General features: G+C 34.2%; 5 protein-coding genes and 1 pseudogene across 11 annotated transcripts; 3 read left to right on the forward strand and 3 right to left on the reverse strand.

Annotated features, from left to right (window-relative positions):
• Positions 1-3,071: 3,071 nt before the first annotated feature.
• Positions 3,072-5,252, forward strand: LOC132599485 (biogenesis of lysosome-related organelles complex 1 subunit 1-like; annotated as a pseudogene).
• Positions 5,253-21,936: 16,684 nt separating this feature from the next.
• On the forward strand, positions 21,937-27,054 carry LOC132600593 (biogenesis of lysosome-related organelles complex 1 subunit 1-like). The gene is made up of 3 exons (XM_060313862.1): positions 21,937-22,103; positions 23,760-23,965; positions 26,710-27,054. Exons 1-3 carry the CDS (start codon positions 21,998-22,000, stop codon positions 26,797-26,799), a joined length of 402 nt encoding a protein of 133 aa, XP_060169845.1. The 5' UTR covers positions 21,937-21,997; the 3' UTR covers positions 26,800-27,054.
• A 681-nt stretch (positions 27,055-27,735) lies between these two features.
• LOC132600592 (probable calcium-binding protein CML48) lies at positions 27,736-32,835 on the reverse strand. Of its 2 annotated transcripts, XM_060313860.1 has the most exons (5): positions 32,176-32,821; positions 31,625-31,671; positions 30,800-30,975; positions 30,698-30,716; positions 27,736-28,041 (listed from the first exon to the last, which is right to left on the reverse strand). In XM_060313860.1, the coding sequence occupies exons 1-5, from the start codon at positions 32,591-32,593 to the stop codon at positions 27,934-27,936; spliced, it is 768 nt and encodes a 255-aa protein (XP_060169843.1). In that variant the 5' UTR covers positions 32,594-32,821; the 3' UTR covers positions 27,736-27,933. The 2 variants fall into 2 exon arrangements, with proteins under 2 accessions (XP_060169843.1, XP_060169844.1); XM_060313861.1 differs by lacking the exon at positions 30,698-30,716 and having other exon boundaries at positions 32,176-32,835.
• A 2,812-nt stretch (positions 32,836-35,647) lies between these two features.
• LOC132600594 (pentatricopeptide repeat-containing protein At4g01400, mitochondrial) lies at positions 35,648-41,396 on the reverse strand. 6 transcript variants are annotated; one of them, XM_060313869.1, is made up of 3 exons: positions 41,270-41,396; positions 36,063-37,846; positions 35,648-35,975 (listed from the first exon to the last, which is right to left on the reverse strand). In XM_060313869.1, the coding sequence occupies exon 2, from the start codon at positions 37,702-37,704 to the stop codon at positions 36,256-36,258; it is 1,449 nt and encodes a 482-aa protein (XP_060169852.1). In that variant the 5' UTR covers positions 37,705-37,846; positions 41,270-41,396; the 3' UTR covers positions 35,648-35,975; positions 36,063-36,255. The 6 variants fall into 6 exon arrangements, with proteins under 6 accessions (XP_060169852.1, XP_060169851.1, XP_060169848.1 ...); XM_060313868.1 differs by having other exon boundaries at positions 41,243-41,373; XM_060313865.1 differs by lacking the exon at positions 41,270-41,396 and adding an exon at positions 40,673-40,872.
• Positions 41,397-48,955: 7,559 nt separating this feature from the next.
• LOC132600595 (DNA polymerase II subunit B4) lies at positions 48,956-54,460 on the forward strand. Its single transcript, XM_060313870.1, has 3 exons — positions 48,956-49,301; positions 51,837-51,955; positions 54,065-54,460. The coding sequence occupies exons 1-3, from the start codon at positions 49,090-49,092 to the stop codon at positions 54,313-54,315; spliced, it is 582 nt and encodes a 193-aa protein (XP_060169853.1). The 5' UTR covers positions 48,956-49,089; the 3' UTR covers positions 54,316-54,460.
• A 1,935-nt stretch (positions 54,461-56,395) lies between these two features.
• LOC132600596 (uncharacterized) lies at positions 56,396-59,291 on the reverse strand. Its single transcript, XM_060313871.1, has 2 exons — positions 59,168-59,291; positions 56,396-56,878 (listed from the first exon to the last, which is right to left on the reverse strand). Exon 2 carries the CDS (start codon positions 56,866-56,868, stop codon positions 56,656-56,658), a length of 213 nt encoding a protein of 70 aa, XP_060169854.1. The 5' UTR covers positions 56,869-56,878; positions 59,168-59,291; the 3' UTR covers positions 56,396-56,655.
• Positions 59,292-60,120: the final 829 nt, after the last annotated feature.

The following is a 60,120-nucleotide window of genomic DNA, read 5'->3' on the forward strand; positions in this document are numbered from 1 at the left end:
TTTTAAACTTACAAATACCAAATATGAACTTTATCCAAAGTTTATACAATTATATACATATTTCATACTTTTTTATACAATTTTCATATACAAAAAATGTGAGACTTCTAAGCCTTGAGCGAGATATACATATTTCATACAGTTTTCATACACAAAATATTGAGCCAAATTTGTAAGCCTTGAGCGAGATATACATATTTCATACACAAAATATTGAGCGAAATTTTTAAGTTTTGAGCGAAAATTTTCATATATATTTTGTAAAAAATCTATCGATATGTTTTGTAAATTGAAAAGTAGTGTCATATTCTGTAAATATACCCTATTCTTATGTATATATACGTCATTCCCCCAATTTAAAAACCCGACGCAATTGATTTGGTTTGATTTGGTGCTTAAAAAATCCGAACCAACCCGATCCATGTACACCCCTAATCATAACTATGGAACAAGTTGTCACAAATTCTTGCGAATCACAAGAAGTTTATGAGAAATTTCACCAACACGTTTTTGCTTCAAAAACTGATTCAAATAACTCCACATTTGACATCCAACAATATAAAACCAATCCCAACAATTATCAATGTTAGATTCAATTCAAACCTTCACAATCAATAGACCCACATTGTAATACTCAAGTTCAACAAAATTCTAATGTTTTTCAAGTTACTTCATCCACACCAACCGCAAATAGTTTTCTAAAAGAACATTTTTCAATGAAGTCAAGGCATTTTGTCAAAGAAAAGCTCAACTACCGCAAACTGGTCGCAAATCTTTAAAAACTCAGTTTATGCTAACTCTTTTCTTTAGTACAAAAAGAATTTCAGAAACTTTGAAAAAAATGGTTCCTACTTCCTACTTAGACAATTGAACAATATTTGACTGACATTTAAAAAAAGAGAAGAGTATTTGAAGCTAAAAAGGATATTTGGAAGTTATTGTGTTTGGACATAAAATAATATACCTAATAGTAAAACAAACACTTCATGGAACTTAACTGAAAGAGCTTATTCTCTCTGTTTTAATTTGTTTGTTTGGTTTTGATTTGACATGAAGTTTGAAAAAGTAAAGAAGACTTTTGAATCTTAGTAGGCGTTTGGACATGCGGTTTCAAACTATGGTTTGAAACCATGAGATGAAATCAGCGTTTGGACATGCATTTCATCTCATGATTTCAAACCCCAAATCATCCAAAAAGGCATGATTTGGGGTTTGAAACCATGGTTTCAAATCTTTTAAATATAAAATTTGACTCATAAGTTTATATTTTGTAAAAAAAAAAAAAAAAGGACCCATAAGTTGGTAGATATTTTTAACAATTACTCCCACCAACCTCATTAACTTCTACTAACCGTTATTTATGTTCGTACCATGTGGGAGGATTATATTAAAGAGTAATTACATTACTATTCATGTTAAATTTTCCTTTTTATTGAACTAAAATTGATATTGTATTTTTTAGAAAGGTCTTCTAGTAGCGTATTAATTTTGTTATCAACTATAACTTGGTCATTTGTAAGATTGTATAAGAATTGAAAAAAATTTGATAGTTTTCACAACTTGTGGGATTTTTATGTTTATAAGAGAAAATACAACATAAAATATTCAAATTGCATGTCCAAACATGATTTCAAACTATGTCCAAACAACTCCTTATGGTTTTAAACTAAAGATATGTAGAATGTATCAAAATGCCATTTAATTTTGTGGTTTTAAAAGTGTCATGTGAAAAGTTAGAATTAAGGAGTTGTAAAAAAAGAAAAGAAGCTTTTTTAATATGACTAATAAAGAAAATAAGATAAACAAATTGAAATGGTCTATGGGCCACATGTGTACATTCTAAAACCTGTAAGACTCAATTCAGAGTTGAGCAAACTTCTGATAATTTAAGCTTATATACGATTTAAAACCTTAACTATCAGGGTAGGTTTAAAATAATCCCTTAACTGTGCACTTAACAGTTTTGGTCTGTTAAGTTTGACAAGTTAACAAAAATGTTCCCTTAACTATGAGGGTAGGTTAAAAATAGTCCCTAAGAAAGCACTTCGCAGTTTTGGTCTTTTAAGTTCAACAGAAGTTAACACTTTTAGTCTCCGGCAAAATATTCATCGAACTCTGTTTGTTAGATTTCACGAGAACTACAAAAAAAAAAGAGGAAAATTAGCGAAAACTCACATTTAGAGGTACACATTACTATAGAAAAGGCCAAATACCTCGACACAAAACTGACGAACGTCCGTCGGTTATTGGGAAAAACTGAGGAATAACTAACAGACTTGATAATGTCAAAAGATAAAGTCTCGGAACACAAAAATCGATGGACTCTGTCGGTTAAAACCGAGGGAGTCCCTCAGCTAAGTAAAATATACCAGACTTTAGAAATAAATTAGAAATAGCAAAAACTACAAAAATTGTCATTAGTAAAAAAAAAGCAAAAAACCAATGGAAAAAATCAAGGGACACTTTCAGAAAGTCAATGATTTTTTTTTTATTTTAAATTTTCGAAAACCGATAGACGTTTGTCAGTTATTTTTGGGTAAAACTGCGCGGATTTTTTGAAAAAAATTCACTACAATGAAAGTATTTATTTTTATACCGGATTTTCAATTAAACCGAGTCCAGTATATTTTACCTAGCCTGTGAACTTTCTCGGTTTTAACTTTTTGTATTCCGAGGCATTATTTTCTGACACTATCAAGTCTATTGGTGTTTTCCTCGATTTTGCACTATAATCAACGGACGTCCGTTGGTTTAGTCCCAAAGTATTTGACCTTTTGTTTAGTAGTGTATACTGTAAATGTGAGTTCTCGTTGATTTCCTCTCTTTTTTCATAATTTTTGTCAAATCTAACGAACAAAGTTCGATGGATATTTTTCGGAGACTAAAGGCTTAAACTCTTGGCTAACTTGAAGGACCAAAACTGTTAAGTGCATACTTAAGGGACTATTTTTAACCTAGAACCATTTGAGCTAACTTGTGGCAAATTTAAAAGACCAAAGCTATTAATTTTATAGTTAAGGGGCTATTTTGAACCTACCCTATAGTTAAGGGACCATATATGTTGTTTTCTCTTTAAAACCTCTTCATTTGAGCTGCCATTGTAGTGTAGTTAGGAAATGGATGGATCAAAACAAGGAGATGTTGCTAATGGCTTAGAAGCTTCACTCATTCAAATCATCAACTCTCACCATTCTTCCTCTCTTAAGTTACGTGAATCCACTGGTCAGAAGCAAATACATAAATCCATTTGAAATTTTAATTTTTTCTGCATTTGGTTTTGGGTTTCTCTAATTTTGCGAATTGGGTTTTGGGGTTTCTCGGATTTTCCTTAGGTGTAAGGAGGTGTGAGAGGTTGGATATGGGGGTATTAGGAATAGCTAATTAGACAAGACATGACACAACTTCAACTTACTGAGCACATGACCTTAAGTAAGAGGTATAGGATAGAAGGTTAGTAGGTAGTTGAGCGTTGTATAGCTTTTTGACAGGATTAGGCTTGGTGGTAGGTAGTATGAAGTACTGTGTATATCATAATAGTATTAGTCTTTTTCATGTAGTTTCTTGCGTTTGACATCTGGTAACATATGTTGTTTTCTGTGTTTGGTTATCGGCTATCGCACTATTTAACTGTTGTTACTATTCCTTTTTTGTATGTTGTAAGCTATGTACTGCTTTATTTATTAGTTGCCTATGTTTTCGTTACTGTCGTATTTTCTCTTTCATTACTACTTTGCTTTGCTGCACTCGAGCCGAGGGTCTTCCAGAAATAGCTTTTCTACCCCCACGAGGTAGGGATAAGGTTTGCGCATACAAGCGGGGCGTAAGCATTGTGAGGCATAAACCTCAACATTATGGGCGTTCATTTGGGGCGTAAGGCCCGAGAACTTTTCCAAATTTGAGCTAAAATTGCTTGAAAATTCTATCTTTAAAAGTTAAATATCCAAAAGTTCACTTATAGTTAATTCTCAAACTAAAAATCTCAAAAAGTAAAAAAAAAACTCTAATTGTTTATCCTAATTTTATAGTCTTTTCTCTGTGTTGTTTACGGAGTGACAGATACGCTTTAGACCTTTGTATGCACAGTGTTCTATGCTTCCATGCTTGCATTTTCTTTCTTTATTTTTTATTTTCTACAAGATTTTTTTAGCATCATTCAATTTATCTTTTTCAAGATAGTTTTTAGTTTTAGAATTTCTTTTGGTATCGCTCTAGTTTAGATATTAATTTGAAGACTCTATTCTGGCTATTTGTATTATAGTATGCATCAATTTGTTATCTAGTTTTAGGTTTTAAAACAATGACTTTATATTATGACATTTTTATCTTTGAATTATTAGGATAGAATATCATTTTTACAACTCTAATTATGTTTTATCATAGTCATGTTATTGGTGGAATGCATCTTTATGTCATTCGCGTTTTTTAATGGTTTGTGCACATGTTAATGTTAATATTAGATATATACATTTTTCTACCAATTTTTATTATAATTTTAATATATCTTTTATTTTTTTTATTTCATTAATTATTAAAATACTAAAAATTAAATATCCATGGGCTTGCTCCTACCGTATGCGTACACTCTATCCTCTCAGACTCACCCGTGGGATTACACTCGGTAGTTTACAAAATTGTATTGTCGGTTTCTCCAATTTTGCGAATTGGATTTCAAGGTTTCTCGAATTTTATAAAATTGGGTTGTGGGTTTCTTGAATTTTGGCTCAGAGAAGGCGAAGAAGGACGCGATTCGAAGCTGTTGGTGGACTCGGTGAATAAAGAAGTGCAAGAATCTTTTGTAATGCAAAAGAGAATTGAAATGGAAATTCGTGCTTTGGCAGCAACCATTTTGCAATTTGGAAAGCAAACTGATCAATGGCTTGCTGCTTCACACTCCATATTTGGAAAGCAAATATGTTATCAAAATTTTGTAACCCTCCCTATCTGATTTTGCCAAGTAGCCACAAGTGGTCCACTTATTAAGAGATTTTTTTGGACTGGTGGGGTAGGGGTGGAGCAAAAATAGTATGAGGTTTCTATGCTTTTTGATGTGGTATTTGTGCCTAGCCCCTTATAATGTCTAGCTATAGTGTGATTGTGTTTTCTCTTTCTTTCTTTATTTCTGTTTCCATGTAGGTCTCGTGGGGGTCGGGTATAAAAGGGAAAAAAATCTTACTTTAGATATTTATTTTGGTTACCTTGTAGATTAAAGTATGTGCTTGTAGGGAGCTGATCTGGCATGACGGAAATTTTTAGTTGGCAATTCTTAAAAGGCCAAAGTCATAGATGAACCCCTGAATTTATCCTGATTTTTTATTTAAATCCCTCAACTGAAACGTTAATCATCTGAACCCCCCGAACATAAGATAAACTGTGCCATTTGAACCTCTCGTGCCAGCTGGGCACATCCGTGAAGCTCACTGCTTTAGACAGAGCGTGAGAGACCAAATTTCTTCTTTTTTAAAATTTTTAATTATTAAAAATTAATTTTAACAAAAACTCTATTTAAAAATCTATTTAAATAATTAAAAAAAATTGAAAAACCCAACCCATCCTCTCCAATAGCCCACTCACCGCTGCAGCTGCCTCCTCCTCCGCCGCCGCCGCTTTCTTTTTTTAAAATTTGTAATCATTAAAAATTAATTTTAACAAAAACTTTATTTAAAATCTATTTAAATAATTAAAAAAAATTGAAAAACCCAGCCCATCCTCTCCGATAGCCCACCTTGCCGCCGCAGCTGCCTCCGCCTCTACTGCCGCCGCTGCCTCCTCCGCCGCCGCTTTATTTTTTTAAATTTTAATCATTAAAAATTAATTTTAACAAAAACTCTATTTTAAAATCTATTTAAATAATTTTAAAAAAATGAAAAATCCAACCCATCCTCTCCGATAGCCCACTTCATCACCGCCACTGCTGCCTCCGCTGCCTCCTCCACCGCCGCCGCTGCTCCACTTCAAAATCTATTTAAACAAATCTCTGACGAAAAACGACACCATTTTTTTTAATTATTTAAATAGATTTTGAAGCGGTGGCGGGGGCAACGACGGAAGTGGCGGCGGTGAAGTGGACTATCGGAGAGGATGGGTTGGGTTTTTCAATTTCTTTTAATTATTTAAATAGATTTTAAAATAGAGTTTTTGTTAAAATTAATTTTTAATGATTAAAATTTAAAAAAAGAAAGCGGCGACGGAGGAGGCAGCGGCGGCAGTAGAGGCGGAGGCAGCTGCGGCGGCAAGGTGGGCTATCGGAGAGATGGGTTGGGTTTTTCAATTTTTTTTAATTATTTAAATAGATTTTAAAATAGAGTTTTTGTTAAAATTAATTTTTAATGATTAAAAATTTTAAAAAAGAAGGCGGCGGCGGAGGAGGCAGCGGCGGCAGTAGCGGTGGAGGCAGCTGCGGCGGTGAGTGGGATATCGGAGAGAATGGGTTGGGTTTTTCAATTTTTTTTAATTATTTAAATAGAGTTTTTGTTAAAAAAAAAAAATTTGTTGACATGGTTTTTTTTTTTTTTTTAAAACAGGTAACATGACATGACTTATTTTTATTGGTCTATTTTTCCATGTCACTGCAAGTGAGCTTCACGCGTGTACCCAGCAGCACGAGGGGTTCAAATGACACAGTTTATCTTATGTTCGGGGATTTAGATGGTTAACGTTTCAGTTGGAGGGTCTAAATGAATAATCAGGACAAGTTCAGAGGTCCAAATATGACTTTGGCCTTCTTGAAAAACTGCAACTTTAACATCATGGAGCCCATAAGAAACCTTTTCTTATACATCAGCATTGGCTTAAGATGAGTAGATAAACTTGACAAATAGAAGAATGCAATTTGACATTTCCAACAAGAGTGCCTTGGCTTTATTCCATTGAATTTGATTCCCTTGTGAGGTGGATAAACCTTCACCACATCTAGTTAGTTATAGAAACTAGTACCAATACTTTATACCCTCTTTGATGTAAAGTTGACATGTGTCTTTCGTGCATGAGAAACAATGTCACTCGATCATTATCAAACTGACTGCAATCTTTTTCCGTCCGTGAGATCACATGTGAACGCTTTCTATACTTCTAATAGGCCATGAACTAAATCAGAATCCCACCAGGATGCCTTCTATTTTTAAAATTCAGAGCTCAACCTCTTGATCTGGAGACTCAACTTATTTTCCAAACTTTACTTATATATTTAACTTATAGACTATGAACTAGATCAAAATCATTCTCAATTAGTCCATAAGAAGTAATCCTTGCTTCGTTCTCCTGTAAGGGACGGTCTAGTATACAATTTTCTTCTTCTTGATCGAAGCTCTATGTCGTGATCTTGTGATAGAACTCGACATAGAGACCGACTCTGACAACAACTTGATTATGAAGGTCCTATAACTTTGTGTTGTAGCATTGGTACAATAATAGTTCGTCTTTGGGTGTCTTTAGACCTGCCTAGGTTCGATCAGGGGCGGGACTAGTGATTGTGATATGAAATAGGTTAGAAATAAAGAATAATTATGGCTGTCTTTAACAAGTCGACAACTTATTTTCAAATTTGGCTGTGAAAAATGGCTGCTAAAATGTATGTTAATAATAATGACTTGATTTTTCTTGCGGGTAGCCGTAGACTGTGCAGTTTTTATTTACTGTTTTACGTTGCTAACTTGGCTGGGAAATTGCTTATTTGAGTTGAAGTCATGATCAAATATACATTGTATTCATACAAAAAGGGGGAAAAAACATAGATTATAGACTCAAAAAAAAAAAATGTTTGTAACTACTTTATTAGTTGATTCATTTACAAATTCAATAAGAACACAAGTTTCTCTGGCAACTAGACGGCTTATGCCCGTGCGCATTTTAGATTATAATGCATCTATGTGTATGTAGTTGTCTTTGAATAGTGATTATATATATATATATACAGAGAGAGAGAGAGTATATGTTATGTTTAAAATATGATTAATATAACATTATAGTTTGTGCTCCGTATCTAAAATTTTATTATATTAATGTTTGCTACGAATACAAAATCGGCAAATTTATTAATATTTTTTAAAAGAGAAGACTTGTTGTAGAAATTGATTTTTTATCTAATAGAAGAAATACTATTTTTTAATTTTTTAGTAAATATTCTCGGTTTAGATCATTTTACTTGTCATGTTGTCTTTTGTATTAAATTCTATTTAATTTTAAAATATAAATATTTTAAGTATATTTAGTGAACATAACAACTTGATTTTGTCAATATGAGATACTATGTTCAAAACACGATTAATATAACATTGTAGTTTGTGCTCCATATTTAAAACTTTATTATATTAGTGTTTGCTACGAATACGCACGGTGTTTAATATGGGGCCCACGATTTCTTTTTTTTAATATTGCTTGATTTTGTTAATATGAGGTTCACTTTTTTTTCCCGTGAGTTTGGATGTGGTGGGTTCAACTTTTTTTTTTTTAATACTGGATCTTGTTTAATATGGGCCCACATTTTTTTTTTAATATTAGTTGTTGTTTAATATATATAAGGCCGACAATTTTTTTTTACAATTTTTTTTAATGGGCCTGTTTAATATGGGGCCCATTTTTTTTTTTTTTTATATATACTATGTTCAAAACACGATTGATATAACATTGTAATTTGTGCTCCGTATCTAAAACTTTATTATATTAGTGTTTGCTAAGAATACAAAGTCTGCACCTTTTTTTTTTATATGTTGCTTGATTTTATCAATATGGGATACTATGTTCGTATTTATATGTACTATGTTCAAAACACGATTGATATAACATTGTAATTTATGCTCCATATCTAAAACTTTATTATATTAGTGTTTGCTAAGAATACAAAATCTGCACCCTTTTTTTTATATATATGTTACTTGATTTTGTCAATATGGGATACTATGTTCAAAATACTACTAATATAATATTGTAGTTTATGCTCCGTATTTAAAACTTTATTATATTAGTGTTTGCTACGAATATGCATGGTGTTTAATATGGGACCCACTTATTTTTTAAAATATTAGTTGTTGTTTAATATATATGGGATCCATAATTTTTTAGTTTATGTTTTGTATTTAAAACTTTATTATATTAGTGTTTGCTACGAATACGCATGATGTTTAATATGGGGCTAACTTTTTTTTTTAAATATTAATTTTTATTTAATATATATGTAATCCATAATTATTATTTTTTATAATTTTTTTTATGGCCTGTTTAATATAGGGCCCAATTTTTTTTTTATGAGGCCCATCAACAGAGGGACGACCGAACTCCCTCTTCTAAGTAGTAGTAAAAGTAAAAGTAAAGTAAAGTAAAGTAATAGTTGTCATCCCATTTTATTAGAATTATAATAAGGGAAATATGATTGTACTGACCTTTGATAGATTATGACTTACTGCAAATTGTTGTACTTGCTTTATTTTTATTGGGTAAACATCTCTATTATATTATCAATTGGGTTACTTTCACAAGTTGTCTTATTATGACTTAATTCATAGTTAAATAAGTAGGATACATCCTATATTATTTCTTGATAATAAGATTATAATCATGTGTTATTTCTTTCTTCTTTTTCCCCTTCTGATGGTTATTAGATAATCATGTGTTTTGATAGATTCTATGATAGTATGTTCTGCAAAAGGGTCATACCATAAAAGAAAGGGACTCAAGTTATATCAGCATTGTTAAATTTGTAATAGCACATTAGTTATTATTTGTATCAAATTATCATTGATAACTATTGTAGAAACTTTTACCAAAAAAACAATTATAGAAATGTATTTGTACTTGTTTCATAAATGACTTGATTGTGTCAATATAATTTTACGCTTTTAGTGCATAGCACTTAATTTTACAAAGGAAAAAAATTATTTCTAGCCCTTATATGGGGATCAGAGTAAAAAAAGTAAAATAATCATATGGGATAAAAGTACAAAGTTAATTTATAGACCATGGTTGTCATTTGACATATTAAATTATTGCAGATTGAGTATTTTTTTTGGTTATAATGATAACATCAAGATATATTATAGTTTAATATGCCCCAGAAGGGGTAACTACAGTCCCCCAAAAAGGATAAAGGAACTTTAATCATGTTTAAATAAATTGTATGAAGGAAACCTCTGTGAGAAGTAGGAGTTTAATTCTCGAAGGATCACCAAAAGGATCTCTCTTGCCACAACTCATAGCCAAATCACCAGGATTAGTGAAAATCTTGATAGATCATCCGGATTTTAATATAAATTCTTTGGTAATTTCAAAATAATTTCTTCATAAGTTCCGGCGGATCACCATGAGTTTTTGATGAATAGACTTGTCATAACTCCTAGCGATATAGTAACTATAGAACAAGTTGCACTGCCGGCTCAACCATAAGGCAGTCAAAGCAATGGAATCAGTGGCGGATCTAGCATGCTAGGTGGAGGTTCTATTGAACCCCCAATTTTCGACGCGGAATATAAATTTATATGTAAAAATTTATTAAAACTGCAATAAATAGTAGACATGAACACATAACTTTTAAAATACAACGGGTTTACACTAAGAATCTTAAGGTTGAACTCATAGAGTTTAAATTTTGAATCCGCCTCTGAATGGAATAAAATAACTTCTTACCTTTTGATACGGGGACCAATGGAATAATTTCTAGATTATTGCAGTATCCTTCATTTTGTTGCCTCATTTATATCCCAACAATTAACATGGACCCATATTATTATTCCTATATTAACCTTTTTCATTCTCCTATCACTATTCTTATTCTCAACTAGTGAATTGGTCCGTGCTTCGCGCTGTTACAAAATAAAAGAACAGAAAAAATTTAAAAAGAGAATGATTTTTATTTTTTATTTTTTATGGAATGATATCATCCAGTCAGTATATTGCGTTTCTATTGACAAAAAACGGAGGGAATGATCCACTATTTATGAATTGTTGACATGGAAAAGAAAATTAAAAGTTTGATAGATGTAAGTCCCAAGGTAAAAACAGTAATAAATTCCGTTGGAATTTTACATCCACGAAGATGCTTTAGCAAATCACAAAAATTCAAACAGGAGGCAATCCAAATTTATTTGTAGATGCTTCTCACATATTATTGACTCGGATAATGAATATTCTCCCATTTCCTTTTCAATATTTTTGCTAATCTAGCTAGGACTTTAAGTCGTTTTTAGGAAGAAAATAAAAACATATGTTTTATTATTTTAATGCAACTTTAGAAGAATTTTGCTAAGTATAACTCCTATATTTTTAGATATATTTAATTTTAGTATAAGAAGTTATTTAACTTGTCTTATTTTGTAGCTAGTTGCTTCTTCTTTTTTCATTTAGAGAAAAAAAATTAAAAAGGGAGAAAGACGGACAAAAAAAAAAAGTTGCCATATCACACACTTTGAATCGTGATGGTTTGGATACCAAGCTCCTACAACAATGTGTCATTTATTTTCTTTACTTTCTCATTTCATCTTTGTTGTAGCCTTTTTTTCTCTATCTTCTTATCTTTTCTCCTTCCTCTTTCTTTTCCTCTCTCTGTGACGTATATTATTATTTTCTAATTGTTGTTGCTTACCTCAGCGTCTTCCTTTCATCTCTCATCCAAATTCACTAAAGAAATTCTCACAATTTTAACTACACTGCCAACTGTACGAAAAGTGAATTCAACTTCTAAGACAAATACTGCTACAATAACAACAAATTCAATGTAATATCACAAGCGTAGTCTAGGAAGGGTAGCATGTACATAGACCTTACCCCAAACTTTGAGAAGGTAAGAGAGGTTGTTCCGATAAACCCTCAGCTCAAAGCAAATACTCCGATAGTCAAATAGAAAGAAAAAAGAAGAAGATCTTTTTACCGGAATCTCCATGCTTAAACTCATATCTGCCAAAATTTGAATTAAAAAGAAAATAAAATAAAAGTAACAGAGAAAGATGAAATCAAACGCCAAGCAAGCATGAAATAAGCTACAATTATTTCATAGTAGTTAAATAAGCAAAAATTGATTACATTTCAATTAAATGAATAAGAAATTGAATAAAGTAAAACTAATAGATAAATAAATACTAAAAAAGGAACTCCTTTCATTTTGAATCTGGCTACCAAGGTCTAGAAAAGTTAGATGTAATAATTAATATCAAGCCAAGAAACTAAAATACCTAATTTCTGACCTTTTTAAAATACACTATGAAACCAATCTTCTTAAAGTGTGATGATCATCCATAAAACTTCAACCCTTCACAATCATAGAGTTACCTTCCTCTCTGTTTCACATATATATTTAACAGACCAATGATATTTAATTCACAATGAAAGAGAATGGGAAAAAGGAAAACCGTTGAGGCTTTTGATCTTCCAAATGGAAAGAGCACGATTATCCCTTAATTAAAATGAAAACTGTTGTTGTCCACTAAGAAGTGCTGGTAATTAATATTTGGAGGTTTTGGAAAAATTAAAGAGAAAAGTAGGGTATTAATTATTGTTTCATTTAATGTTATTACAAAGATATATAAATTTAGCAGGAAAAGAAAATAGAGAAAAGTCAAAAAAATATAAATATGAATGGAGGTCATAGAGAGGTGTCACATCACCTTGTCTATGCCTAGCTTTATATTATATATAGATATTTTGAAGTCTCCCAATTCTCAAACGACGACAAAACTTACTGTATTTCCTTACAAAATATCAAGATTTGCCTTTTAGTGTCTGCTTCAAAATTTCAAGCATTGACAAATAATCATTATATTGAAGCAACGCAACACTATTTCGATATCATTATATTAACTTATTAATTTTTTGAGCCATGTTTATTATTCTAACGTTATTATATATTTTTTATTGAAAATTTGTGATTGTTGATATTCTTATTTCACAAGAATATATTTTTGTTTTAGTTATTATTAGAATTTATTCAATTTAAATATGTTCACTCGAAAATATGAATCAAGTTATGCCAAAAGAGAACTATGAGGAACTAATTAATTTAGATTACCTATATTATCAATTGAAAAGGATTTGTTAGAAAAAATTGATTATAAAGCAGTAATTAATGACTTCACATTTGAAAAGGCTAGAGGAGTAAACTTTAAATAAAAATATATATGACGATCTTTCTTTTGTTAAAAATAAAAATAAAAATTAGGACCTCTCTCTGAAATTTGGCTTTAGGCCCTCAATATTATTAAGCCGACCCTGACACGTTGTCACAAATTCTTGCGGATCACAAGAAGTTTATGAGAAATGTCACCAACATATTTTTGCTTCAAAACTGATTCAAATATCTCCACATTTGACATCCAACAATATAAAACCAATCGCAACAATTATCAATGTTAGATTCAATTCAAACCTTCACAATCAATAGACCCACAATCAATACTCAAGTTCAACAAAAATCGAATGTTTTTCAAGTTTCTTCATCCACACCAACCGTAAATAGTTTTCTGAAAAATCATTTTTCAATGAAGTCAAGGCATTTTTTCAAAGAAAAGCTCAATTACCGCAAACCGCTCGCAAATATTTAAAAACTCAATTTATGCTAACTGTTTTCTTTAGTACAAAAAGAATTTCAGAAATTTTGAAAAAAATGGCTCCTACTTAGAGAATTGAACAATATTTGATTGAAGTTTAAAAAAAGAAAAGAGTATTTAAAGCTAAAAAGGATATTTGAAAATTATTGTGTTTGGACATAAAATAATAAACCTGATAGTAAAACAAACTCTTCATCGAGCTTAACTGAAAAAACTTATTCTCTCTGTTTCAATTTGTTTGTCTGGTTTTGATTTGACATGAAGTTTGAGAAATAAAGACGACTTTTAAATTTTATGATCTTAAACTAAAGATATGTAAAATGTACCAAAATATCCTTTAATCTCGTGGTTTTAAATATTCCATGTGAAAAATTAAAAAAAAGAATAGGAAAGAAGCATTTTTTTAAGACGGCTAATAAAGAAAGTGAGACAAACAAATTGAAACGGTCTATCAGCCACATGTGTACATTCTGAAACCTGTAAGACTCAATTCGGAGTTCAATAAACTTCTGACAATTTAAGCTTATATACGATTTAAAACCTTAACTATGAGGGTAGGTTCAAAATAATCCCTTAACTGTGCGCTTAACAGTTTTGGTCTTTTAAGTTTGACAAGTTAACAAAAATGTTTCCTTAACTATGATGGTAGGTTAAAAATAGTCCCTAAGAAAGGACTTAGCAGTTTTGGTACTTTAAGTTCAACAGAAGTTAATAGTTTTAGTTCCTGCAAAATATTCATTGAACTTTGTTTGTTAGATTTGACGAGAACTACAAAAAAAAAGGAAAATTAGCAAGAACTCACATTGAGAGGTACACATTACTATAGAAAAGGCCAAATACCTCGGGACAAAACCGACGGACGTCCGTCGGTTATAGGGAAAAATTGAGGAATAACCAAACAGACTTGATAATGTCAAAAAATAGTGTCTCGGAATACAAAAGCGGATGAACTCTGTCGGTTAAAACCGTGGGAGTGCCTCGGCTAAGTAAAATACACCAAGCTTTAGAAATAAATTAGAAATAGCAAAAACTACAAAAAAATGTCACTATGCAAAAACCGACGGAAAAAATCAAGGAACACTTTCAGAAAGTCAATGATTTTTTTATTTTTTATTTTATGAAAACCAACAGACGTTTGTCGGTTATTTTCGGGTAAAACTGCGCGGAAACTATTTGTTTTTTTAAAAAATTCACTACAATGAAAGTATTTATTTTTATACCGGATTTTCAATAAAAACTGAGTCCAGTGTATTTTACGAAGCTGATGAACTTCCTCAGTTTTAATTGACAAAGCCTATTTGTTTTTGTATTCCGGGACATTATTTTCTTACACTATCAAGTCTATTGGTGTTTTCCTCGATTTTGCACTATAATCGACGGACGACTGTTGGTTTTGTCTCGAGGTATTTGACCCTTTATTTAGTAGTTTATACCTCTAAATGTGAGTTCTCATTGATTTTGCTACACCTCGGAAAATTCCCCATTTGCGTACAGTGAATAGACTAACGAAGAATACGAGTATACGATATTTTTAATAAGAAAGGAACAATGTTTGACGACCCTAATTAAGATTTCAAAGGCATTTGAAACAAGAGAAGAAGGTTTGCTGAGAGAAGGCAAGGCATACAATGTGTATCGGAAAGAAATTACGAGTAACGAGTTAATGATAACTAAATGGTGCTTTGGAGAAGAGTTATAACGACCCTTAGATTGTTAATGAGGTGATAAACAAGTGTTAAGAAGGTTCCATAAGGATCGGAGAACAAACGAAGTGACGAAAATAAGATTCAGTGAACTGATGGGTTGTACGGTCGATTATACGGACCGTATAATGTTATACGGCCCGTATAATGGACCGTAGGAGTGTCACAGAATGAAGTGCTGAAGGGTTAATTTCACGGTCACTTATACGGACCGTATAAAATTATACGGCCAGTTTTACTGGTGATCACTGGAGCAATTTTACGGTCAATTATACGGACCGTATAAATTTATACGGACCGTATAATTGTCCGTAGAATTTCGTCGGGACAGATTTTAAGTTTTAAATAAGTGACCCAATCACATTTATTTCATTCCATTTTTCTCCTACACAACTCAAGAATTCTCCAGAAGCTTCCACACATCCCATATACAAGAAACCAAAGGAAATTGATGATCAACTTCATCAAACCAACAAAAATCAAGAGTGTGAAGCACATTGAAGTTCATCTAAGCCAAGAAATTTCAAGAGAAGTGAACTAGGGTTTGGTGCAAGAAGAGTAATACCACTCAAGGCTTGTTCCTGTAATATCTAAGGTAAGTTTTATGATATTTACATGTTATTTAAGGTACGGAAAATTTGAAACACTTGGATTGTAGAAAGATATAGGAAATGGGTCATGAAAGTGTGAATAGTGACATTTTTGAGTAAGGGTTTGGATTGAGTCATGATCATTGATGAACTGTGATTGTAAAAACGTTACAAATGACATTTAGAACATGGAATAAGTATTATATGTGAGAAAATGCAATAATAAACCATGTCCATAATTGTCACGACCCGTCTAGGGGCCGTGACGAGTACCCGATACTTGTACCGAGCACCCCTTGTCTATCGTTTTACCTTTACCTCTTAGCAAGCCATGTAAACAGAGCCATTTTTTTTTTTGAACATTAACATTAGCGGCGTCATTCTGAACATAGACTAATAAACTTCGTTATCACTTATACATCAACATTAACATGCCAAAACACCATATATCTAACTGTACTTAACTGACTGTACATAACTGTCTACGAGCCTCTAGACGTAGTACACTTATACATAGAAAGGGCTGAGTACTGCCATGCCCGAATATATATACACAAAATAGTACCAAAGAAGTGAGGCTCCGGAATAACTAGAGCACTGTCAACACTGTTGGTAGAGCTTCTAAGGATCAAATCCGCTTGTCTGCTGACCTGCGCGGCATGAAACGCAGCGTCCACAAGAAGGGACGTCAGTACGAATAGTGTACCGAGTATGTAAGGCATGAATAGTAATATACAAAAAATATGAATCATGTATAATGACATAAGAGAGTTACAACACATGTCCTGGGATAGAAACATAATCTGTATATATATATATATACCCTTGGCAGGTGCTATGCGTACTTAGCTTTCCTTTAAGAATCTTTCCTTGTTCATATACATATACATATAAAATAGGACATCTCATATTGCTGAGGCGTCGGCAGCCGATCCATTTAACCATAAATATACACATCCCGCGTCCGGGACGATATCATATCATGCAATGCCAACTGATCAGGTGGATATGCGTTCATAACGCTCTGCCCTTACCTCCATTTCCCCCGTATACATATGCATATATCATGTACATATATCAACGTCTATAGCGCTCTAGCTCTTTTATCATATACATATACGTGTGTCATGTAGGTACATCAGCGTCTATAGCGCTCTAGCTCTTTCGTCATGTGCATATTTTAAAAAATATATACGCATATCCTACATACATTTACATGTCTTATATGCATTTACGTATCCTATAAACATATATCTCATGTGCACGCAGGAGAGCCCAAAGAAGCATCATGTAGTCATCGGAGTGACGTAAAGTCGGTAACCTCCGATTACATTATAGAATACTCGTGATCGCTTTGTCTCACCTTGAAGGAACGAGTATTTTAAGGTGAGACTATCAACGGGGAATAATATTAAAGTAAACGTAGAATGAAATCGGGGCATCATAGATGACAGTTCATAGACTTTGAAATCTTTTAGAAAATAAAGTCATAGCTAGGAAATATAAATAATATTCAAAAATTAGTTTATCATTTTCATGTTTACATAAGATACTTAGCTTAGTCATCTTAGTCATAGAGTCGTTCCGGTAGTACGTATCATAGGCATATTCTCTTATCTAACATCATTGTTATCATTATCGTCATAGAAGTGCCCTCGTTAGAGGAGTCACAGTACTTATCATTTGGTAACGAAATCGGGATAAAAGTTCCCTTTGGATTCACTTTAAGTAAGTCAAGCAAGACTGTAAGGAAACATCCGAGAGTAGCGGGCCCACCTCGGGCCGGATGGGGTGACGTATATGATTTACATATATTAAGTGTCATGTCATTACTTGTGAGGGTCCTAGGGTAATCGGGTCCCACTTATGCAAGTTCTAAGGGTTTAAGAGGTCTTTCCATCATTTGCACACTTTCTAGTTCAATTCTATTGAACGAAAAGTGGAAAACTTTAGGTGCGGATTCCGGGGGCTAGGGTTGTCCCCGAGGCTCGTACTCGACTTATTACATCTAAGACATGCCATAGAAAGAAGAGTGAAGCCTTACATACCTCTTTCCGCTCCTTTTGCTATTCCAAATTCACGTCGCAATCTCGTCAAAATCTGCAAATTGGTCATGTTTACCAAAACTCTTATTAGGGTACTTAGAGTTGAATTCTTAAGGAAACATTTGGCTACCGAAATTTCGGCAGCACTTCCCCTATAAATACTCCATCCCACCAAGTTCAACTTGACTAATTTCAATCAACAACAATCCCGGGAATTCAAACCCGGCCAAAATATCAACCACAATTCCAACAACAACAATACTAACAACTTCCATATTCAATCAACTTACTACTTCTTCCAAAAACTTTCTAACTTTAATGAAAATAATAACAACCTCATAATCTATATTCCAACAACATCATACTAAATAAAATTAACTCATTCTCTTCCATTTTTTCACCATAACCACACGGCCAACACCAACATACACACTACAACTTCTCAAAATTCATTCAACTTCCATTTTCCACATATCATTCACAACAATAACAACCAAACACTAATTAAAATAATTGAAGCATGACTCCTACACATATATACATACACACGGCCATGTACTATATTTCTCTCCTTCATGAATTTCATCCATTTTAGCATACTACAACACATATAAACCATATATAACACACAAAACAAGATCAAAACTCACCTTTCTTCTTCAACTTCTCACTTGACTACAACTTGACAACTTGTATGATTTTGAATTTTTCTTGCTCCAACAACAACTCCACCTTGTTAATCACCCTTTACTTGGTAGAAAATGATTTTTGAAGAATTTTTGTCAATTTTTCCTTGGAAATTTACCTTTGGCCGAAATGGCCTTCAACTTTTCTCCTTCTCTTTCTTGTTCTTCAACTTCTTGAATGTTCTAGAGGTTGTGTGATAAAGATGACTTAGTCATCTTATTTATTGACCAAATTTTATGTAATATGGGCTTGGGCCATAACCATGGCCGGTTGGGCCTCACAAATTTGGGCCTTATTATTTTTTTGATTTTTTTTGGGCCAACTCGGTTTGGTCCCGAGTTGGGCCTAGCCCACTGACCTTTCGACCTTAAAACGTTCATATCGCCTTGTACCGACGTCACCTGGGCACCCACGACCTATGGTTAGAAAGCTAATTCAATTATCTACAACTTATATATCTTGATACTTTTCCAAATTCCAAACTTATAATACCGTTTTTGCCCCTTGAAGTCAGATCACCCGAAAACGTTTTCTTAAAAATATTCGTTTGGAGGACTTCCACTTTGATTTGGCTCAAGGGTCCTTCTTGAGTTGTGTTTAACTTCTCATATGTGATTCATATGAATTTTCAGATGTCCCAAAAAAATCTCGATGTGTGGGTCCCACCTCAGCAATTAATCTGACGTTAAAAAATACGGGATATAACAATAATTATGGAGAAATTGAAGAGGAATTGTGAAATGCGGATATTGTAAATGAATGATGATTGTTGTCTATCATATTGTGAAGGTTGTTATGAACGTTTGAGAGTTGATATAGAATATGGGAAAAGTTGTATAAACGAAGGAAATGCTGCCCAATTTTCCTTAGTTTTAGTAAACACGTTTGAGTAATCAATTAGCTAATGTTCATGCGACTTCTCTTGAAGGTAGAAACGTGGGCATTGAAGGAGAACAAACAAGTGATAGATTAGTTAAACGGAAAAGGTTTGTGAGGCTAGTCCTTTCTTTCTAAGGCATGGATCTTATGGCATGAATTTCCTCCTCCTTCATGAAATTCCTATCTTCAAGAAAACTAAGAGTCCTTGTTCATAAATAGCTATATAAGCTAAGAGATACATTATGAGTACGATAATGATGATGATAAGCTTAAGTCTAAAGATTCTAGAATCCGTGATATGATGTTCCTATAAGGCTAATGATGTTATCTATAACCCATTGATGTCGTTATTGTATACACTCACCTTATATGCTAATCCCTTCAAGGTGAGGCAGAATGTCAATGAATGCTCCATAATGAAATCAGGGGATCACGACCTTACGTCACCCCGATAAAGTATAGTTGTCTTTGAGTCTTTATGCATGTATTATGATGAGCATACCATGATGAGCATATTATGATGAGCATACTGTGATGAGCATATTATGATGAACATACTATGATGAGCATATTATGATGATGATATAACACCGCGCCTATATGGCAGGGCAGTCACCGCTAAGGTGGGCAGCGTACACACCATGGCCAAATGGCATGGGCAGACACCACTAGTGGGCGGCATGATATGGTACCCCGGACGCGGGAGGCTTGGACGCAAGCTAATGTTATTGATTATCACACCGTTCTTATATGGTCGGGCAACATATATATATATTTACGTATACATGAGATGATGAGGATTATGAAAGTAAGCCAGCATGCATTATTTCTTCTATAATTCATAGTCAGTTACAGATTGCTCCTCATTTCATTGATGTTTCATTATTGCTTATGCCTTACATACTCAGTACAATGTTCGTACTGACGTCCGTTTTCTTTGGACGCTGTGTTCATGCCCACAGGTAGACAGGGAGGTGATCCAGACTCGTAGGGGTCATTAGCTGATTTGAGAGCACTCCATTTTCCGGAGATGCCAATGATTATTCTTTTTGGTATACATGTGTGTGTATATATATATATATATATATATATATATATATATATATTTTGGGCACGACAGGGTCCTGTCCCATCCCTATGTTTAGCACTCCAGTAGAGGTTCGTAGATACGCAGTGTGGGTCATATGGTCTCACAAGGTTACGACGGTATATATATGTATATTATCATTTTGATAGCCGAGAGGCTTATGTATATAAAAGTATTTATGTTCTCAAATGACAAATGATTTTCTTATGATTTGAGTATGAATTTGACAAAAGAAAGCCTATTGAGTATAGTGAGTAGCAGAACGAGTGGTGCTCGGTGGTTAGCCCCGGGTACCCGTCACGGCCCCTAGCCGGGTCGTGACAGATTTCCTCTCTCTTTTCATAATTTTTGTCAAATCTAACAAACAAAGTTCGATGAGTATTTTGCCGGAGACTAAAAGCTTAAACTTTTGGCGAACTTGAAGGACCAGAATTATAGGTGAGGGACTATTTTTAACCTACCCTCACAGTGAAGGGACCATTTTAGCTAACTTGCGGCAAACTTAAAGGATCAAAACTGTTAATTTCATAATTAAGGAACTATTCTGAATCTACCCTATAGTTAAGGGACATTTATATTGTTTTCCCTTTAAAACATCTTCATTTGAGCTGCCATTGCAATGTACTTAGGAAATGGATCGATCAAAACAAGGAGATGTAATTGGCTTACAGGGTTCACTCATTGAAATCATCAAGTCCTACCATTCTTCCTCTCTGAAGCTCCGTGAATCCACTGGTCAGTCACAAATACACAAACGTAACTATTTAAAAAAAAAAAACAATATTTATTTACTTGTTACTTAAATTTTATTGTTCTATGTTAAATCTATTCTTATGTAACGACACAAAGTCTCTTTTCATGTGATCGCGTCGTTACTTATTATTTCTTGATATGATGCTTCAAATTCTTTTCTTTTCTTTTGAGCCGAGAGTCTATCGGAAGCAACCTCTCCACCCCACAAAGATAGGAATAAGATATACGGACATACTATATCCTACCCTCCTTAGACCTCACTTGTGGGACTACACTGAGTATTTTGTTATTGTTATTATCCAATAATCTTATTTTATCATTTACCCTTTTTTAATTTTTTATAATAGCTCTACTTTTCTTATAGCTATAGGTTTATTATTCAATTAGTTGATGTGTAACATTATGTATCGACAAAAAATGATACAATCTATTCAAACGTTATATAATCATCAAAACAATACAATACGATAAAATACAAAACAATACAATATAATGCGATACATTATGAAACAATATGTAATATGACCATCCAAACAGAAAAGAACTACACCCTTTGTCCAATTTATGTAATACACTTTCCTTTTTAGTCTGTTCCAAAAAAATATACATTTATATATTTAGAAATAATTTAACTTAAACTTTCTATTTTAACCTTAAATAATGATAATTTAAGCACAAAAATAATACAAGTTAGTTTAAAACCTCCATTTTGCAGTGTAGTTAGGAAATGGATCGATCAAAACAAGGAGATGTTGCTAATGGCTTAGAAGCTTCACTTATTCAAATCATCAACTCTCACCATTCTTCTTCTCTCAAGTTACGTGAATCCACCGGTCAGTAACAAATACATAAATCCATTTGCAATTTTTTATTTTTATTTTTTTTGGCATTTGGTTGTGGGTATTGAGGGAATTAAACAGTTCGAACTTGAAATTGGGTTAATGGGTTTCTCGCATTTTACAAAATTGAGTTGTGGGTTTCTCGAATTTTACGAAATTGGGTTAGTGGATTTTACGAAATTGGGTGTGAGCCGTTGGATAAGGGGAGTATGAAGAGCGGTAGAGGCAGACTGAAGAAGTATTGAAGAGATGTAATTAGACAGAACATGACGCAACTTAACTGAGGATATGACCTTAGAGAGTAGGGTACGGAGGATTAGGGTAGAAGTTTTGTGGGTAGTTGAGCGCTGTATAGCTTTTCGACAGGATTAGGCTTGGTGGTAGCCTGAAGTACCGTGTATATCATAATAGTATTAGTCTTTTCCATGTAGTTTCTTGCTTTTAACATCTGGTAACATATGTTGTTTACTGTGTTTGGTTATCGGCTATTGCACTATTTTGCTGTTGTTACTATTCCTTTTCTGTTTGTTGTATGCTCTGTACTGCTTTCCTTATTCGTTGTCATGTTTTCTTTACTGCCGGATTTCCTCTTTCATTACTACTTTGCTTTGTTGCACTCGAGCCGAGGGTCTTACAGAAACAGCCTTTCTACCTCCACGTGGTAGGGGTAAGGTCTGCACAGTGTTTTAAAAGGCATTTTCAGGGCGAGCCCCAGGGCTAGCTAGCCCCGGGAGAGGCGCACCAAAAACGCACCGAGGCGTACAAGCGAGGCATAAGCCCCAAGAACTTTTCCAAATTTGAGCTAAAATTGCTTGAAAAATCTGTTTTTAAAAGTTAAATATCCAAAAGTTCGCTCATAGTAAATTCTCAAACTAAAAATCTCAAAAAGTCAAAAAAAAAATTCTAATTGTTTATTCTAATTTCATAATCTTTTCTCTATGTTGTTTATGGAGTGACAGATACGCTTTAGAACTTTGTATGCACAGTGTCCTATGCTTCCATGCTTGCATTTTCTTTCTTATGTTTTATTTTCTACAAGATTTTTTTTAGCATTGTTCTATTTAGCTTTTTCAAGATAGTTTTTAGTTTTAGAATTTCTTTTGTATCGCTCTAGTTTAGATATTGATTTGAAGACTCTATTCTGGCTATTTGTATTATAGTGTGTATTAATTTGTTATCTAGTTTTAGGTTTTAAAACAATGACTTTATATTATCGCATTTTTATCTTTGAATTATGAGGATAGAGTATCATTTTTACAACTCTAATTATGTTTCATCATAGTCATGTTATTGGTGTAATGCATCTTTATGTCATTCGCTTTTTTTTAATGGTTCGTGCACATGTTAATGTTAAAATTAGATGTACATTTTTCTACTAATTTTATTATTTTCTTTAAAAAAAATTATAATTTTAATGTATCTTTTTTTTATTTTTTTATTTTTATTAGTTATTTAAATACTAAAAATTAAATACCCATGGTTACGCGCCGTGCCTCGGGGCTTACTCTACCCTCTCCAGACCTCACCCGTGGGGTTACACTGGGTAGTTTACAAAATTGTGTTGTAGGTTTCTCCAATTTTGCGAATTGGGTTTCTGGGTTTCTCGAATTTTATAAAATTGGGTTGTGGGTTTCTTGAATTTTGGTTCAGAGAAGGCGAAGAAGGATGCGATTCGAACTGCAAGACGCGTTTCGGAGCTGTTGGTGGACTCGGTGAATAGAGAAGTACAAGAATCTTTTGTAATGCAAAAGAGAATTGAAATGGAAATTCGTGCTTTGGCAGCAAGCATTTTGCAATTTGGAAAGCAAACTGATCAATGGCTTGCTGCTTCACACTCTATTAATACTGCAATTAAGGTCAGTACATATTGCTATTTGTGTTTATGTTTTTCAAGGTTGAATATTTCTGATGAATATGTAGCTTCTAGGCCCTAACACCCAGCCAAAATAGATATCACCTTGTTGAAATTCCGCGAAGTAGAAAAGGATAGGTGATTTCTTTCTGCTTGTGTAAGTCTTGGTGGACATATTTAGTAGGTAGTTGGCCTGGTGGGAGGTAGCAGATATCTGGTATATTGCTCGAGATGCGCACAAGTTGACTCAAATATCACCGTTAATAACAAAAATTTCAGCTTGTTTTTGAAGAACTAGGAAGTTCAATTATATAAAGCACGATCCCCATTGCAAAATGTTGGATCGAGTAAAATGCTTTTAACCTTTGACCGATCGTGGAACCATCAATAAAGGTGACATAATGACGTGAGCCTCCAAGAGAATTTACAGGAGCTGGTCCTTACACATCAGTATGCACTAGTTCCAAGTTTTTCTTCTTTGGTGTCCTTCCGACCTTTGAGAAACTCACTTTCTCCGATTCCCATAAATACAATTTCTCATAAACCTAACTGGTCAATTCTGAGGTTTAGTAATGGCACGACATCCAAAGATTGAGCGGAACCTGTCCCTGACCAGCTCATAAGTAGCATCCCGCTGCTGGTCAACACTGCAGGGCATCAAAAGCAAGCCTTTGCCCAGTCTTTAACTCCGACTCCTAAATGCAAAATTGGTCGGAAATGCCCATTTTGAGCTCGCTCAGGCGGATGTTCCTGCTGATCTTGACTTCACAAATGTCAGCTTCAGTCTTCCATACAGAGTCTGGCACTTTGTTGTCGAGACTCCGATGCCACAATGCTGAGTCTCGATCATGGTTAATCACTGCTATAGTATCCCTCTGTAGTGCAGTTGCATACAATATTCCGTTTTCAGAGCCTCGTGCCACAACCAAATTTCCTTTAGTTATCTTCCATGATCCGTTAATGAATACTATTGTGTATCACTCACTATCAATTTTACCCATGGATATTAGATTTTTCTCGAGGCCAGGAACATGTCTGATATTTTGCAATTTCCGTAGCATCCCTTATGCAGTCTTTATATAATGCTCCTGCTCCCAACGATATCTAAAGGTTCATCATCTTCTAGATAAACCTTCCCGAATTTCCCAGCAACATAGTTATGCAATAATCTTTTGCATGGGTAGAGTGAAAAGATGCACCTAAGTCCAAAATCTGAGATTCTATTGGACTGTCTACGCAACAAATTAGCGCATCACCAACTTGTTCAGCAGTTACATTTGCTACTTATCATCCTTGTATTGATCTTTGTCCTTCTTGTTTGGTTCTACGCTGACTAATGTAGTGACCATTTTATGCCAATTCCAACAAATAATGTCTTTGCGATTCTTAGATATGGATGGTCCTCATCTTCTTTAGTTTGATCTACCATGACCAGTGGCGGAGCCACACTATGCCGAGGGTGTTCATCCGAACCCCCTCGGCGGAAAAAAATACTATTTTTACAAGGTTAAAATTATTTTTTAGGTATATATAGTAGATGTTGAACCCCCTTAGGCTTCTTCGGATGTTTACTTTTTTATATTTTGAACACCCTCCGCGGAAATCCTGGCTCCGCCACTGACCATGACCATGACTTTTTCCTTTTTGGCTGCTTCTCCCCTTGCTTTCGGCGTTCAAATACTATTCACAATAGTGAAAGTGTTCTTGTTCACTGATAGTGAAAGTACTATTTACTAATAGTGAGTGTTGTTCACCTTATACAGTTGAGATATTATTCGTACATACAATACTATCACATGCACTATTCACATAAAAGAAAGAGAAAAAAGACAAATAAAGAACGTAAATGTCATACTGCAAAGTTCGAAAGAAAGAAAACTAGCACATAATCGCAGTGCCGCACATAATTTTCTTTCTGTGTATTCATTTCTTAAAGGAAATTTTCAGCTGATCTCTCTGCCTATAAATAGGCATCCCCCTGTTCTATTGAACTTTATCCTATCAATAACTTCTTTTTAATAATAAAGTTGTTCTTTGTGTGGCGTGGAGTAGGCAAAAATGGTCTAACCATGTAATTAGAAGGAAGAAAGTTTGATGGGATAGTTTACAATTTAGGAAGGGATGCCTATTTATAGGCAAAGAGACTGACTAAAAATTTCCCCTAAAATATGAAATGCAGAAATTTTTTCATGCGGCACCAAATTGTACCAATTTTTTCCCTTTCAGATTTTGTTGTCTGACATTTATTTTCTTTATTTGTCGTTTTTTTCTTTTTTTTTTCTTTCAGACTTTGCTGCTTCTTTTCTCTCTCTCTTCGACTTTTCATTTTTCTACACGTGACATGGGTTTGTTCCCATCACAAGGTGGAAGTTCAGCTAACTAACCAACAGAGCTATTACGATTCTCTCGGGAATTAGATTTTCCTTTGATTGACTTTTGGTGAGCTATAGCTTACCCCAACCGAATTGGAGCCTTGCTGCAACAATAAAGTTGTCCCCTTGTGATCTGATATAGATCATGGATTCGAGCCGTGGAATTAACCATTAACGTTTGCTTCAGGATAGGCTTCCTACATCAGACCTCTTGAGGTGCGACCTTTACCCGAGTCTTGTGTAAATGTGGGATGCTTCGCGTATCGAAATATATATCTTCTATAGCCCACCAACTAGATGGGGCTGCCTTGTTAAAGTGAGATGCCTCTGTGTAGCGTTGATATATGTAGCTTCAATATTTTTGTTTTTGTCACAGGAAATTGGTGACTTTGAGAATTGGATGAAGACTATGGAGTTTGATTGTAAAAGTATTAATGCTGCTATCTGCAATATTCACCAAGAATGACATTTGAACCTGAATTATCAAAGGCCTTTGATTTGTACGTGGTTTATAGCAAGTTATTTGAAGCCTTTGGCTCGGTGTTACAGAATATTCTTTTTGCATAATCGCTTTTATTTCTGTACAATGACTTGTATTTTGTGTAATTTAACCAGTTCCTAGAGAATTAGGAATAGCTAATATAACTTGTTATGTCAGACATGCACAATATTGGGTGCTAGATGAGAATTTAATGAAATAATGAATGCTACATTAATACAATGAGTTGTTCTTTAAGTTGTGCTTTTAATATTTCGAAGACCTTGTAAATTTTTGAATTGGTCGGTTCTTTTGAAAAGATTACCTAATTGTTCACGTAAGGCTTGCATATATTATGTAGGAGGTCACTGATAATTTGTGTCTTCACTCTTTGATATGCTAGCATATCTGTTTTCTTTTGGCTTTACTCAAGTCGAATCTAATGCATCGTTAGCCCCAATGGAAGGAGCTGTAAAAATTTACATTACCTTTAGTATGTTCATACTCAAGTTGCTCAAGTTCAATTGAATTTTAGGACTTTGTAGGAGCTTGCCTTGAAATACAGTGAGGGAGTCGAGAGCTATCAAATTATTTCAGGTTACTCACTATCCCAGATGTAATTTTTGCTTAAGTAGACCATTCATGTGTGATAGAACACAGAAAAAGAAAGTCATACGAGGATATGGCAGTTAAGTGGTCGTTATCGATGGGCTACTACACTCTTTCAAGTCATAATACACTCTTTCAAGAATGACTAACTTCAAAAATAATTGTTAAATAGAGAGATCGGAAAAATGGAAGGAGAAGGAGGTAGTAACAATCAGAAGTTCAAAACTAATACCAATACCATTAAGGTATGAGTCTTGCTGCCAGATGAGAATTTTTATTTGCAGTAATATACTGGGTAATTATACAAAACCATACTTGAACAACGCCTGCTTTGTTATTATCATAGAATAAGGAGATGATCAGAACTTCAAAATACACATGAACAAGTATTGTCATGAAAAGACTTGTACATGTACAATTTCAGGATCACAATATTGTACACAACCAACTCTAGAAATTCCCTCCAAAACTGCCAAACGAACAATAAATGAAATGAGAACTGGATTTAACATTCTAGTATGACACAATAAAAGGTAGGATCATGGACATGAACTCATCATAGCTCAGTTTTGCCGAGCCAGTATAACGCGCGTCTTTCTCCTTGAACTTTTCGGTCAAGCCCTGAGAATTGCAAAAGAGAAGGATTCAGAGACACTGGTATGAAGGAAAAAAAACTCAGTAGTCTCACTGGTTACAAATACAAATGGAATCGCATCAAGATGTGGGCAAATATGACACTGAAGTTAACTTCAATCACAATGCATCTTTTTTAGAGGAAAATACATCAGAAAAGGCACATTATATCTGTAACCATCTGGATAATCTTTTATTTTTGGGGAAGTTACACAGTTGGCAGCTCCGCCAAAAGTATTTACAGTCTAACCAACATACATAATATATATCATATATCTGCCGGCTATTATTTTGGGTGAGCGGCTATTTACATTTATTTCTCTTTAGTTTTCTGATATGTAACCATAATTTATATTCAGAAACTCAGAGAAGTCCTCAATGAGGAATTCAATCGCCATGATCAACTGGCAGACATATTTTGATTGACTTGTATAATGTGCGTTTTAGCATTTATACCTTCATAAACCTATCAAATGGCAATGCTCGACGCAATACATAATTCACACCAATGTATTCAAGGGCAAAAGGCGAAATGGAGGAGTTTGCTCTTTCTCGGCAAGGCAATAGCATTTCGAAATTGATTTATTTAACCTTTTTGAAAAAGAAAATCTGAACAATTATGAAAATTCATAAACAAGTTGCTCAAATAATACACAATAGTTGATCCTATTTTATTTTTATTTTTTTGAGACTTGGTAACATGTATATTTTTATATCATATTAAACCTGCAACCATAACAGTGCAGCATACTTAGAGAAACCCCACAATAGTTGATCCTATTGTTCTAATAAACAAAATCAGTTTACTCCTAATACACAATCACATGCCATATCCTATTGTTCCTACTCCCTTGCCCCTGCCACCATTGTTATATCTTATTCTCAGCCTAGTAAATGACCCCCCCCCCCCCCCCCCCCTCTCCTAGAGCTTAGGGCCTTCCTCAAGGATCAAATGTAATGGAAGTATGCCTCCTATGGTACAATCACCTTAAAATACATATAAAGCATCACATTCTTTGGCCTACTAACCACCAATTTCTTTCTTCGCATAGCCTATAGTAACCAAATCCTTCCTCTTAGTAACTATCTGCATATTACTCAGTATCCAGCAAACTATAATGCTTTCTTTCTTGATAAACCAACATCAAAACTGCCACCAATCACTATTACCGAATTTAACCATACTAACCTACATGACTATCACTACAAGCCCAATACTTACCAATTTACTTTAATACACCATGACAATCACTATTCTCTTATGCTGGCCTGCCTCAAAGATCAAGCTTCACATCTGATAACGTAAGGCCTTGGAAAAGCCTATAATGAACTGTTAACAAGCAATCCTGAACTTACTTTATTCGGAAAAAAGCAAGTGGATCTAACTCATCCTGTCATCCACAGAATTGTTGACAAATTTGGTTTGCAAGGTAGCTGCAATGAAGGAGAACCATTTCTTGAATGTCTTCACAGCTTCTTCTTTTCTTTTCTCTCTTTTTCTTTTCTTTTTACTTCTTTTTTTCCTTTTACTACTTTCCAAAACACAAATTTACCATGATTCAGTTCTCCAAAAGTGGATTTTGAGAAGTTTTGGAAACAAGAAGACTAAAGTTGCGAAATGGAGAAGATAAGGTGATGGTGGGTCGAGGAACAAGGTGAAAATCTTGACAAGTATTTGAATTCATAAAATGAAGTTTTCAATTTATAGCGGATCTTAAGCAATAAGTAGCTTTAGATTCAAATGTGCTAGCACCCTAGCTAATGAGGGTAATGTCAAACCATCAGAATGTAAAGACGATGTGCCGGGATACCTAGCTGAACGGGTTGGGATCGAACCACGAAATATGTATGCATGGTGCACCAGGATATTTAGCTAACCTCTACAGCATCGTGCTTTCGGTATTCAAAGAGTATAAGAAAGAGAAGTACTTATGAGCTCAGTGACGTGTAGAAGATATAGATTTTCAGCTTTAGCTCATTGTATTAGCTTTCTAAGATCAATAATTTCAGTTCGGAATTAGACTTTATTTGATATTATAACTTGTTAAAATCGGAGTTTTAATATCAGTTGGGGTAGCCCACTAGGTGCTAGTTGTGACCTCTAATTTTGAGTTCTAACACTTTCTTTTAAACTCAATATTATTAAGAACTATAAGATTGTAATGGAAACTAGTTTAACACTTGTAACTGTTAGTCTCCAAGTGACCAGAGGGGAAGTGAGTCTAGTTTTTTGTCCTTCAATTTCAGAAAATAACATGGATCGGTCCAAAAAATTTAATCTATTTCCTCAAGTGCTGGGCACGCTTTTATAAGTGGGGGAGAGATGAGGAAAAAATACTCCCTCCGTCCCAATTTATGTGGCACCATTTGACTAGGCACAAAGTTAAAGAAAGAAAGGAAGACTTTTGAAATTTGTTGTCGAAAACATACCTATGACATTTGTGTGGCTATAAATCATTTCATTAAGAGTAAAAGGGTAAAGTTAAGTTGTTTCTAATTATAGAAAGTTGCATTCTTTTTGGGACAGACTAAAAAGGAAATTGCCACATAAATTGGGACGGAGGAGTACATTGAAGTCAGGCAGATACACAACAGAAATCCATTAAGGAAGGAAATGTTTATAGAAAGAGATCAGTTGTTTTACCTTCACAACCATTCCACATCTGCATCATAAAAGCATAAAGTTCAGAACATCACTTGAGAACCGACCTATTCAATGAAAAGGTTATTGCAGTATGAGACTTACTCGACAAAACTATCAAAACATAGCGCAGTTCTCCGACCACTTCCGTCAGTATATCTAGAAATCAAAACTTCAAGAACAGAAGGTGGCACCATGTATCCAAGACTGTAGAGAGCATCCCTTAGTTCTGTTGCATCAATCTTCCCACTCCGATCTCTGTCAAATCTCTCAAATATGGCCTGCAAACAAGAGGATCAATGTCAGAGGCATTAATTAAAATTTGCAAAGCGGTAAAGATGATTTTGGAAACAAATATGAATAGCAGTGATAGCGTGTGTGAGTAAACATATCAGCCACTATGTTAACATCAATGTTTCTTTTGGATCTTTGTTTATCAATCACCTTTTTTTTTTTTTTTTGGGGGGGGGGGGGGGGGGGGGGGTGTGGTTTGATAGAGACCAAGAAGGTGCCAACATGGACAGCAAAAAGGATTCCTAAACTCAGTTACACCATGCGTAAATGAACTGTAAAGCTTTAAATTTTACGCATGGTAAAGATGAATATCTGTTCTCAAACATCAATAATATCTTTTTCCCCAAAATGCACTTTTTGTACTGCATTAATTTCTCTGACTAATGTTCAATAGTCCGAAAACCTTAAAAATTACCCCAGGACAAGGCCATATATGGCTGCATATAACTTATTAATTAGTATCATTCTCTATCCCCTTCTCTTATCTGCTTCCACCTTTCCATCCTCTACAGCCTGCTCCTCCTCATGCCAACCTCCATTTTTTAATTTCTCAGATAAAGGTTTTTATGTTCTAATTTCTTGAATGTTATAATTTGAATTAAAAAAATATCAGAAAGGGAATGAACAATTGCTTACCCTCCATTGACCAAGACAACTCCATAGTGCAGCAAATTCCTTTGGTCCTGTTCAGTAATACATGTCAAAGTCAAGTAAATAAGATATAGCAAAAACAAAATTTTGAGCAACAAAATTAGGAAGCAGTGTTGTATACTGACATCCACAATATTTCAGAAGCAAACCAAAACACTAGCCTCGGTGGCAAAATTAGCCCATGAAATCATGACCCGCCCATTTCAACCCAAGTAACTTTTGAGCCCCCAAATTCAGCCCAACCCGCCATTTGACACCCTTATTACTAGCCAAATAATCTAGTCATTAATTCTTATCAGAACAAGAAAATCACCATTGTCAATTTGAACTACATTAATATAAAAGGAAAAGCTATATATGAAGTAACTAGCCTATATGGCAAAACCCAAAGAGCTAAATCCAAAAATTGAGTAAAATTGAACCAACTCAGCACATAAATTTCTGGTCAAATCTCTATAGCTAAACACATCTATATAAAGAACCCCCACTACCAAAAGCATATCAAAAAGGTGTAATTTTTTTTTTTTCCAACTCACCAATTCTTGGAAGATATTCAGAGGGATTCTTGAAGAGAAAGATGAGCAAACGAATAGTCCTAAGACTAAACGTTTGATAACCAGAAGAAAGAGCTTGTTGTAACTCTTTATCTTCAACAAATCCACTATGGTCTTTATCCACCATTTGAAAACTCTGAATAACTTGTGGGTCAGTTCCAGGTGGAAAAGAAGGAGGAGCATAATTTTGAGTTGTTTGGTAATACCCATAAGAAGAACTAGTTCCATAACCAGTTGTTTGTTGCTGAAACTGAGACTGAGGGTAATTTTGGTATGAATAATTTGTTGAAGATTGAGAAGGAGGGTGATATGGATGGGCTATTGGAGGTTCATTTGGGTTGTAAAGTGGTGGTGCTGAAGGTGAATATGGTGTTGCTCTGTTGTTGCCATAGTTGGACATTTTTGTTTGGTGCTCAATACTGGAATGGATATCTTTTTGTTTCTTCTGGTAACGTATAATATTGGAGGTTCAAGAATGAAAGAAAAGGGAATTCATGGTTGGTGGTTTGGATTTGAAGAGAAAATGACAAAATGGTTCATTATGTTTGAGTAGCTTTAAAGTAGTTCTGTATCTTTAATTATTTTAGATATTTTAAGTTACAAAGGGAGTGTGAACAGGAGTTGATGAGTTCTAGTCGTGAAAACAGTCTCTCGTATAAACGTAGAGTAAGGTTGTGTATAATAAACCCTTATGGTATGATCATTTCACGGAACACCCCCACCCTCTCGCGCATAGTGGGAGAAAACTTTTTCGGTTAAATTCGAGGAGAATGGTGAGCAAAAAAGATTTAACTAGAAACATTAGGAAAATCAATTAAATCTTATAAGCTGTAGTAGAAGAAACTGTACTAGACAGCAAAAATAGCAGAAATTAAAGTTTAAAAAGCCGCATCAAGCTCTAGAGAATAGATTAAAAATAGCAAAAATTGTAAAAGAAAATACACATCCAAATGTGAAACCCTATTAAAATCTTTTTTTCCTTACAATTTTCATCAAATTTCACAATGGAGTTTGTTAAATATTTGACGTTCTGACAACTACCAAAAATGATCACTTCTTATAAACTTTTAAGGATTAAAATTGTTCTTGAATAAATTTAAGGAATTAACTTGAACATACCAAGGAATTAACTTGAACATACCAAATCATAAGGGGGCATATTTTACTGCGGACAAAGTATTATTGCGTGTGCGTGTCCCGCTGTATTGACAACTTGACGTGGGTCAAAGACGAAAACTACGTGCCTTTGCCAACCAAGCGCACTTCCATTTGGCTTTTGTCATAAAATTATGACTTTTTTTTTTCTTAATGCCAAAGATAAACTTTGACCAAAAAAATTCAATGACATGTAAGCTTAATATGTAATTTGCTCACAAAATTATTTTAACATATTCCTGTTTTTACACATTAAACATTTCACAATCCATTATTTGGGTCAAAGACGAAAACTACATGCCTTTGCCAAGCAAGCGCACTTCCATTTGGCTTTTGTCATAAAACTATGACTTTTTTTTCTTAATGCCAAAGATAAACTTTGACCAAAAAAATTCAATGACATGTAAGCTTAATATGTAATTTGCTCACAAAATTATTTTAACATATTCCTGTTTTTACACATTAAACATTTCACAATCCATTATTTGGGTCAAAGACGAAAACTACGTGCCTTTGACAAGCAAGCACACTTTCATTTGGCTTTTGTCATAAAACTATGACTTTTTTTTTCTTAATGCCAAAGATAAACTTTGACCAAAAAAATTCAATGACATGTAAGCTTAATATGTAATTTGCTCACAAAATTATTTTAACATATTCCTGTTTTTACACATTAAACATTTCACAATCCATTATTTGGGTCAAAGACGAAAACTACGTGCCTTTGCCAAACAAGCACACTTTCATTTGGCTTTTGTCATAAAACTATGACTTTTTTTTTCTTAATGCCAAAGATAAACTTTGACCAAAAAAATTCAATGACATGTAAGCTTAATATGTAATTTGCTCACAAAATTATTTTAACATATTCCTGTTTTTATACATTAAACATTTCACAATCCATTATTTGGGTCAAAGACGAAAACTACGTGCCTTTGCCAAGCAAGCGCGCACTTCCATTTGGCTTTTGTCATAAAACTATGACTTTTTTTTCTTAATGCCAAAGATAAACTTTGACCAAAAAAATTCAATGACATGTAAGCTTAATATGTAATTTGCTCACAAAATTATTTTAACAGATTCCTGTTTTTACACATTAAACATTTCACAATTCATTATTTGGGTCAAAGACGAAAATCACGTGCCTTTGCCAAGCAAGCGCACTTCCATTTGGCTTTTGTCATAAAATTATGACTTTTTTTTTTCTTAATGCCAGAGATAAACTTAGACCAAAAAAATTCAATGACATGTAAGCTTAATATATAATTTGCTCACAAAATTATTTTAACATATTCCTGTTTTTACACATTAAACATTTCACAATTCATTATTTTTTTAGATAATGGTCAAAAATACATTTCAACCACCACTTTTGGCTAGTCGATCAATTCCTTCCAAAAGGAGTTGTTGCCGACCCTTACACCATAAAAAGAAGACTTGTTTCCGATCGGACAAAAGAAGAAACTAGAGTGTACTTTTTCGTCAGACCGACACTCAAGACCCAGTTACGTGCCTTTCGAACTGAACGCAATGCCTGTCTTCCAAATCAAAAGAAGGGCTTGTTGGGAAGAAAAATTACGTGCGTAAGACACAGTCGGGTTGCTCACGCAACAGATCTCTCTCTCTATATAGATAGAGAGAGGTGTGAAACGTACCCGCTCCAGGTCCGAAATCTCTTTTAGTTCGAAATACTGATCCATCGCAATTAACCAGTCTACGCGCCTCAACTATCAGTTGTTCATTGTTCAAAAACACACCATCGTTCAAATAGGAAAAGGGAACAACTGATGGTTGAGATGTGTCTTAATACACAGATGGTGATGGTTCAGGTAGGAAAAGAGAACATGTGATAGTTGAGGTGTGTTTTAATGCATAAATGGTGATAGTTCATGTAGGAAAGGGAACAGTTGATAATTTGGGTGGGTGTGAAACTCGCGATAAAACTATAGTTCAGGTGTATTTTTTACCAATAACTCAAATCTTGTTGGGACAAATGGAGCATTCAAGATACAAGTCTTCCCCATATCTACTGATGAAAAATATAGTTTGAAGAAGACACTACTGATTAGCACGATTACTGCATAATTTTTTTAAAGAGAATGTGGCACTTGAAGGACATTACAAGAACTCAAACCAAAGTTTAAAGAATCACAAGCAATGAGAGATGCGAATGCCATGATGCTGCTTTAAGATAATTTTCAATCTTCTCTGTATTGTTATCATTTTATCGGATGTCCCGAAGGTACAAAGAGGAACGAAAACCAAAGTAGATTGGGTCTGCAATTTTGAAAACATGAAGTTAAAGCTAAAAGATAAACGATACTAAATAAAATCAGAACATATTACAAGAGTTATATTAGTTGCATTCAATATAAGTACAAACAGACAAGTTCAAACCACAATTACCACAGTTTCTGAATCCACGCCTACGTTAATATTTGATGACAGTAAACCAACCTAACTTGACATTGAAGATAGTTTAGTAAATTGCTCATGTCTTTGCATTTCTGCCTCTGTCAAAGTTGCTCCACTCTTTCTTAGGCATAATGTTGAGAATTTCAACATGATTGTCAAGTCTATTGCACCAACAACTCTTACGCCGCTCATCCCTTGAAAACTGTTGAAACCTGACAAAGGCACAAGGCAAATAAAACTCAGTGAATATGATTCGATAAGACTACAAGCCAAGTAAAACATGGGAGAGGACGACTCACCTTGCTAAAACAAACATGTCAATGAGCAGGCCAGACGAGTTAGCAAAGATAAATTCAAATTTACTTTCTGAAACTAGATTCCTTTGGGGGTTGTATTAACCACTAGTCCACTACCAGGTTTCATGTGCATTTGATATCTTTCAAGGTAAACATAATCATCCTTTCCATGTATACAGCAGGACCAATTCTCGTCCTATGAAATCATACCCTTCCTTGATTTACTTTTTCTCCTGTTCATCAAGTATTCACCCAACCTAGGGCCAACCTCCACTATTCTCGTATCAGGTTTTATCTCAGCTCTAACAATTTCCTCCAAGATATTCCCTACTTTTTCTGCATCATCCCATTCCAAGATCCTGGATACAATTTCTTCCCATGTATCTGCATGTAAGCCCTCATCGTGACTCAAAATATTCCCCACTACTCCACAAGCTTCCTCGATTTTACCTAGGTTACAGAAACCTTTCACCACCACATGAACCACAGAAAAATGCGGAGAGAAGCCTTTTGACATCATCTCCGCCATGTAATTCTTAGCCTCATCGTACATTCCCTGATCACTTAGACCCCCAACTAATGTCCGATAAGAGACCAAATTTGGAAGACACCCGTTCGATGGCATGTCCTCGAGGATTTTACAGGCATCAACAGCCCGACCTTCTCGACAGAACCCTAAAATAACTGTATTATAATGGACAATATCCGGATTGCAACCCTTTACTTTCATTCTGCAAAGAAGTTTGTAAGCTTCCTTAAATTTCTTTTTCCGACACAAGCTGTTCAATAGAGTGCTATAACTTAAAGCATCGGGAACAAAACCTTTATTCAGCATGTCTTCGAGCAAGTCGACAGCTGTATTCACTTGACTTTTTCGACACAAACCTTGCATCAGAATCCTATATGACTCTACATTAGGACTGATGTCTCTCTTAAACATTTGATTAAACAGCGAGTATGCAATACTTAAATCATCATTCAAACAGAACGCCCGCATTAGTATGTTGTAGGACTCGGTGTTGGCTAAAACTCCATATTTATGTGCAGATCTGAAGAGATCAAATGCAGGACGAAGAAAGTTTCGGTGAGTAACGAGTATTTCAAGAATGAGGTTGAGATGTTTAGGAAGGGGCTTCATATTGAATTCCAGGATAGTATAGAAAGTTTTAAGTGCCTTGTCAGGTAGGCCAGCATCACCATATATTTGGATGATGTGCGAAAAAAGAGATGGGGAAACGGAATATTGCTGTGATCTTAGGGAAGAGAGGATGGACTGCATGAGGGAGAACTGGTGGGACCGGCCAAGCTTGAGGATGAGGGTGTGGAAAGTGGCATATGAGTGACAAAAATCGGGTTCTCGCGAGGCTAAATCAAAAATTTCTTTAGCAAGGAGTGGATCCGATTGGGAAGCAATAAGCTTCTGGATTCGAGCTGGAGAGCCAATAGAAGGTCCTTCTTTCTTGTTCTGTTTTTGTTCTTCATCAGATTGTCTTCGTTTTCTATCTTGCTCTGCATGTTGTGGATGATAATGGCATTTAAAATTGTACCATGTAGGCAGTGGCTCGGCCTTTGACAGCCAAGTAGAAGAACAAACGATCATAGACAAAAGATCCTTGGAGCTGAAGTGATGTGAAAGAAGTCTCATTTTTGTCGAGTCATAAAGCTCTTACTTCTTTACTTAGTACTAGCCTCGGTAGCCACTTCATTGTGTTATACTATCATGCAACGGCACTCCGGAAAGCAAAGAAGTGTTGTGTTTGCAGTATGCAAACAAGACCGCCTGTGAACTGAAGAAAACAAAAAATTACACCATGGGTGCAACAACGATAAGAGACATAAACGAGTAATAGAAACAACAATGATCAGTAAAAGATGAAGACGAAAACCCATATATAACACAGAATAATTAGACTAAGCTTGACGAATCATGCTTTGAGTAACCTGAAAGGTTAAGGAATATCAAGTAACTCAGTAACCCATAGTTTATTCTTAGAAACATCAGGATTTTTAACACTGGCTTACTACAAGGGACTTACTTAAAATAGCCCCAGACTCTCTAAGTATCATTAAAGAGATAAGTTTTCCTAATGCTAGGTAAATCTTCCTACAGATGAAGAGCACATTTTTCCTCTCTGAAACATTGCTTCAAACACAACAGCATGCACATATGGGGAATTTGATTTTTGCTCTGCATATTACTCAAATCCCAAAAAATTTCGAGATGACTGTCCTCCTGACTTCACAGACATGTAAATTTCTCCTTTTTAATACCATTCATGTTTGCATTTGCACATTTTTTACTTTCACATATGATACTCATACAGCAAAATGAGAGTTCATCCGAAAATGGAGTAACAATGATATAGTTCTTATGGAATTCTAAAGAGGAAGACTCAGGGTGGCAAGGAAAAGGAAAAAAACCAGAAGTGAAGGATGCCTACAAGGAAAAGGAAAAACAAGAGCTAAAGTATATTTACTGCTTCCTCTAATTTAAAATCCGATGGTACCTTTACTTAATTCAAAAGCTATGCTTACCACCTTCAAATTATTTTTCTTTGTCTAACTAGTAAAATGAGTTGAGCTTGTAAATCAATCCGTCAAATTTAATTACTCCCTCCGTTTCAATATTTTGTCTTAGTTTGACTGGGCACGAAGTTTAAGAAAGTAAAGAATACTTCTGAATTTTGTGGTCTTAAACGAAAAATATGTATAATGTACCAAAATGCCCTTTAATCTTGTGGCCTTAAATATGCCATGTGGGATATTGAAATTAAAGAGTTGCCAAATCAAGAAAGAGGCATTCTTTTTAAAACAAACTAAAAAGAATATTAAGACAAACAAATTGAAACGGAGGGAGTATCTTTCAGCAAGAGAGTGGTAAGGATTATCAACGCGCAAAAGTTAATAGACTACATTATAAAAAAGAGGGTGGTAAGGACATCAATACACAAAAGGTTAGGTGTACTATTTTCTTAGTCAATCTTTTGAAGGTGATAAACTGATACAAGAGCGGCTTTCAACAACTACTACTATTACGCCTCAATCCTAGGCTATCAGGGATATATGCTAGAGTAACTTCAAAAATAGAAAAAAGAAGGGATATACATGAAATGAAATTATTTACTCTATTTGTTGTTATTTGTTTCCTTCTTTTTCTGAGGAAATGATTGTGGTTCAACAAACTATTACTTTCCTTTATCTTACTTAAGGATTGCGTACCCGGCATCCAAATATGTTCAGAATTGAGTTATTGCATTCTGAAATGCATGCAGTAATCAAACATCAATTGGACATATAAGTATATAACCATCCTGGAAAAAGAAAATTTACACCACAACATGTTGTTTAATTTGGATATAGCATAATAGCAGCAAAATACAAATTCAAACACCCACATACACAAATAGCCAACACAAGTATGCTATCGGTTATCAATGAGTACTTAAAAATGCTTTAACATCTCAAGAATAAACAAAACTGAAAATTCCAAGAAATAAGGAAGGAATCCGAAAAGTCGATTTCTGTTATGCTTCAATGATACCAGCCTTCCCAGTGTGCAATTGCATGTTTAAATCGTCAAAAACAACAACATACCCAGTGTTATCCCACAAGTGGGGTCTGGGGAGGGTGGTGTGTACACAACCTTTCCCCTACCTTGTGAAGGTTAAATCATCCTAGGACTAAATAAAACCTTTTATAGCAGAAGGGCAAAATCCTGTCTGAAGTAAACATTTTGTCTAACACCTAACATGCATATTCTAAAAAAGACCCAAATCCATTTTCATCAAAGATTAAAACTTTAAGCTAAGATGTTTAACCTTACCCATGAAATTAAGTAAACATTTTTTCTAAACCTAACATGCATGAATTAATAAAGACCCAAATCCATTTTCATCAAAGATTAAAGCTTTAAGCTAAGATGGTCATTCTTACCCATGAAATTAAGTATAACATTTTGTCTAACACCTAAGATGCATGTGTTAATAAAGAACCAAATCCATTTTCATCAGAGATCAAAACTTTAAGCTAAGATGTCCGTTCTTACCCATGAAATTAAGTATAACATTTCATATAACACCTAGCATGCATGTATTAATAAAGAACCAAATCCGTTTTTATGAAAGATTAAAACTTTAAGCTAAGATGTCCGCTCTTACCCATGAAATTAAGTATAACATTTTGTCTAACACCTAAGATGCATGTGTTAATAAAGAAACAAATCCACTTTCATCAAAGATCAAAACTTTAAGCTAAGATGGTCATTCTTACCCATGAAATTAAGTAAACATTTTGTCAAACACCTAACAAGCATGTATTAATAAAACCCCGAATCCAATTTCATCAAAGATTAAAACTTTAAGCTAAGATATTCCTTCTAGCTATGAAATCAAGTAAACATTTTGTCTAACACATAAGTCCTAACATACATGTATCAATAAAGACCCAAATCCCATGAAATTAAGTAAACAATTTATCTAACACCTAACATGAATGTATTAATAAAGACCCAAATCCAATTTCATCAAAGATTAAAACTTTAAGTTAAGATGTTAATTCTTACAGCTCTCTACTTAAGCTTGTGTGCATATACATAAGTGAAAAGTATTTCTTACAAAATTGATGATTGCTGCAAATAGAATACTCCAACAGGTTGCCTGCAGAAGCCAAGTGGGTATAGTAAATTTGTAAATTTTCTAAATTTTTTTTTTTTTTTTTCATCCCCTATTCAAAACGTATAATCCAACTAACACTTTGTTTGGATGTTTGTCGGAGGCGGAGCCTAAATTCGAAACTTGTGAGTTCAGGATTCTAATTCGATTAAGTTACTGAGTTCTAAATTAATAATTTATACATATTCAATGAATTTTTCAAGAAAAATACATGGTTTAGATCAAAGTTACTGGATTTGGCCGAACCCCTGTGTCGTATGCTAGCTCCGCCCCGGATGGTTGTTACATATTATTTGATAATGTATCGTATTGTATTATTTTGATTAACACAACGTTTGGACAATTATATCATTTTTCGTCATTACAGAAACTCACACATCAACAATTTAAATGATAAACCTATAATAAAAGTAGGATACAGGATAAAGCTACCATAAAAAGATAGGACGAATGATAAAATAAAATTATTAAATAATAAAAAAAAAAAAAAAAAGATAAGGTAAAGAGAGGTACATCTATTAAAGAGAAAATGTTTCTCACAATTATTGATTCAATTAATTCACATTCGCGAGGGTAGACCTAGTTAAAGAAGAAAACACTAATTATAAGTAATTTCTTCATTCACAACCTCAAACTCGAGAATTGGCTCATATAGTTGTTTTGGTTTCTAAAGTTGACCTCTCGAAAATTGGCTCATATAGTCCATCCTAAAAAGATAAGTATTACTATATTTTACAGCAACATACCCAGTAAATATATGAATTATATTTAAAGAGAATTTATTTTAATAAAATAATTTATAATCAAGTATGCATTAAACAGTATTCGTTCAAACTTTTATTTTTCGTTAAATATTTAACAATTTATGTTCGTTAGATTTGTCCAAACAGCCAATGTTTTCACTATCATATCCTCGACCCGAGTTCATTGCTCTCTTAAAATAAAAAATGTATGTGATAACGTCCAAATCCATTCTTCAAAGAGAAAGTGTACACGGTCGTCGCAATATAATTTACCCAACTATGAGTCGGGATCGAATCCATAGAGAATAATATAAAGGCGATTGTGAAAGTAAATGATTTATCACCAACTATGCTACGCTAAACACTTTTTCAATATTTGATTTTTGATTTTTGATTTCAAAACTAACAAATATAAAACTAACCTAGAAAGCGAGTAAAATGATCAATGGCCATAAGCATGGTAACAAGGGAAATTAACTCTAAGTAACAATCCAATGTATTTTACGATTTTACAACTAAGAGCGAGTTTATGTTAGTAGATAACAATTTCTAAAATCTCATTGAAAGTCTTCCAACCAAATCAACGAATTTCACTCTAAGCTTTTCCAAGCCTTAGAGTGTGACATTAACCACAATCAATTTAACCTCCAGTTACTATCTTCTTCCGAGCTCAAGTTATTAGATGAGGTTTAAAGCCCCAAATCCTTGTTATTTACTCTTTTCCTAACCCTTACTTTCTTTTCCAAGCAAAGCCAAGATAAAATGGTACACTTAATGTTTGCAATCACTAAATGACACTAAAGCTTGAAAAGTAAATAGAGAAACATTAACACACCTCATTAGAAATAAAAATTGTTTAATACATAAGCAAAACAAGAGATTCAATCCAAACTTTAACATATGAATGTTTGCATAAATAAGATTAAAGTGATGGAATAAAATGCTGCACACTTAGATATACAATAAAAGCAAGAATTGAAGAAATGGATAAATAAATTCTCATTGAGTGCTCCAAATCTTCAAACCCTAGGTGTAGTTTCTTGTTCCTCCACTTGAAAGAATGGCCAAAGATGAGTGTAATGTCTTCCATGTCTTTCTTTTGTAGCTCCACAACTTTCCCATTCGAAGATGACGAAAATAGCCCCAGATTTGTAGATCTGTCCATTCTTTGCATTTCTAGCCACTTTTCTCATTTTCTTCATTTTAGCTCCTTTTTGCCTCGTTTTCACTTGGTTTTATCCCGATCACTTGTAAATCACATAAAACCTATAAAATGGAAGTAAATGACATTAATGCACTATTTTCTCAATCAAACATAGCAAAAATCTATGATTAGAGAAGAGATAAGTTGGTAAAATACCAACTTATCAATATGCACAATCACAACGTAAGTAATAGGACCAAACCCAACAGATGCACCTCACTCAACAACCTTAGTGGGGCTCGAGGGGCCAAACGAGATCCTAGGCTCGGTAGACCTGCCTATCTACAAGCTTAAGTCTTGCCCACTAATCCACTATCCTGGCCTGATTACTATAAAAATAAAAAATAAAAATAAAAAGAAGGAAAAACATCACTAATTGCCCCCAAAATACAAAATATTTATCCGCTCATGCCCCCTCACAAACTATTTTCGCTTTTACCCCCACAGGCTGAAAATATTTACCCGACATACCCCTCGGCCAAACCCCTTCCTCTCCATGATACCATCGCAGTATAGTTATATATCATGATGGTATCATGAAAGACTAAGAGAAGGACTGCAGCAGTCCTCCATGATACCCTCTCAGTATATTTATATACTATGATGGTGGAGTGTCTCATTGAAGGACTGAAGCAGTCCTTCATGATACCATCACGGTATATGTATATAAGACGATAGTATCATAGAGACTAGTAAATATTAAGTTAGATGAGGCGAATCTTTTAACCATGTAATTCAGAAAATGTAGTACCAAAGGAGTTTAGAATGAAAAGTGATAAATATTCATCAAACGAGATACAGTGCAACTAAACTAAAACTATTGTAAACTTCAAAATAAGATTGGTAATAATACTCAAAATTATTACTTAAGTAACTCTTTTTTCAAGAGTGGCTCGGGGGAGGCAGTGAGGTCTTTGCTTTACACTATAAAAAATTGACTTTTTAAATGAATAATGAGCTTTACTATTTAATTTTCGCTCAGACAATATTGAAGTTTGTACCAAAATTGGAAAAATAAAACAAAAATGATTAATAAAAAAAGAAAGAAAAACTCTCAACTTTTTATAGTAGAAATTTAGAATTTTGAATTAAATTACTCAAATCTTCATAATAGTAAATAAAATTTAAAACAACAATGTCCTAAAGGTTGTTTTGCAAACACATGGCTAACATCTTATTAACTTGAGTTAATCCTTACTAATATAAATAGCAGCAATAATATTACTATGTTAAGTTAAAGACTTTATGTTTAAGGAAACTACACTATAAACAACAAATATGATGGAAAAATAAGGGACATACGCCTCTTATAAAAAATTGATTTATGCAAGTAATATTTTTGAGCCACATTTATCCGTTTCTCTACATTTACCCCCAACTTCTCATCTCCTCTGACACGAGCTTCAAAACAAGTTTTAGGTGTCCACCGCATTAGAAGAGAATGTACTACACAAAAAATCAAGTTCAGTTGAAGCTGTGTAAATCAGCAGAACATAACACATATAGAAAACACATATAGAAAAGGCAACGAATTATATTCCGAGTAATAAGTATAATGATTTGTAAAATGAAAAAAATAAAAAAGAAATTGTATCATAATGTAACCAACAAATGAGAAGAATAACCGCACCTGATAAAGTAACCACAAACAAACCCAGATTCACATGGAATATGCGGTCTCGATACCAAAAAAATTTACAACCTTGCAAAGTATAATAGCAATCAAATGGTACCCCCTCCCTTTCAGTGGTTTAAAATAAATAAAGGAAAATCATTTTGTCTTACCCGAAAAGCAGGCTGCGAGGGCCTCCAATAAACGTCTCCTAGAATCTCACAAAATCAGAACGGAAGGGAACGAGCGATGCGAATGTACCCGTTCATCCAGTTACGAGTTCCTAAGAACCCTTACCGATATAATACGGGTTGCCATCCGGGTCAACACCATACCCCATTAGGAGAAGGGCGTGGGGCGCATCATGCTTTGCGCCAACAACTCGATAAGGTATTTCATTTGGGCCAGGAGCCCAAACAGCCTGAGACAATTAAAAGAAAAAACTGAACAATAGTGTATCATGTAGTATCTTCTCTCCGTGCAAAGAGGTTCATGAACAGAACAAGTATAAGCAACAAAACAGATATGTAAACTACTACCATCAAATTATAATCATAAAAAATATTGAGCCTATCATCGAAAACGTCACGTCTAAGTCCTCCAATGTGTGCCGCTATCATATCTTTGACCCGAGTCCCTAACTCCCTAAAAATGAAAAATTTATACACAGTCAGAAGGAAATAAATAGATCCAAATCCAGCCGATGCACTTAATTTGATATCACCAGTGACACCAAAGAGAGAACAATATAAAAAGGGTAAGGATGAAGAAGTAAGTTGTCATGAAAATAAATCAAAAATCAGGACACAAAAACTTACACAAATCTTTAATATAATATCATAAGATTCAAAAATCTCTTTTTACTTATTTCTTAAATTTGTGCCCAGACAAACCAATACACTTAAATTAGAGGTGTGCAAAATCAGTTTAACTGATAAACCGAACCAATAAAATGTTATTGATTTATCGATATCGGGTTATTGGGTTAACGGTTTTGTAATTTTTTTTATTGGGTTATCGGTTCGATTTTTGATTTTGGATTTTAGGGATTTAATTAATAGTTAAACCGATAACCCAATAAGCTTATATTAAAATTAGCTTTTTATCCTTAATTATATATTAGTGGCTTTAAATTTTAGTTTTCAAATATAAACCAATTTCTAATTACTTATCGCAAGCACGCTTATTCTCTCAATTCTCATACAAAACAAGGGCTTGCACCTTGTGATGCCTATCGGTCTGTTGCTTATTGCTTTCTTTTGCATTTTATAATTTTTGTCTTGTAATTTGTATGGACTTTATGCATGAAAGCAGTGTATATATGAATAAATGAAAACAAGAGAAAGCAAAAGAAAAAAATAGCGAAACATTTTCTTATTGGAAAACCGAACCGTTAAGGACCAAAAACTGATAAACCGAAAATCGATGACGAAGATCTTATCGGTGTAGTTTTGATTTAACATATTTACAAACCGAAAACCAATAAACCGAACCGGTAATTCAAAAAAACTGAACTGAACCGACCGATAAGCACCCTTGTCTTAAATTAGAACAAAGGGCGTAACTTTTTACATACTTAACTAAAACTGTTCAGCACATGCATATCCTCAAGTTGGGGTGGGCATGGTACGATATTTTAAACTTCAGTACGGTAATTTCGATTTCGGTTTCTAAAAATACTATACCATTATCGTACCAAATTAAGTCGGTATGGTTTGGTATTTTAAAGTTCGGTTTCGATATTTTTACGGTACGGTAAATCGGTACCATAGTTTGTCCGACTTCGACTTACATAGTTACATATACTCATATCGTGGAGAATTATGACTTCAACTACTTAAGAAACGTCTCAATTATTATGTACTAAACACTTTACTCATGTAAAAATATTCAAAAGAAAGTACAAGCAATCTCCTTCGTAAATCAATTACACACAAAAGACATTTAAATCAAGATAGAGTAGTCAAAGTTCCAACGTTTAAACAATTAGTTTTCTAATACTACTAGTTTATATATTTGTTAGTATTATAATACTAAGATATATGATATGTAATTATATACTTCGATATGGTATTTGGTATTTCAATAGTTTCTTTATGAATACCGAATACCGTACCGAATACCAAACTTTTTTAAAAGGGAAAAGGGTCAAATATACCCTCTACTTTGTTTTATTAGTTAAATATACCCTCCGTTAATGAAAGTTAATAAAAATACCCCTGACGTCTTCAAACTTCACACTTATGCCCCTATTTGGATGGAAATCCCCAAATCCTCTCAAATTACCCAATTTCAAAAAAAATTACCCACTTTTTTTGTCGACCCGCCCTGTCTATCATTATCATCAAGCTCTAGTTTCATCTTCTTCCATGGAGAAAAAAGAAAAAAAGCAAGAACACACCCAAATAATAAAATCCCAAAACTCACCTCAAATTTCATCTTTAAATCCAACTTCAAGTCTACGTAAAGAAACAAGCAAGTACTTGCATGTCCATGCTATTCTATTTTTCACTTCTAAAAGTTAGTAGTCCATTAAGCATCATCTAATCATAATCCAAATAGCTTCTAAACCTATTTCTACCTTCGACCTCATGTTTTTGGCCAATTAGCATTTGATTGGAAGCTTATGTGTTTGCAAAATTGACAACTGTGCAAAAGCTATACAATGAACAGGTAATTTAATTTAAAAAAACAGCTTTATGCTATAATAACGAAACATGAAATCACAAAATTTATTTCACAATAGATCAATTCATATACAAGAGCTCGTATAAACTAGGCAAATATACTGTACGTTTCACACAAGGAGAACCTTTTGCAAGTTGCAACTATATGCGACAACAAATTAGATAAGCAATGGACTGAACAGGGTGGAAACAAGAAAGGAATGCGCACAAAGAGCTGACTCAACTAGAAGAGTACTAGTATTCTTATTGCACACCCAATTATATCAAGGCTCAATGAGGATAGAACAAGGAGCATGTAAATGAAGGATAATCCTGCTTAAATGAGAAGAGGAGGGATTGTTAGAGGATAATCCTATTTAAATGAAGTACTGTCTGCATCAAGATTTGAAGTTAGATTTAAAGATGAAATTTGAGGTGAGTTTTGAGATTTTATCATTTAGGTGTTTTTTTTTTCTCCATGAAAGAAGATGAAGTTAGAGCTTAATGATAATGATAGGCAGGTCGGGAGGGCGGATCAACAAAAAAAGTGGGTAATTTTTTTAAAATTAGGTAATTTGAGGGGATTTTCATCCAAATAAGGGCATAAGTGTAAAGTTTGAAGATGCTGCGGTATTTTTATTAACTTTCATTAACGGAAGGTATATTTAACTAATAAAACAAAATAGAGAGGTATATTTGACCTTTTTCCCTTTTAAAAATACATACTAAATACCATAATATTGAAACCGCAATATGAGCCCGTTTGGATTGACTTATAAGTTGCTTATAAGCTGTTTTTAGTTTTTTTGAGTGTTTGGCTGCCAGCTTAAAGTCATTTTATGCTTAAAATAAGTCTAAAAAATTAATTGGGTCCGTTTAGCTTAGTTTATCTAAAATAGCTTATAAGCCAAAAACAAAATAAGTTGGCCTACCCCAACTTATTTTTTTAAGCCCATCCAAATAGGCTCTATAAAACTTTTTAATTTGATATGATTATTGATATCTACCGTACCATGCCCACCCCACGGCCTCCATCACAAATGGACCATTTTGGTGATTCTAAATTGGAGAAAATGATCAAAATGGTCCTTAATGTATGAGGGTTGGATTGTTTTGGTCCTTGATATATTTCACTTGATTGAAATAGTCCTTGATGTTTCGAGAAAATGATCAAAATGGTCCTTAATGTATGAGGGTTGGATTGTTTTGGTCCTTGATATATTCACTTGATTGAAATAGTCCTTGATGTATGCAAAATGTGGATGGTTTTGGTCCTAAATCCTAAATATAATGCCGTAACATTATTCAAATGTTTGACACAAAAAATCCATCAAATGTAAGTGAAAAATAAATAACATGCATGTGAAAGCAAATAACTTAAAATTGAAAATATAACCTAAATTCAAAATCCAAAAGAAAAAATTCAACATAATACTCATATGTCAAATTCTAACATTACATAAGTAAGTTTCAACGTAACTTAAGTAAATAATTCAAAAGAAAGGAAAAATATAAGTTTATAACCCCATTCACAATGAAATTCTACTTTAATAACGTCACCCGTTATATGTCAAGTTTGTTAATAACTCATTCTTTTCAATATTAAGAGGTGTAGTTTCAAATATTAGAATAATAACACGGTTATGCTAAATGAATAAAAAAAAAAATACGAGCAATTACATGGAATCACAATAAGTAAAGGTTGGGAATGAAAAGAAAGAAAATGAAAAATAAATAATATAAAAAGAATAATATATTTTTAAAATAAAAATAATAAAAAAGTAAAAATTAAAAAATTAAAAAAATTTCACTTACATTTGATGGATATTTTGTGTCAAACATTTGAATAATGTTACGACATTATATTTAGGATTTAGGATAAAAACCATCCACATTTTGTATACATCAAGGACTATTTCAATCAAGTGAATATATGAAGGACCAAAACAATCCAACCCTCGTACATTAAGGACCATTTTGATCATTTTCTCTTCTAAATTGGGACCGAGTTTACTCAACCCACTATAAAAAGCCCTCTTCCAAGCACCAACAACTAATGGCGGGACAAGAAACCTAAAATCCCCCAAAACCACCTGTTCAGTATTCACCCAAACACACATAGAGAGTAACAAACAATGGCAGAAATAGAGAAGCCAAAAGACAAGGAGAAAGCAGCAGCAGCAACAGTTCAAATGGAGCAAGAAGGTCTACCAAAGACTATAGTACGCAGGCTAGTGAAGGATAAGCTTTCTCAGTTATCCACTGATACTGATATCTCTCTTCTTCGTGATTCTCTCCTTGCCTTCTCTGAAAGTGCCCGCATTTTCATCCATTACCTATCTGCCACGTAAGCTCTATTAAAGGGTTTCATAAATTCACTTCAATTATGTTTTGTTTTTTATGAATTCCCAAGAAAGATGAAAAAGGGTAGATAAAGATTGTGTTTTTATTAGTTTTTGTGATCTGGGATTCTAATGGCTTTTATTTTTTTGTTCTTTTACTGATTGATTATTCAATTGTTTTTGTTAATTTTTTGTTATTTTGTTGGTTGATTATGAAGATTTTGATATATTATGGGCTCAGCCTTAAAAAGTTGGAATTTAGGGTAGTGTTAGCTGATGTTGTTTGTTGCTAAAAGAAAATAGGGAAATTTCCAAGATGTTGTGATGTGGGGTTTTAATGGTTATATGTATGCTTTTATGCTTTTATTGAGCCGCGCCTTTTTTGTGACGATCCCCTTTGGGTCCCACTACTCAAGGTATTGTCTATGCCAGGGTACAGCCAGTCCGCACAGGGGCTCGCCCCATTATCCCTCTTCACGCTGCAGCGCTACGGGGTATCGAACCCGGAACCTCTGGCTCCTTTACATTCCCCAAAGGGAATCGCCTTTCACCAATTGAGCTGCGAGCCCCTGTGCGGACTGGCTGTGCCAAGGGTCTTTCGGAAACAGCAGTCCTACCTTGATAGGAGTAAGGTCTGCGTACACTCTACCCTCCCCAGACCCCACGATGTGGGATTTCACTGGGTTGTTGTTGTTGTTGTTGTTGATGTATTGCTAAAAGAAAATAGGGAAACCCCAAAACCATCTTTCACTATTCAGCCAAATTTCGGAAACAGCCGTCCTACCTTGTTAGGAGTAAGGTCTACGTACACTCTACCCTCCCCAGACCCCACGTTGTGGGATTTCACTGGGTTGTTGTTGTTGTTAGAGAGAAAATAATGGCAGACATAGAGAAGGCAAAAGACAATAACAAAGACGAGGAGAAGGAGAAAGAGAAAGTAGTAGCATCAGTAGTGCAAATGGAGCAATAGGGTCTACCCAAGACTATCGTACGCAGGCCTGTAAAGGATAAGGTTTCGCAGTTAGCCACTGATACTGATATCTCTCTTCTTCGTGATTCTCTCCTTGCCTTCTCTGAAAGCGCTCGTATTTTCATCCATTACCTCTCTGCCACGTAAGCTCTATTGGGTTTCATAGATTCACTTCAATTATGTTTTGTTTTTTATGAATTCCCAAGAAAGATGAAAAAGGGTAGATAAAGATTGTGTTATTTATTAGTTTTTGATAAGTTCTTACAAAATGATGAAAAGGGTAGATAAAAATTGTTTTTTTTTTTTTTTAAAAAACTTTCTGTGATCTTTGATCTGGGATTTTAATGGATTTTGTTAATTTATTGTTCTTTTACTGATTGATTATGAAGTTTTTGGGTGCTTTTTGTCAATTTCTGTGATCCGGTATTCTAGTGGGTTTCGTTAATTTTTTGTTGATTTTGATAAATTATGGGTTCAGCCTTAAAAAGTTGGCATTTAGAGTTCTGTTAGTTTGGGATTCTAATGAGAAATTTTTTTGTTCTTTTGGTCCGGCCCTTCTCCGGACCCCGCGCATAGCGGGAGCTTAGTGCACCGGGCTGCCCCTTTACTGATTGATTATGAAGTTTTTGATTAATTATGCCTAGATAAGCTTTCCCAGCTATCCACCCAATTTTTTCTTACTTATGAAAAATTCCTGGAAAATGATGAAAAGGGTATAGATTGTGGGTGTTTTTTTTTTTTTTTTTTGGAATTTTTGTGGTCTGGGATTCTAATGGGTTTTGTTAAATTTTTGTTCTTTTACTGATTGATTATGAAGTTTTGATCAATTTGGGTTCAGCTCTGAAAAATTGGAATTTAGGATTGTGTTATGGTGACATTGTTGATTATGGGTTCAACCTTAAAAAATGGAATTTAGGGTTGTGTTAACGCAACGTTATTTTGTTGCGAAAAGAAAATAGGGAAATATCTGAATTTCTGTGATCTGGGATTTAAAGTGAATCAGTTCTGATAATTTAAGTTTTTTGATTGATTAGTAGGATGAACCCTAAAAACAAGAAGTTCGTCTTATTGCTAAAAAAAAAAAATGGGTGCTTTTCGAATTTTTGTGATTCTGGATTTTAAAGTGTTCTCTTAAGTTTTACTATCCTTCTACCGATTTCTAGTGAAGCGTTTGAGTAATCATAGGATCTGACCTAAAGCTGAAAATTAGGTAGTGTTGATTGTGATATTGGCTAAAAGAAAATAGGGAATTTAAAAGGGTTCTTTGTATTAGCTATTTCTTTTACTGGTTGATAGTTAAGTTTTGGGTGGTTTGTAGGATGAACACTAAAAGATGGAAATTTGCTAAAAAAGTGATATATTGCGGGTCTAAGCAAGTGCTGAAAGTGAATGGGTTAATTTATTGGATTGATGTGGGACATAATAAGCCATGCTTTGTGTTGGCAATTAAGAAAATGAAGAACACGTTGGATTAGATATCAGTCTGCAGAAAGATGGGAATGTTTTTCCTTTTCCTCCTTTGTGATATTTTACTTCAATGAGTGAGCTTATTTGCAATGTGCAATTGCAGTGCTAATGACATATGCAAGGAGTCTAAGAGGCAAACAATAAATGCGGAGGATGTGTTCAAGGCCCTTGAAGAGATTGAGTTTCCCGAGCTCATCGAACCTCTCAAAGCTTCTCTCGAGGGTAAGTTCCTTTTCACTGCTCTAAAATTCTTTGATGACTCTCTATATTTTCTGATGAAGCTGAGTGCTTTCCATTGTAAGCAAGTCCTTTCATTCATAGATGCATACAATCACATGTCAGCTTTGGGGTCAGATTTCTAGATTGTTGTGTCTATTTAGTTCTATATTACTTTAAGAACGATGTGCTATGTATCTCAATGGGCAAAACCAAGTGTTGGATTTCAATGAATAGTTATTGCTTCTCTTTGCTGTGATTCCTCTTATTCTTCTTATTGCTTGAAACCGTAGACAATATCTTTCTACTAAAACTAAGTAATATTATTACTGGTGGGCTTTCAAAAGATTATTGTTTACTTCCCTTTGCCACGTAAATATTTCCATCGAGTTAAGTACTAACTATAATTGGCAGGTTGCATAGTGTGATCAGGTGTATGATGCTTGATAGCTTGTTTAGGTCAACGGTTAAGCATATTTTCTTCGTTTTTCTTTGTTTTTCTAAAACCAATGAAGCATTGTGGCCTCATCAAGTTGGAGGGTGGCACTTGTTGAGGTCTCTCTGAATAAGAAGAGATATTGTGTTGTCGAAACTTCAATGTTATTTTATTAACATGAAGAAGCTAGAGTACCGCAGACATTAAATTACCTTGCATTACTATGGAGAGATGAGGCCTTCTAACTTCTAAAAACTTCACTCCCAACCAAAAGATAAAGGTCGAAAGAGAGACTAGAGTATTAATACATATCTTCTTCTTCATTGCTACTCACACTCCATAGAAAAATTTATGTTGTGCATATGTTGGTCAAAAGGAGACATACAGTTCAGTAATAAGCAACTATGCCCATTCTGTTGTGTTGGGGCATAGAACTTAGAAGGAATTGAATAGTCGGTGAGGATTATGGTCAGAGATCTTTCGAGCTGTACAGAGAGCAGATGTGTGTTAATCCACCAGGTCTAAAGCCAATACGAAAAGGTCGTCTTTTTTTTATTATTTTTTTATTTTTTGAGGAGGTAAAAGTTTTATTAGTAAGGTACACAGAAGTACAACAAGAATATAGCCCCTACAATAGATTCAAGTTACATAATTTCCAAGTGAATCTAAGTAATCCAATCCATATACTGCTCCATGTTGTCTAGCAAAACCCTCTTCACACAAAAAAACAGATTATGCGGGCACAGGTTCTTGACTCTAGAAATATGATTCTTTTTATTCTCAAAGCATGCACTATTTCTCACTCCAGAAAGGTTAATGATTGTCTTCGTCTCCTGGCTAATTATGGTGGAACAGATGTGAAACCATGCGTTACATATTTTTATTAGTCTTGTCGGGAGGTACTCTATGAAAGGTCAAAACAACTAATAGAGCTGAAATTAGAAAATAAATGCTCACATTTTAAAGACTGGGAATATTTTGAGAGTTGCCAGGCACACTAGCTCTCTTTAACCCATATAAGTTGAGTGTATTAGTGCTTATTGAGCACTCCGAATGGCTGATCTCTTTATCGGTGTTAATACCAAGTATAGCGAATGTACAACTTTAGTAGTGTATCTTTGTCTCACTTGTCTAGGAAATGTAGCGAGTCTTAAAAACAATGTCCTGACTTTAACTTGGACGGAGTAAGTATTTTGGGACAGATGATTAAGTTTTAACATTTGAACTTTAGCTTATTAATCATTCTCTTCATATGAATTAGAAGAATAAAACTATTTTCCATTTTTTGTTCTAGCTTATAGTCTTCTCATGTGTTTTGAGTTTATCTGATATTTCACATAATCAAAAGCTCTTTTGCCCCTTGTTTACGTAATATGTAAGCATCATCTCAATTAAATCTCTACTTTAAACTAAACTGAATCATTAGTATTTATAATCCTGTCTTTTCTGGGCTCATTCTACTTGATCTCTTAATTCGAGTTATCCTCTTTTGATAAGCTTCAGACTAGTCAGACAAGTATCATTTGCTGATGGATACTTGTATAGTTGTATGATAACTGATAGATTATTGCTTTAACTCGCTTTTAGTTATCTGGTTCGAAATGAGGCAATATTTACTATGGTGATGAAATGAACTTACAGCTATCTTTGCCTTTATACTTTCTTCTTTCTTTTTACAGTATTCAGAGAAAAGAACTCTAAAAGGAAGTCCGCATCATCGAAGTCCACAGAATCTAACAAAAAGGCCAAGCTGAAAGAACCTGTGGAAAATGGGAAGGGTAAGATGGAAGAGCAAGAGGAACCCTCTGATAATGAAAATGAAGATGCACAAGCTGAAGAAGAAATCAATGAAGTTGAAGCTGGAGAAGAAATCAATGAAGTCGAAGCTGGAGAAGAAATCAATGAAGTCGAGGATAGTGCTGATGATTAAGGAGATTATTACGCTTGCCTTCTTTGTTAGACATTTTACTCATGCCTTTGTTAACCCCTCAAAATCTGTAATCTTATCTTGGATGCAAAATTAGCCAACAATTTGTAGAGTTATTTTGTGTAGTAAAATGAAGATATTTGGGAAATTGTTGTCTTTTTGTTCATCCTCTTGTTCCATGCGCTTCTTTATGAGTTCATTGAGGCGCTTACAGACAAGAGAGAAAAGGCATAACAGGTCCTATAGAGTCTTGAGTTCACAGTTCATTCTGGTAGTTTATTAAGATCTTCTCAGAGCCCAGGAAAATACATCTTAATGTGTATTCAACAGTCTCCTATTTGCCACAGTGCCACCGTCAATTACATGTTTTCATCTGTGCTCATTGATCTCGTAATTTGTTGAGAAGTGATTTTTGATCGAGTTTTTCAACTATAAGCTTTCTTTTAAATTTGTCATAAAAGTAATTATTTCTCCACTAAGCCTTTGACTCGGCCTGATGCAGTCACCCTACGTGACTGGCGCCCCAAAAGGCCTTAACTCTCGGTCATAGTCTAGCGACCTACCTTCAGTAGGAACCTTAGAAAACTTTGAACAAGTTTCAGTTTCTCTATAAGCGTAATTCTGATCAAGTTAACAAGTGCTAAACGTGAAGTGCAAAGTTAACAAATTTATTTCTCGAAGTTTCAACCTTGTTAACTTTGCACTTTTTATAGCAACAGAAGTATCGTGATATGTTCACTGCCGCAAGTTTCAAAAGTCTACACCCATACAAATGCTATAACATGTTTAACACTACAAATTTCCAAAACTATTGTTTCTTTCTTAAGCTCTGTTTCAAATGAAATAATGTCACATAAGTTGGACGAAAGGGAGTATGCCGTAATGAAAGAGGCCAAGGGTATAGTGTTGTTGAGAAAGCTCTTGGGAGAGTGGACAAACAACATACATTACATTGTGACCCTTCCAATTCCATTAGGGAATGGATGAAAAGAAACAGTACTAATAATTAGTATTATAGTAGTCAATATCTGGAGTAAACCTTTTCCCTTCAAGGCTGACCAAGCTGATAATGCTTAGCTGGTCTGAACAGATGATTAGCCACACTAAGACTGAGACACAGCCGGACTCGCAAGGGAGGCAGCAGTGTGGAATCTTGGATAATGGGCGAAAGCCCAACCAACAATATCGCGAGAGCGAAGGAGGACAACGCCGACTGTAAAGCTCTTTCGCCCAGCGATCATGGCACAAATGGGTCAATGGAAAAACCACTTCACATAAAAAAGGACCTCTTAAATACCAACTCAGTCATCAAAAGAGCTGTCGAATATGTTTACTTGACAAAGAAGGAAAAATACAAACTTATTCCATTCCATCATAGAGATCGTCCCCCAAGAAAAAATTACTTCAAATTATATACAGATGGTTCTTCATTGGTAACCCAAGACAGTGCATAATAGGTGTCAGAAATCATAAAGGTGACTGGGACATAGGCTACTCCATGAAGCTTCCTTTCACTATTAACATGTTTGCAGAACTAACAGCTCTTCACAAGGGATAGAGATGGTAATTCAGAACTACAATTACTTGAAATCAACACATATTCAGAGAAAGTAAATGCTGCGCTTCAACAACAACAATAACAACAACAGTAACTACGCCTCAGTACCAAACAAGTTGAGATCGACTATATGAATCCTCACTGACCACATTTCATTGAACTTTTCACAACAGGTCAATGACAACGGCGTTCAAATTTGAGCAACAAACATATGATTGTGTATACCTTTGGAACAAGGAAACATGCAACTGCAACGATACAACAGCTTTGTCTTTTAACTTACTGAACATCAGGCAACAACAGGAAGTACGCAAGATGTGCCACCTACTACTTCCTATAGCTTAATTTCTCCTTCTCTTAAAATTTAGTGAAGAACTTACCACAACAAAATTAAAAAAAGGTATAGCAAAATCATGAGAAATTACATCAACTCGTTAAAATAGCAGGCAGACAAGGAAAAACCTGCATCAAAACATAATCGGGATCCTTTAACGTGAGTGAAGAGGAGACATCAACAATTCCAAATAAAGAGATAGAGACGCCAAAGTTTCTTATTAAACCTCATAAAATGTTTTCATACAAGGTGACGGTGAATGGAGGACGAGCCATAATAGTTGCTGCACAAAACATCACTGAACTGGTGTGCACGGTAGGAAAAATGGTTCTACGCTAATGTTTAACAGATATTCAAAAGGGCAACAGCAATACAGCATACAAGAAGGCCAGTAAAGAATGAATCCATCCACAAAATCATTAGAGATTCACTCTATTTCCAATTTAAATCTTCATTTCTCTGTTTTGTTCTCCTCTTCCTCCTTCTCACCATACCGGCGCTTAAACTTTGCAATCTGGCCAATACTTTGAGCCATCTGACGCCTTGCCCTTATGTGATAAACCTTGCCTGTTTGGTGTATTTTGGTCATCATGACATGCATCAACCGTCCACTTTGCGTCACATAGGATATCCATTGCATTTGAGGGTGAATTCCTTTCTTCATTTTTTTTTTCCTGAAAATGAACCTACAATTCAGTAGCAGTATAGTCTTCCTTATACACTAATTCAAGTGATACAACCAACCTTTCTTCGGTCAACTAGATTCTTTTATATGAGAACTCATTTTAGCTTTCATCAGAACAATATGAAGTACAAGAGTTCTTCTCACATGGCTTATATTAAATTCCTCCTGCACCCCTACCCCAAAATAAATGACATCATAGCTCTAGAAGAGTAATTCTTTTGCTCTTTTGTGGATGACACTCCTGGCATGTAATGAAAATGGGGTCGGGAAAAGATGAGTTGCTAAAGAAAAAGAATAACAAAATGCTATTCTATTAACTCTTGCTAAACGGGCACTATACGAGGTGAAAGGATAAAAACTCTAATTGTGATTGTCTCATAAGAACTTCTGAAGAGTAAACTTCGAAAAGCAAATTATTTTCTTCCTTCCAATACCACTTTCAGTTTCACCCTCCTCTAAATCCAAAAATAGACCCTTAAGTAGGAAAAGAAACCAAGTGGAACAAAACAAAAACGAAAAGGCAAATGTCAGATTTTTGCTTAAAAAAACTCTCACAAACCAACAACAGCAGAACATTAAAGAGCATTTTTCACAAGCTTATGCCCATCTTCATTCTTGCACCTCATTTTTCTTGAAAGATCATTCTTGCACCTCATTTCTTATTTTTTTCTTTAAACCTTTTTTCCCATTAAAAGAATTACTATACCATTTGTTGCTTGCCAGATTATTTATTACTACAGTCAATTTAAGAACTTGGAATAATTTAGCATTTCACCATTCTTATTATTTTTTATTTTTTTTTAAAAAAAATATAAATCCCAACGAAGCTCAGCAATAAGAAATAAACATGACACCATTATCACTAAAACGAACACTCTACTATTAAAAAAAAAATCATTCTTAATACGATTTTAATTTGAATATTCTTTATTAGCTAAATCCAAATTAAACTACTTTCACAGGATAGAGCCTTCATCACATGGAATTCAAATACTACAAAATGCAAATTTACCCCAAAAAAAAAAAAATACATAATGCAAATTAACTCTTTGAAAGATCTCATTTTAATGAAGAAAATGAGATCTGTTGAGATTATGAAGTTTGTATTTATTTAATTGTAATGAAGCTGCCTAGCTTAGTTGGTTAGTTAAGATATTTTTTGTTATAGTCGGTTAGTAGCTTTGCTTTGCTTAGCTATCATTGTAGTGTATAAATACCCTCAGATATTTTCTAATGAGATTGAGCAGTTCAATTCTCCAATTCATTCCTTCGAGTTCCCTCCTTTTCAGAACTCAAAATCTAACAAGATCGTGAAAAGATGAGTTGCTAAAGAAAAAGAATAACAAAATGATATTCTGTTTACTCTTGCTAAAAGGGCACTATACAACGTGAATGGTCAAAATCTCTAAATTGTACTGTCTCATAAGAACTTCTGAAGAGCAAACTTAGAAAAGCAAAATACTTTGTATAAAAAAAATTTTAAAAAAAAAAAAAAACCGAAAAGCAAAATAGATTCTTCCTTCCAATACCACTTTCAGTTTCTCCCTCCTCTAAATCCAAAATAAACTCTTAAGTAGGAAAAGAAACCAAGAAGAACAAAACGAAAATGAAAAGGCAAAGGTCAGATTTTTGCTTAAAAAAAAAAAAAAAAAACTCTCACAAACCAACAGGTGAACATCAAAGAGCATTTTCACAAGCTTATGCACATCTTCATTCTTGCACCTCATTTCATTCTTGAACCTCATTTCTTCATCATACAATCGCTTTTTTCTTTAAAACTTTTTTCCCTTAAAAGAATTACTATACCATTTGTTGCTTGCCAGGTTATTTATTACTACAGTCAATTTAAGAACTTGGAATAATTTAGCATTTCACCTTCTTTTTATTATTATTTAAAAATAAAAAATAAAAAATAAACCCCATGAGAAATAAACATGACACCATTATCACTAAAATGAACACTCTACTATTAAAACAAAATCATTCTTAATATGATTTTACTTTGAATACTCTTTATTAGCTAAAATCCAGATTAAAATACTTTCACAAGATAGAACCATCATCACATGGAAAGAAAATTTACCCCAAAAACAAAATACAAAATGAAAATTAACTCTGTGAAAGATATCAACAAATATGAAGAAAAAAAAAAGTACTAACACAATAGACGCAAACACAAGAACATAGCTAGATAATGATACCAAAAATGTTACAGGGTTTAGGGTTTATATATCATGAGAAGGGAAAATTTTGGAAATTGAGAGAGAAGTGAACTTACAAGTAGATTGCCAATGGGTAACAATTTTGCAGAAGAAAGAAACCAAGTTTGGGGTTGGAATTTATTAGATGATTTTGTGGGCTCTTTGTGTAAGTTTGATATCAGCCCAATCTTTTTATTTTTTGCGCGGATTGTCCTTCTTTTGGTTGGTCTTTAAATTTTGTCCCGATCTTTAAGTTTTGCCCTTCGCTTGAAAAGATAGCCGAAAATACTAAATTTTTGGGTTTGAACCCCCGCTCAAGCATACAAATAGAAATGATTTCGCAAGGCAAGACTTTGAGAAAAGACTGTCTTAAGGTCGGATCCGGCATATATTGTTTTAAGGCATAACTAAAAGTTTGTCTTATAAGGCAATCTATGTTGGATCCGACATAACTAAAAGTTATGCCTTAAGACAACTTATGCTGTCTCCAACAGAGGTTGCCTTAAGGCATAAGTAAGCCTTAAGGCATAAAAGTCTGCCTTATAAATTGCCTTAAGGCATAAAATTTATGTCGGATCCGACATAACTTTAGTTATGCCTTAAGGCGTTTATGCCGGATTCAGCATAACTTTTTCCAAGCCTTGCCTTGTAAAATTATTTTTTATTTTTATGCCGGAGCCGGTGTTCGAACCCAGAACCTCAGGGTTTCTACGCAAAGGGCAAAAAATAAAGACCAGCAATTTGAGGGATAAAAATTATAGACCACCCCAAATGAGGGGCATTCCTGCGAATTGCCCCAATCTTTTTCCTGAGCAAAGCTCAATAAGAAAAATACTGGACTAAGGGGTTTGTGGTCCCGAAATGACGTGTGGTGTCTCCAAAAGTGTCCGGTCTTGAATTCTTGTCCCCGCTAAATAAAATCTTTAGAAAATGACGGGAACTTGAAAAAAAAATTGTTGGGAAGAAATTTTGTTGCCCATCAGGCATAAGTTCTAACTTTTGCCTATAAGGTAGAACCTATGATCAATTA

This window comes from Lycium barbarum, chromosome 6, assembly GCF_019175385.1.
Source record: "Lycium barbarum isolate Lr01 chromosome 6, ASM1917538v2, whole genome shotgun sequence".
Taxonomy (NCBI): Eukaryota; Viridiplantae; Streptophyta; class Magnoliopsida; order Solanales; family Solanaceae; genus Lycium; species Lycium barbarum.

Coding starts and splice junctions, on each gene's coding strand:
- LOC132600596 (XM_060313871.1), bottom strand. CDS start 56,868: ATGAAGAAAGGAATTCACCCTCAAATGCAATGGATATCCTATGTGACG.
- LOC132600594 (XM_060313869.1), bottom strand. CDS start 37,704: ATGAGACTTCTTTCACATCACTTCAGCTCCAAGGATCTTTTGTCTATG.
- LOC132600593 (XM_060313862.1), top strand. CDS start 21,998: ATGGATCGATCAAAACAAGGAGATGTTGCTAATGGCTTAGAAGCTTCA. Junction 22,104..23,759: donor CAAGTTACGTGAATCCACCG/GTCAGTAACAAA, acceptor ATTTTGGTTCAG/AGAAGGCGAAGAAGGATGCG. Junction 23,966..26,709: donor CTATTAATACTGCAATTAAG/GTCAGTACATAT, acceptor TTTTTGTCACAG/GAAATTGGTGACTTTGAGAA.
- LOC132600592 (XM_060313860.1), bottom strand. CDS start 32,593: ATGTCCAACTATGGCAACAACAGAGCAACACCATATTCACCTTCAGCA. Junction 31,672..32,175: donor TGAATATCTTCCAAGAATTG/GTGAGTTGGAAA, acceptor ATTACTGAACAG/GACCAAAGGAATTTGCTGCA. Junction 30,976..31,624: donor GTTGTCTTGGTCAATGGAGG/GTAAGCAATTGT, acceptor TCTTGTTTGCAG/GCCATATTTGAGAGATTTGA.
- LOC132600595 (XM_060313870.1), top strand. CDS start 49,090: ATGGCAGAAATAGAGAAGCCAAAAGACAAGGAGAAAGCAGCAGCAGCA. Junction 49,302..51,836: donor ATCCATTACCTATCTGCCAC/GTAAGCTCTATT, acceptor GTGCAATTGCAG/TGCTAATGACATATGCAAGG. Junction 51,956..54,064: donor TCTCAAAGCTTCTCTCGAGG/GTAAGTTCCTTT, acceptor TTCTTTTTACAG/TATTCAGAGAAAAGAACTCT.